Source organism: Hypanus sabinus, chromosome 2, assembly GCF_030144855.1.
Source record: "Hypanus sabinus isolate sHypSab1 chromosome 2, sHypSab1.hap1, whole genome shotgun sequence".
Taxonomy (NCBI): domain Eukaryota; kingdom Metazoa; phylum Chordata; class Chondrichthyes; order Myliobatiformes; family Dasyatidae; genus Hypanus; species Hypanus sabinus.
In genome coordinates, this window is record NC_082707.1 from 153,622,606 (window position 1) to 153,694,694 (window position 72,089).

Genomic DNA, 72,089 nt, shown 5'->3' on the forward strand with positions numbered 1-72,089 from the left:
AGATATCTCTAAGCAAATGAAGAAAATTCTTGAGGGGAAGAGCAAGCAGCTGGAGATGGGTGTACATACTGGTACAGTCCTTCCTGCAGAATGAGCATAGGGAATTATGTAAGAAATTAAGGAGCAGACCTTTAAGTGTGGTGATCTCCAGCTTCCAGGAATTCTGAGCAGACGCAAGTCATGGCAAGTTATGTATTCAGGATAGCAGGAACACTGTAAAGGCAAGAAAGGAATATTTAGGTAAACTACATTTATTTCAATGGATGTGGTTTAACAGTTAAAGCAGATAAACTCAGTGTGGATTGGCTCTGAGGACTGAGATGTTATAGCCATATCAGAAACAGGCTGACAGAAGGGCAGTATTCCAGGATACAGATGCTACAGGCACAACAGAGTTAAAAGTAAGCGAGGAGGGGTGTTGCCTTTTTGGCAAGGGAGGACATAATAGCTGTACTTAGAGATGGCATTCTTGGGGCATCATCCAATGAGGAAATAGAGGCAAAACTTAGAGATAAAAAGGAGAGAGCATTAGCTGCAGTGTGAAGCTCCAATTTGGCAACTAATGCCAAATTTTCATTGTTTCTGTTGATTGATATAAAGCTCTAACTTTCCTTTATATATTTTGGGTGGAATTAGTGGAGAACTTTTTCAGCAGGACAACCAACCCACTTCAAGTTTTAAACATATGTCGTGGGCATCAAAAGTCACATGAGAAACTACTCATGAGGAAGTTGTGTTTGGGAGCAGATGAGGAGAGCGCCACTTAAAAAACAACAGAAACTGCAGGTCATGAGAGAACCGGGGTGAGAGGGTGGGGAGGCGATGGGGGGGGGGAGCAGCAAATACAGTATTTGGTGTCTGTGTCTAGGGAGAAAATGATGTAAACTAGAGGAGTAGAAGAGAGAAACTGGGAGTTGCATAGGAAGAATAAGAAGGAAACAAGGAAAATGACCCAAACAGCTTTGACATTAATAAAGTTTCACCCACTGTGCACATCAGTGGGCAATCACATGACAACAATAGTCAGAGGGTAGACTGAGATGAACAATGGGTTGAGACAGATCGAAACACAGTGAAGTAAGTTAACTTTCTAACACTGTTTTGAAAGCTCAGGTAAGATCGAATAGTTCAACAAGGATGCAAGCAACCTGACTCAACATCAGAAAATGCCAGGAAGTGATCACTAGTAAGTACGGAGTGCAGATTGTAGTAGAGACTGCAGGTGATAGTTTAGAAATTTGATTAAGTAAATTGAACTCTTCCAGTGCTGGATTGTGCACATTCAGAAATGAGAAATAGAGGCAATGATCTTAAAAAAAATAATTACCTAACATTCTGGAACAGAGAAAAAAAAATCCAAATATGTACCAAGTTAATCTGAAATCATTTTCCACAATCTTTACTAGTTGTTTCAAAAGAATATTGGATTTTAAATCAGAACTGTTATGTCACTGTTTAAATCACTGAGGTTGTCATTCATAAACCATTGGAAAAAATGTCTTCAGGTGCCCTTTAGCATATTTTATTTCCTTTCTAATAGTCTTCTGTGAGATGTGTACTAACTGTACTTATCACTTTGAAATGATTTTGAAAAGAGTTTATACTGACATCTCAAAGTTAATGTGTAGACAGATATTCTTTTCTAGGTTTCTGTAACATTAGTATTAGATTAAAGCTGCCACTAAAACAGCAAAAAAAAGTTCCGATGAGCACATTATGCTTTAGTAAACTTTTGCCACATGATGCCTGGCATTGAGCATTCCTGTGAAAAGTGTAATGACTGAATAGCTTGAGGTCCAAATAGTTAAATCCAAAACCATACTCACACTGCAACCTCTCTACTGCATGCTCCACTGACTTCTCCACTTCCCCATTCCTCTCCCACTAATGTTGCTCCTGATTCGGTGATCCACAAGCTTCAAATTCTAACTCCCTTTCTCACCATCCATCACTACTGTCACCTTAGCTCATTATGAGATCCAAACTTCCTGACAATTGTATTCTTGCTATAAACTTACTACACAACACATTTCTGCTCATCCATTTTAAAGATGAGCTCAGCAGTGATAAGCTGAGTATTTCTCTTTTCCAAATTCAAAAACCCATTATGCTTCCAACAACTTAAATTTTACTATGGGATACAAAGCTTTTACCATATTAACCATACGAATATTAGATTTGAGTATTGAAACAATGAAGGTTCATAAGATTAAAATCTTAGATACAGTATTTCAAACCCGGGCTGATTAAAAGTGCACAAAGTACACTAAACTATAGCCGAGAATATCTCATTGAAGGCATGATCTTCAACAGTATTTGCCAGATTTTAGTTATTCATTTTAATTTATGTTTTGAAGTTTTCATTTTCTTGACTAAAATTAGTTTGTTGTTATGTATTTTTATTGAATTTGTTGTTCAAAAAGATATATCTTTTATGTTTTGCAGGTGTATTTGATTTTCTGGACTGAACAAATATATTTTAATGCATTGCACTCATTGCTGACTAAGTGACATCTTTTACATTAAAAATATCTAATACATATTGCCTGACTACTTGCAGAGCATAGCCATTCAATTCACAAGGGCAACCCTGAGTTTACGATTGTCAGTCTAATTGTCCACTTTTCTTGCTTTCTGATCTCTCTAACTTTAGCCTCCTACATGATTCCAATTAAGCCAAAGTAATCTCAAGGAACTACACCTCAGCATTCATCTGGGAACACTGAAGACTTTGAATACAATGATAAACTCAATTTTCAGGTAAACAGCTTATCTTGTGTTAAAACTCGTTATCTGCTATAAGCTCTAGAGCAATACCACCAAAGACCCTTCCGAAAGATTTTGAAGATCAGCTGGTAGGACAAACACACTCGCACCAGTTTACTGGAGGAGACCCACATGAACAGCACCACCACCATAATAAAGCAATACCAACTCTGAAGGATAAGGCATGTCATTCAGATAACTAACTCATGTTTCCCCAAACAGATCCTTTAATCCCAGTTGAATGAAGGTCAGCGAGCCCCTGGTGGACAAAGTGAACCCTTCAAAGACAATATCAAAACCTGTCTGAAGAAATTCAACATTACCTCTAAAAATGGGGAAGATACAGCTGGCCGAAGTCTGTTGAAGAGGGAGCTGTGCTACAGAGAACAAGAGGCAGCTGGGAAAGGAGAGATTGAACAACCAAAAGACCCCACCACTAACCACAACCACTACATACTTTTGCCCACACTGTCCCAGAATACGTGGATCCTGGACTGGCCTCTACAGCACCAGAGGATCCAACAATAGGCAAACCCTTAGGAGAACATCATACTTGACTTGAATGATCGCTCAACTATCTGCTGTAAGGTCATTTACCAGTGGCATTAACTTGGTTTGTCCATCTCCTCAGCTGTTCTCCATTCTGTAGGGAATTCCCAGTACTTTCTTTAGTTTTAATTTTCCAGTAACTTTTGTTCAGCATTTCAAAGAGCCATAATATACTTCAGACTCTTTCCTCTCACCAACTGGCAGCATTGGAAGCATGTTTGACCTGGACCGTCTTTCTCTCCACATGCTAGCTGGCCTACTGAGATCTTCTGTAATTTCCTATTTGTGTTCCTGAATTAATGCAAATCAGACAGTTAAACTTGCAGAAAGTTTTGAAGTATTTCATTTGTTCTATCTACTGCTTACCTTATCATGCTTTGTGCTGGATGAATAACCAATAATTGAAATATGCCAAAGAGATCATAAAGTGGTTTTTCTGGCATGTATGACATCTAATATTACATGTCTTCTGAATAAAACATTTTGGATAAAATTTCACTTATCTGAAAATGGAAGGTTATTATACATAACAGCATTTTTTTAACCATATAACAATCACAGCATGGAAACAGGCCATCTCGGCCCTCCTAGTCCGCGCCGAACTCTTAATCTCATCTAGTCCCACCTACCCACACTCAGCCCATAACAAGTAAGCATTTGTACCGAAATATGATGCAAGTTTTCCCTGCATGTCACTGTGAACACTTATTGTTGTTTTTAACCAAAGGCAAGTTACAATAGTAGATCATATATCAAGAGCACTGTGGGAATCAAATAATAAGATTTTCTTACATCTCAGCATCTACCTTATTTTATTGTGTGAAGTAATATTCTGAAAGTCAATGAAAATTAAACTTAGTGCAAAACAATTGATCAAAGAGTTGCCTCATAAAAATGCAGTAACTGAAAGCAAAGTTCAAAGTTCAAAGTAAATTTATAATCAAAGTACATATATGTCACCACATAAAACGCTGAGATTGATCTTCTTGCATGCAATGACAGTAAGTTCAAGAAACACAATAGAATCAATAGAACACAATAGAATTGTTTTATGTCTTTTGAGCAATTATCCAACAGATATAACTTGCCTAGATTTCATTTTTTTTGATATTTACAGATTAGACATTTTTTAAGTACTGTGTTCCCTACGTTTCCAAATTTTGTGCCTTCAGATATTTTGGAGAGTTTGTTTGAGTTAGACCCTTTTCAAAAAGGGCTTATTTCAAAACTTTATAATATAATTATGAAGATACGTTCAGAGCCCCTTTATAAGACCAAAAAGGATTGGGAAAGAGAGCTTAACTTTATTATTCCTAGTGAGAATTGGGATAGAATTCTTCAATTAGTTAATACATCATCGATATGTGCCAAACATTCATTAATACAATTTAAGGTCGAACATAGGGCCCATATGTCCAAGGATAAATTAGCTCATTTTTACTCTTATATTAATCCTATCTGTGATAGATGTCAATCTGAAATTGTGTCTTTAACCCATATGTTTTGGTCATGTTCATTTTTGAAAAAATATTGGAAAGATATTTTTGATATTATTTCTGCGGTTTTGAATATTGATTTACAACCTCATCCTATTACCGCAATTTTTGGTTTACCAATGTTAGACTCACTGCATTTATCTTCTTCTGCCCGTTGAATGATTGCATTTCTAACTCTGATGGCTAGAAAATCTATATTGTTGAATTGGAAGGAAATTAATCCTCCCACTGTATTTAATTGGTTCTCTCAAACTATGTTATGTTTAAATTTAGAAAAAATTAGAAGTGGTGTTTTTGATACTTCTATTAAATTTGAAAAGTTATGGAGACCATTTATTCAACATTTTCATATGATGTAATATGACCCTGTTCCAAGTTCATTTGATTTCCCAGCTTTTAGCTTATGTATGTTGAGAGGACCGGAAGTGATGGCATTGATGAATGTTTATTCTTGTGAGATATTATAAACAGCCCTTTTTTTTCCTTCTTTCTTTTCCCAATGTTCCTTTTTTTTGCTTCTTTTTTCTTCTTTATTAGTTATTAGATTAGTAGATTAGCTAATTTTGTATTATATATTTTTTCTTTCTTTTTTCTGTTTTTTTTATATCATATATTATGAATTATTTAGACTTACCATGTTCATACATATACTGTATGGTTTATGTCTTGGTAAACTCATTTATACTGTAACTATTGTTTATGTCTTTTTTCATCTGTAATGGAACTTGTATGTTTGTAATTTCTTTTTTTTATTAATATATCATTTGTATTTGTCCTTATTATTAATAATAATAAAAAGATTTAGAAAGAAAGAAAAGAATCAATGAATGACCACATCCAACAGGATGAACAACAACCGCTTTGCAAAAAAATGTGCAAATACAGAAAGGAAGAGGAAAAAAAAGAAATAATAGTAATAAATCATTATGATTATTACTTTAGATCAGTGATTCCCAACAGGGTGGCTACATATCCTAAGGGGTGTTAAGGAAAATAGTTGTCAGTGGGCTTTCAAGATTCTTAATGGGGGGGGAGGGGAGTTAAGTGGCACACTACCTGACTGACCATTAGCAGAGCAGACACTTCCAAACAAAAGGATGAGGCACTGGAACGTAGGAAGAACCATAGCTCCACAGGCAGTGAGCACGCGTCATCACAACGTGTCTGAAATTCGGCAATCTCAACCGACCAAACAAACATTATTTGGGATGCATAAATTAGCAACCAGGGTGCCCAAATGTTTCCCTTCACTCGTGGCATGGAATGAGTTCATACAATTTAACAGTTTGTAAGTCAAGTACACCCTCTCAACTTCCTCTACAGATCACAGGGCATGCAACAATACGGCACTGGCCAGAACCCAATGGTGAAGAAGAGGCAATCAATGAATCTGTCAACCCCCTAGAGTCTCTTGATATGTTCACAGTGACCTCGGCTTCTTACATGTAGTCAAGAACTATCTTTGGGGATTATGAGACCTTATTGATCAATCACACTATCTGGAATAGTATAAAGGTAGCTCGCCAAACATTAGCTCTATACCGACTAACATTTAGATTTCAATCTGAATCCTTGTCAATGTAATTTTTGCTGTTGTGATCGCCTTCACCTGTTTTCACCATTCCTTTTGTGCTACCATCATTCCATCCATGTCAATTTGCTGCCATCATCAACATCTGATAAACATTCCCAGTTTGTGTTAGTTTATTATTTTAATTTAACCCTGTTAATGATGGACAAATACATACAGCATGACCTCTGTGAGTCCAAAGGTGATGAAGCCTTGAAATCTAATCCTGCTAGGAAACAGAAAGTGCATCAATGCAATATCCCTGGAGCAACACTTCCTGGAGGAAGTCAGCAGGCCAGGCAGCATCTATGGAAAATAGTACAGTCGACGTTTCAGGCCGAGACCCTTCATCAGAACTGGAGAAAAGAGATGAGGTCTTCTTATTCTGACTCTTTAAATTTTTTTCTCCAGTCTTGATGAAGAGTTTTGGCCCGCAACACTGGCTGTATTCTTTTCCATAGGTGCTGCCTGGCCTACTGAGCATTTTGTGTGTGTTGCTTGGATTTTCAGCATTGCAGATTTTCTCTTATTTGTGATTGGGATTGGATTACATACCTGGAGCATGGCTTTGTTCGACTCCCATCAGATCAGCGTCGCCCATGTGTCTTACTTGTGCCATCTGATGAAGCCATGAAACCATCAAGATTGCAGGAACACTTCCGTAAAAGACACACTGGAAAGGTTACTTATGGTGCTACTCATTTCCAGAAGGTGAAAGAAGCATTTGACAGGCATTGCACCCTCGAGTCATTTGCAAAAAAAAAGCTAGAAGTGACCTTGACAGTGGTCTCATTGCTTCTTATAACATTTCCAAATTGATAGCAAAGTGTAGAAAAACTCATAAAATTGGTGAGAGATTAATAATGCCTGCTGTACCAGAAGTGCTCTCCTATGTTCTCAAAATGGACACAGTATTCTATAAATCAGTTCCACTGAGTAATAATACTGTAGCCTGTCGTATTGATGAAATGAGTGAAGACATTGACAATCAAAAATGTTCAAAGCTACAAAAAAACACAGAATTTGGGATACAACTGGATGAGTCAACTGGCCAAGACAATGATGCATTATTAATGGTATATGTACAGTTTATCAAAAATGGAAAAGTGTATGAAGAAATTATATTTGTAAAAAGTTAAAAACAAATTATCAATGGAATCAATCTACAATGAGCTCAAAATGTATATTGAGGCTAAAAGTATTCCAACTTGGAACATGATTTCTTGTGCAACAGATGGAGCACTATATAAGACAGGTCACCGTGTTGATTTAGTGGCATTTATAAAAAAAGAAATCGCAAGTCTGTTTGAAATCCATTGTGTAATTCATCTTCAACATCTCACAGTCAAAAACCTCAGCCAGTGACTTATTTCAAGCATTACTCTTGTAATATCTTCTATCACCAAAATTAAACCTCATCCATTAAATAGCAAAATATTTTGCCAGTTATACCAAGATAACGATGTAAAAGTTGAACCCTTACTTCTTCACACTGAAGTACTTTGGCTGTCAAAAGGCTGCTGCTTAAAATGTTTCTTTGATCTGTTTGACACTATGGGGGCACCAGAAGGTATACTGAGCCCAACAGAGGGGTTGGCAAGTATGAGGGTACTTTAGGGGGTCATTGGGCTGAAAGAGGTTGGGAAACACTGCTTTAGAATTTTCACTTTAGAAATGGAGAGATGTTTACAAAATACAATGATACGGCTGCTGCCTGGGGGTCAACAGGGCATGCCTAGAGCTTGCGCTGGGCTTGACTGTAAGCAAATAGCTATTAGTACACTGCTGAATAGGCGGAGAGGCACTGGGAGACTTGAAAAGATACAGCTGGCATTCAAAGTTGCCCACTAATGCCACAGGCTGTGACTGCTGCAGGTGTTTTCCAGGAGAGCAGTCCACGTACAACTGAGACCACTCATGCAGTTAAGAGAAGAAAGATGCATGAAATGATCATTAGAAGTAAACACATTCATAATGCATGTATATTATTGACTAATGGAACTTGAGTCTATTGCCTTCATCTGTACCTATTAATACATATAAATATTTTTCTTAAAAATCCTGAAAAAGTGCTTGAGTTTTTGACAGAAGGAAAAAACATATCTCTAAAGGAGAAATCACAAATGGCCTATCAAAATATTATCCTAATACTTGTTTGCAAGCTATATATAAAATTGCAACATCATGCATCTCACAACTTAATCACTACTCACATAGATACCACAACATACTTATGGAGGAGCAGAAAAGATGCTGTACTGATATGAAAGGATGTAAAGAACCACTGATAATTGATTCTGTAATCCTAAATCAAGCCCAGAAGAAAAGTAGAAATCTTTCATGCTGTTACATTGACTTCCAAAAAGCATTGGATTTTGTCCCACACTCATGGTTGATCGATGTTCTTCATACTATATAACATATACCCAATACATGCAAAATTCCCACAATATCTAGTAGAATATTAGCATACTATATTCACCCCAATCTATTAACCACCATAAAAGAACAATCGTTGTTATCAAAATAAATGGAGGTGACTTCCTAAGCCCATGATGGTTTTGTCTAGCTTTAAACCTGCTCTCGAATTAAAACAGGGTATCAAATCAGACACAATCAAACAAGTTATAGCTTGCTACACCATCTACATGTGGATAAATTGAAATCATATGCCTCTTCATCAGTAAAGCTAAAGCAATTAATTCAAATAGTAGAATTATTTTTGAAAAATATAGACATGAACTTTGGACTAGATAGGTGCAGAAAGTTAAGCATAAAGAATGAAGCAATAGAGCTAATAGAATAGAAAGAGCAGCAGGATACAACTGATGGATGAATATGAAACATAAGTTTCGGGGATATCAACAAGCAAACAGAATAGATCAAAATGCAATAAAGGAAAAGCACGACAGAATTTACTTCAAATCTTAAGTAAATCTGTCAAACAGAGCTCAATAGCGAAAATGCAAATTTTTTTGCTATACCCATAATTAATTTTTTTCTTTGGCATAATATCTTATTCCAAAACCTATCTGGAAAATTTACAAAGAAAATTAAGAATTGAAATGACTAATTTTAAAAGATACTACTTACCACAAACACACTTAGACTAACACTACCTAGGACAGAAAGAAGAAGAGGAATAACAAATTAAAAAAATTTGCACAGCTGTCAGATAAATCTAAGGATATAGTTTCATCAGCAGAAACATGATTCTGCACTCCATGCGAACATATGCAATTCTGATAAGAAGTACATAATCACTAAACTTAAATGAAAGCACAAACCAGAAAAATGAAGAAATTATCACTATAGAAGTAAAAGTTAACACGTGGAAGAGCATGACCTTCTGTGGAAGACTTCTCCACAATTTGAACAGACTAGCATTGAACTCTTAGCTCAGAGATGAAGGCCTCTTCCCAGACACAGATGGGTTCCTTGTGGCAATTCAGGACCAGGTGGTTAATACAAACACATATCAAAATGCATAATAAAAGACAGATAATTTTAAGATAAATTTCAAGAAAATACCAAGGAAAATCAGAGACAATCCAACACAGTACAGAATCCTATAGCAGTTTAACTCAACTTGATGACTTACACAGACACAAACAAGTGGCAAACATCATTCACCAAAACCTTGTTTTAAAATAGAAGCTCATGAAAGACACCACACCTCACTATAAATACAAGCCTGATCCAGTTTCAGTCAGAGTCCTACAAATTATATTATGACCAATCAATTTTTACAGATGGGACAATAACTGTACAAATATAATAATACAGAATAAACAATCAAGAGCAACTTACTTAATAGATATAGTTATTCCAAACACACATAGCATACAGAAATTAATAAGTGAAAAACACCAGAAATATATTCAATTGAAAGAGGAAATTGAAAGACTATGGAACATGAATATTTTCCAATAGTAATATCTACAACTGGTATACTCCAAAGTCATTGTACTATAACATGGACTGTAATTCTCCAGAAAGCCACAATATTAAACATACTAGAATAGTTCAAAAGTTCCTAGCAATTGAGAAATGAATGTATTTGGCTATGCCCGTACCTCAGGTTTTACCAGCTCGAGCTAAGAGAAATAAATAAATATATATAAAGCAATAAATTTCGAGCCCATGAGATGAAGAGGCTTTAACAGTGAGTCTACATGATGTAGGAATACATTAGTGAAATGAAGTTGAGTGAAGTTAACCTTTCTGGTTCAAGGGTCCGAGGGCTGAGAGGTAATAATGATTCATGAACCTGGCAGTGTGGGTCCTGAGGCTTCTGTAGCTACTTTCTGATGGCAGAAGTGAGAAGAGAGCATGGCCTGAATAGTAGGTATCTTTGACGTGGATGCTGTTTTACTGTGACAGTGCTCCAGTTAGATGTGCTCAATAGAGGAAAGAACTTTTCCCATGATGGACTGGGCCATATCCATTACTCTTAGTAAGTTTTTTCATACAAGGGCATTAGTATTTCCAGACCAGGTCATGATGCAATCAGCCTCCATCACATGTCCATAGAAGTTTGTCAAATTTTTAGATGTCATGCTGAATCTTCACAAACTTCTAAGAAAGCAGAGGCACTGCTGTGCTTTCCTTTGTAATTGCATTTATATGCTGGACCCAGGACTGATCCTCTGAAATGATAAGCCTGAGGAATTTGAAGGGGCTTATCCTCTCCGCCTCTGAACCCCATTGAGGACTGGGTCATGAACTTTCAGCTTCCTCCTCTGGAAGTCAATAATTATCTCCTTGGTCTAGCTGACATTGAGTGAGAGGTGGTTACTTTGGTAACTCTTTGCCAAATTTTCAATCTTCCTCCTGTATGCTCATTCTTCACCATATTTGACTCAGCCAGTAGACAGTGGTGTCAAAAGCCAACTGAAATACGGCATTAGCTTCACAGTCATAAGTATAAGTGATTTAGAAGATTTCTGCTGCACCTCAATATTAATCCAAGTAGAGCATCTGTCAAAAATTGCCTGGATGTTCAGTTCAGAAATATTCTGGAGCAGAATGTTTGACACAAATACCTCTTGTTGGAAATGATCATTACTTGGCACTTTTGAGGATTCACTACTACCTGACACTCATCAGTCCTTGACTAAATGTTGTGTAGGTCTTGTTGCACATAGACAGCAATTGTTTCATTTGTAGAGGAGTTAAAAGAGCAACATCTTTTGCTGATTAGTACACATGTCAAATTCTAACCTTTCTTGGAAGATCATTGATGAAGCAGAATAAGATAGTTGGGCCAGGGAACTGTGCTGAGACATCCTGGGGCTGGGTTGGTTGACTGTGAACAACTTGTACTCTGTGGGATGCCTGAATCCATTCTCTGTAATGCTGTTTAGCAAAAAATGCCAATTAACTTCAGTTTTATTGAGATGTCCTAATGTCACATTTGGTCAAATGATGGTTTAATGTCAAGAGTAATGACTACCATCACACCTTTGCAATTCAGCTCTTTGTTGCAGTTCTATCATAAGGTCAGGGCTGTGCATTGTTAGTCTTCATCTTGATCCTCAATGGCATGTAATTTATACAACAATCTCAGAGAAAAATAGAGTCAAAGAACTATATTGTTCCCCAACATTTTATTCAATCCTTGTCACAATGTTGCAGCTCAGCTTCTTCAGGAAAAGATCTAACCTTCAAAGCTGACCTTTGATATTTGCAACACAAATGCCCTCTACCAACCAGGCAAACATGGACCTCTTCTCATTTCTCTGGAGCTACTTCAGTAAATACAAAAATCACCATAATATTTAATATGCCAGCATGATCTTCAATGGAATGAGGAAAAGAACATCTGAAGGTCAAAATCTCAGGTCTGGCACAAAGCCCATGCTCTACTGGACTACTTGACATATGCGTAGTGGGCATGCCAGAGCATTTTAAATTTCTACTGTGGCTGTATTCAAAATAATCTAAATTCCTTGCAAAGGAAAAATGAATCAATGCTCGCATTCTCTTCCAGACAAACATTTCCAGTACTAAGTCTGTACTTGGATTTAGTTCACATTCCCAACACAGATTCCCAAAGTATACATTCCATTCTGATTCCTTGAAATCCCTAACCTATAATCAAAAAGTGGAGAAGGAGCAGTCATTTGGTACTGTAGATATTTGCAAATAAAAATGGTAGAGGTGTTTTATGTTTAAGGAAAACCATATCAACTCATTTATTGTACTCCAAACACTGAACATAAAGCACAATAATTACGTGGTCACGTGAGACCAGTGTCTTAGAGAGAAACTCCGACTCAATGGCAGCACCGTGAATTATAGATGTTTCCACCATTTGCATTACCCTACACAAGCCACTCCAGAACTCAGTAACACCGACATTGTGAGCCTGTGCAGAGCTCAGATGAGCCACCCAGCTCGAGGCCCTTGTTCCATGAAAATGCAGAAAGGGCCATCATAAGGGGGCATAGGGAGATGCTGGTGTGCATCATGGCAGACAAAAACAAATGGGGTGGGTCAATAGGAACCGAAGAGTGCTGTACGCCATGCTGGGAGGTAGGAATAGTTGCAAGGAAATTGAATTTACTGAGGAGGGAGGAATGCTGTTGAAAGGGTGACCAAGCAGCAATGGCATCAGGAATAAAATCACCTGGCAATCGTAATGGCTGCCCATAAACCAACTGAGCTGTGGATGACTACAGATCCCCTTTTAGAGTGGTTGGGAATCCCTGCACGACCCACGGAAGATGATCGTGCCAGCACTCATCCATCAGGGAAGCCCTCAGGGCATCTTTAAGGACGGGTGCAACCACCAGCATTGGCCATTAGTCTGCAAGTGTCACGCCATGGTGTGACGTTACCTAATGCTGAGGTTCGGGGCCATTGCAGCCCTGAGGCCTGATATGAATTGAGGACTGAGGTCAGAGGAGATATCAGATAGGGTGCCAACCCAAGCAACCCAGGTGCTGATGAATGCTCGAGCCATGTCGGTGGCCATTATCGATACTAGAGAGATTACTTCTGGCCACTTGAGAGTCCTGTCCACCATGGTAAGGAGGTGCTTGAAATAGCAGGAGTGGGGAAAAGAAACAACGTGGTTAAACCATAACTCAGGGACCTCAAACGTGCCAATAGCTCCTGGATACGACAGTTAATTTTTGCTGACTGGCACGCCACGCAGGCTGCAGTCCAATCATGCAAGTCATTTCTAAGTCCATGCCACACAAACTTCAGTGAAACCAGTGAGGCCTTCCAGCCCGGATGCAAGAGGTCACGTATGGAGTCAAAAAGAGACTGCCTCCAATTTGCGGTCATGATGAGGTGAGGGCGACAGGTTGAAAAGTTGCGGCAGTGAGAAAGCCCAGCCTCCCCGAATTAAGGTCTGCCAACCACAGGCTCGTGACTGCTCTCTGGGGAGTCTGGACGTCTGGGTCAGTGGTTTGGTTGGCTGACATGTCAGCGTAATCAAACCCCAGAGTATGGACTTAACAGCTAGCCGTGAGAGTGATCAGCCACGGCAGCATTTTTCCTGTTAGTACATCATATATCAATTGTGAACTTGATATGTGGGCCAGTTGACGTTGCTGCAGTGCAGATCAAGGGTCTGATACTTTGGCCATCGTGTGCACAATGGGTCTGTGGTTAATGAATGCTGTGAAATCGCAACCCTCTAGAGCAATGAAAATGGTGGACAGCCGAGAAGTTCACAGTCAAATGTGCTGCCTTTCCTTTCAGGGGAGACAGAGCTGCCAGATGAAGGTGGCATGGAGCTGCCACATGCCTCCAACCAACTGTTCAAGCACAATGCCCACAGTACAATCTGAAGCATCGGTAGTAATGGCTATAGCTGAGTTGGGGAGTGGGTGCACCTGCAGGGTTGCATTGCAAAGAGCCTGCTTGTTTGGTGTTATCAAGCCCCTAGTCAGGACCAGTCAAGCTTATATTGCCTTTACACACACTATACAGGTGAAGGATAAGCTCAGCTGCTCGCAGAATGAAGCTGTGATAGAAATTCACCATGCCTAGAATCTACAATAGATTTTTAGTAGTACAGGCTGATGGAAAATCCATAATAGCAGCTATTTTTGATGGGAAGGTGTTTACACCTTCTCTAAAGTCAATGCTTCACAACCCAGACTGGCATTTAGCAGGGTTAACAATCAACCCGTGTTGGCTTAAGCTTTCGAAATACATGCAGAGCTGAGATATGTGTTCAGATTTGGATGCACTGGCGACATGTACGTCATCTAGGTAAACAAATAGAAAATCTAAAACTTTTAATACAGAGTCCATCAGTCTTGGTAAAGTCTGTGCTGCATTTTGCATCCCAAATAACTTACGCAGAAATTCAAAGAGCTCAAATAGGGTTATCACTGCATTTTTGGGAAAGTCCTTCAAGCACAACACCTGATGGGAGCACCTAACAAGATCGACTTTGGAAAAATTAACTTGGTAAAAAGTCTTGGTTGTATGTGACTGGGTAACAATTGGGGTGGTGGCCTCATCAATAATTGCCACATGGGTGGCAACCACGGTCAGACTTAGGGACCATATGGAGGGGGGAAGCCCAGGGACTATTCGACCAACATATAATGCCAAGTCTTTCTATGTTGGCAGACTCGGCCTTCCCCAGCTTTTTTGTGTAAGTACACCAGCATAGATTGGTGGGCCATTTGTGGACCTGTGGTGCTCGATCCCATGTTTTGTGTCTGTAATGGAAAATGTAGTCCCTCCGAAGAGTTTTGGCCTGAAATGTCAACTGTACTCTTTTCCATAGGTGAAGCCTGGCCTGCTGAGTTCCTCCAGCATTTTGTGTGTGTTGCTCAGATTTCAAACGTCTGCAGAATCTCTCTTGTTTGCAATGTGGGCTTGGTGAGGTTTGGGAATTCGTTCAGCAGTCGAGTAAGCTCACATTCGGTGATGCATGTACTTGACAGAGTCATTGTGGGGAACTTACTGAGGGAGCAGGATATCAACCCAAAGTCCTTGACATCCACAAGCTGGCAGTTGTTAAGTTCGACTAATAGACCCTGGGTGCACAGGAAATCTGCATCGAGCAGAGGTCTAGCCACCTTAGTCAGGACGAAGTCCCATGTGTAACATCACCCACTGAAGCAGAGCACCATCCGTCGTGTCCAGTAAATCTGGATCCTGCTGCTGCTGGCTGTCTCCAGCGAGGTGTCATTACTCTTTGGCTTCTCTTCAATAGGCGATGCTGGCAGCACACTCACGTGAGCACCCGTTCACACAGGAAGCATCGCCCTGGAAGGGAGTCCGTAATGAACAGTGGACCGTGCTGGAAGCTGGAATCCATGATGTTTACAGACCTCGGATGGCCCAGCGTGCTGACACTGTCGAAGCTGCAAGGCATATCAGCCTTTTTAACAAGCTCCCTATAGTCCCTCATTAGCGAGGGCTATGAGAACATGATCAGGCATTTGCTGCATGAAGAGTTCTTTAAAGATAAAACAAAGATTGTGGTTTCCCAGGGGATACTGCATCAGGTCTGTTTGCTTCAATCACTTAGCATTGCTGATGCAGAGCAAGAAGAGCAGCTCTTTGGCGCACTCGGAATCTGAGAGTCCAAAATTCTATAAAAGGTGAGTTTTCAGCAATCAGTATTTAAGCATGTCCAGGCGGGTGTTCTAGTAGACTCACCACACTCACAGTCATTGAGATTCTGAGTGATGCTACTATTTAGAAATATTTGGTGTTATCAGTGGTGATTTCTCACAGCACTGACTGGGCCTTGGCTTGTACAAACCAAGCAATGGCATATTGCTCCCAAACCTCTGACAGTTTCAAAGTGACAACATTGGCTGACATGTTCAATAATCCTGGAATTGTTCTCGAGCATTGTGGTCACCAGTGTAGGTTTCGCAATTAAAAATGGCAGAGGTATTTCATGTTTAAGAAAAACGCTAACAACTCATTTGTCATACTCCAAACACTGAACACAAAGCGTGCTAAAAGTACTTTATGTATTACGTCATCATTTCAGGCCTTCCTCTTAAGCTGAACCCCAACTCAATGTTGGTGGCTGTGAATCATGCATGTTACCCTACTGCACTGTAAAATGCAATCAAAATAACAGGGATCCACAAAAAACGTGTGTATGGAGTGGATCACCCATCTAGCTGTCAGTAACCTCCTACTGCATCAATGGAAGACCCCATGAGTAACACAATAGTCCCTTCAGGATGGAGAGAATTTGAATTATCCTTGATAGCAGCATAGTTGCTATAAAGAAGCCAATGAAGAAGCAGAAGAAATGGCAGCAGCTCCAGTTCAAGAGAGTAATTGAAAGCGTTGGCAGACAGAAAGCATGGAGGGAAGAAAACCCCAGCTGAGAAGAAAATCCAGAAGAATTAATGGATGCAGCAATGACAAGAGTGGCCGGTTTCTTCAATATTTATAAGGCCCCATGTCACGCCATGAGCTGCTAGATTTGAAGATGTGCTGAAGTTCAGTCATTACTTCACACAGTAAAGGAGAAATGGCATGTGAAAAGCCAAGTTTGATTCCTGCAGTGCTTATGATGTTTGATTTATTTAATCACTGCCTCCGCATAATCCTTCAAGTGCACTGGCAGGATAAGTAAACCAATGTAAACAATAGTTACTAGACCAACATCCCCAGCTCTGAGACAATAATCACGTTCATTTGGCTCTGATAAGAAAGCCACGTTATTCATATGCTGAACAGTAGATTCCCAGAATAGAATATAATATTCCACTGTGTCACTGCAACTGATTAACGGATGGAGAGACAATATCTCAACAGTTCCTTGAGTAGGTGTATCAGTCCCATGGACCCATAGGAATCCCTAACCCATGACTATTGGAGAAGGAATATTCAGGGTGACTCTGAAAATCCCGAGTCCTTTCCTCTGAAGCATTCAAAAACTCAACATAAGTGTCACAGGAGCTACATACCTCTCATCTATTCAAACCTGCCCAATCAAACTTTTCCTGCATTCATTCTGACATAGTCCGTGGATCCTATGTTTAGCTCAGTTACCCAAGAACTCATAATACCAATATGGAAGCAAATCAAAGTTTAAAATTCAAAGTAAATTTATTATCGAAGTACATGTACAATGTCTTGTGTATGTGACTCAAAATGGCTTCTTTGGTTTGTTAAGAGTAGGAATGCTTCTTTGTCTGATAAGTGTTTTTCTCTCGCAGTTGTTTAGCTTTAGACTTGCTGATACGGGTATTGTATTCATTTGTTAACCAATGAGGAATGTTATTTTGTCTTGTGAGGCTGGGAATTTGCGGGGGGGGGGGAGGTTTGCGGGTTTTCAAGAGAGTCGGGAGGAAGACGCTGAGGAAGGTGGACGTGCGCTGCTCTGCTTGGTCGACCACCGGGGGTGGTCCCAGGTGCGAGGACATGGAGGTCGGAGGAAAGTGACAAGGGGTCGAATGGTTCGATGGTTGAGCTCCAACGATGTGCACTAAACTGACTGAACTTTGATAAGTTGGCGCCTTTTGCTTTTTCTTTTCTTTCATATATACTGTATTGCATAGTACTCTTTTAGTTTTGGTAAACTCTTTAAAGTGTATTTCATAATGGTATCTGGTGTGAATTTGATACTGTTGGCGGGCGCGAGGCATAAACTTGATTCTCACAGCACCTGCGTGTACGGGAGGTGGGATTGGTGTATGGCTGGATTTCCTTTTCCCCTAGACATATACCAGCCTGTTGGTTAAGTGTTGCATACATATATGTCACCAAATACAACCCTGAGATTAATTTCCTTGCGGGCATACACAGTAAATCCATGAAACAGTATAGACTCAGAGAGGGACCACACCCAAAATGACAGACAAACAACTAAATTACCAAAGGCAACAGACTGTGCAAATACAAAATAATAAGAAGAATAGATAAATAAGCAATACATAGAGCACATCAGATGAAGACTCCTTAAAAGTGAGCCTTTAGGTTGTGGGAACATTTCAGTGATGGGGGAATGATGCTGAGTTAAATTATTCCCTCTGGTTCAAGAGCCTGTTGGTTGAGGGTTAATAAGTGTCCCTGAAACTGTTGATGTGAGTTGAGACTCCTATACCTTCTTCCTGATGGCAACAGCAAGAAGACTGCATGGCCTAGATGAAGGGAGCTTTGATGATGGATGCTGCTTTCTTATAACTGTGCTCCATGTAGATGTAAATCATTTTCAATCCAATCTATTGCCTATTCAGAGTCAGAATCGGGCTTAATATCTGTGGCATACAGTATGTCATGAAATTTGATGCTTTGCAGCTACAGTACATTGCAAACATTATAAGTTACAAAGAGAAATATATATAAAATTATACTAAATAAGTAATGCAAGAAGAGAGAACAAAATAATGAAGTGATGTTCTTGTGTTCATTGTCTGTTCAGAAATACGATGGCAGAGAGGAAAAAGCTGATCCTAGAAAGTTGAATGTGTGTCTTTAGGTTTCTCTACCTCTTCCTTGATGGTAACAATGAGAAGAGGGCATGTCATGCGTAATGGGGATCTTTAATGATGGATGCCACCTTTTTTGCAGCATCAACTTTGAAAGTGTTCTTTGTGCTGGAGAGGCATGGTGCCCTTTATGGAGTTGGCTGAGTTTACAACTTTCTGCAACTTTTTCTAATTCTGTGCAGAGGCCCCTCCATACCAGGTAGTGATGCATCCAGAATCTCTCCACAGTACATCTGTAGAAATTTGCGAGAACCTTTGGTGATATACTAAGTCACTTCACACTCATAATAAAATACAGCCAGTGTCATGTCGTCTTTGTAATTGTATTGATATGTTGGACCCAGGATAGATTCTCAGAGATGTTGTCACCCAGGAACTTGAAACTGCTTACCCTCTCCACTTGACGAAAACTTGTGTGTATTCCCCTGACAGCCCCTTCCTGAAGTCCACAATCAATTCCTTGATCTTACTGACATAAAGTGCAAAATCTTTGTTGCAACACCACTCAACCAGCTGATCTATCTCACTCCTGTATGCCTCATCACAGTCTGATATTCTGTCAACAATATTTGTGACATTAGTATATATATATAGATGTCTTTTGAGCTGTGCCAAGTGAGACAATCATGCAGTTAGAGACAATAAAGCAGTGGGCTAAGCATGCATCAATGAGGTGCACCAGTGTTGATTTTCAGTGAGGACTTTCATCTCTGGGTGAGGAAGTCAAGGATCCAGTTGCAGAGGGAGCTACAGAGGCCCATGTTTTGGAGCTTGTTGATTAGAACTGAGGATATGATTGTGTTGAACATTAAGCTGTAATCAATAAACAGCAGCCTTACATAGACATTGCTGTTATCCAGGGGATCCAAGGCTGAGAGGAGAACCAGTGAGACTGCACCCACTGTAGACCTACTGTAGTGATGGGCAAATTGCAGCAGATCCATGACCCTGCTTAGGCAGGAATTGATTCTAGCCATGACCTACCTCTCAAAACACTTCATTAGAGTGGATGTGAGAGCAAATGGCCAATGTTCATTGAGGCTTCTTACACAGCCTCTCTTAGGCACTGGTATGATTGTCATCAGATTGAAGCAGGTGGGAATATCAGAATGCAGCACTGGGATGTTGAAGATGTCCTTGAACACTCCCATCAGCTGGCTGATGCAGGTTTGCAATGCACTACCAGGTACACCATCAGGGCCCAACAACCTGCGATGGTTCATCTTTTTGAAAGATGTTCTGACATCAGCTTCTAAAATAAAGATCACAGGGTCACCAGATGCTTCAGAGGTGAAGTTTTATTCTCTCTTTCAAAGCATATATAAAAGGTGTTAAGCATACCTGGAGAGTGAAGCATCACTGTCATTTATGATATTAGGTTTCACTTTGTAGGAAGTAATGGCCTGCAAACCCTGCCTGAGCTGACGTGCATCTAATTCCATTTCTAAGTTCAATCAGAATTGTTTTTCTTAAAATAACCGTCCATAGTATACTTCTTGTATACTTCTGGATCGCCAGTCTTAAATGCCACAGGCTTAGCTCTTTGGAATCTATGATTCCTCTGACTCATCCATAGTTTTCAGTTTGGATATGTTCATTATGCTCTTGATGGCACACACTCAATTACACAGATCTTAATCAGGTTCAAAGATGAGTCCCTGACTATTGTCCAGTTTACTGTCTCAAAGCAGTCCTATAAGTTCTCTGCTTCTCTTGACCATACCTTCTTGGTCCTCCATCAGTGATGCTGTAGACTTTAGTCTCTACCTGTATGTCAGGAGTGGAAGTACAGCCAAGTGATTGGACTTTACAACATACGGGCGTGAGTTGTCTTGTCTGCGGAGAATGGTGAAGCTATTAGGCTGCAGTGCTGTCTGAGATTGTGGATGTGAGCCATGTTTCCATGATGCAAAGTACACAGCAGTCCCTGATGTTCCTCTAGTATGGCAACCTTCCCTGAGGCAATTAATTTAATTTTCCAGAGACTGCCCATTTGCCAGCAGGATAGGCGGGAGTGGGGGTCTAAGGCCTCTGTGTATCAACTATACCTGTAGACCTAAGAATAACTTAATGCTGAATTATGTGGCAACAATCAATTCTGTGTGGTCAAAATAACTTGCAGAATAAGCTGACTGAGCACAGCACAGTACGGATGTAATCACCAACTCCCAAGTTAGTACAAAAATGAGTTGACAGAAATAAGGTCAGTGTACTACACATTCAACTCAACTTGTCTATAGTATCTTGCACGTAAACCAGTTGACTTAATCTGTACTTCCGATTTTTTGCATGCTGTCTATATTGAGATGCACCAATTCTTGTAAATAGCATCCACAGTAAATAATATTTGCTAACAGAATTTAGTTTTCATCCTACTGGAACCGTCAAAGTTAGAACCCACCCCCTCCACCCCCCCAGTCACAGTTATGACTCTTCCAAATTGAAAGCAGCCACTTGGTCCCTTTCTATAGTACAATTTAGGATGTGTTTGACAGTAATATGATGTGAAAAGTTTCTTGCTTGCCGCACTGCTGTACCCTTTAGAGTTTACAGTCACGCTATAACAAATCTCAGTTACAAAATCAAAACCTTTGTATATCAATACTTAGCATGTACAGATAACATTGTTTGGAAGTTGTAAGCCTTGAGTGGTAAATCTGTGTACAAGCTGTTTTCCATAAATAAAAACATATGACCAGTGGGGATTTCAGAATGTAAAACATACTTAACCAACTGGGAATATCAATCCAGATGTGATGCATTGTCAATCAAGAAAACAATTAGGGTATGTAATAGATATTAGTTTGAGGATTCAAAAAATGTGCTTTCCTTTGGCATAATTCAATTTGTTTAGTCATAGCTAATTTTATATTTCATGTGCGGTAGATTGCACAACAGCTTGCTGAAAGTTATAGCACATATAGTGAGGAAATGCATCCCAGTCAACAGTTTAAAATTAAACAGAGATGGTGAAGAAAATGTTGAACCGAGATAAAACATTTCATCATTTAATTTGCACAAGTAGCAAAAGACAGTTTCTCACCAATCAGCCTAGTTTATTAAATAGAAATCCTCATTTTTCAAAGGCAGCTTGATGACTAATCATTTTGCCAATTTTCTTACATAAAATAACTCATGAGTTCTTACGGCACGAAGTAGAATCCAGAGTCGGAATCCAATCCAGTTGCAGAATACAATCCTTGTGTGCAGCAAAAGGTTACACGGCATCTCCTAACACATCTCTTTAACATTGCTTGTCACATTCCTTGCCCCATGTCCAGTGCTTCACCTTGGAAAATTATCTCATCAATCAAACTCTCACAAACAAATTGTTGGCATTCTATTCTAAACGGGACATCCAAATCTGTATTCTGTACTCTACCAATAGTCTCTTTCTTTATAAACATGAGATTGTTAACACCAAGATTTATGCCAACAGCTGATTTAAATGGCCATTCCAGATATGACCACAGCCCTTTAAGCATGAGCCTTAATCAGCATAGCCGAAAACTCAATAAAATCTATGAATCTATATCCAAGTGTAGCACAAACCTTCACGGAAATATATTATTTTTGATGTTTTTAATCCAAGGTTCATTCAGAAGTCAAGAAAGAAGCATAAAACTTGTGGTTTCACAATCATTTTATTAAGTGCTACTAGAAAAAAGAAAATTAAAATGAACTGTAACAGGAGCAGAAGTCCTGTAGGGAAGGGAAAGAAGAAATAAAGGTGGTAGTACAAAATGATCAATGCTTTTTATACCATAGATAAGGAAACATTCCATTCAAATTTGTAGATAAGAGTTAACCAATGAGATAACCCATATTTAAACAAAATGATTCATTTCTACCAAGAGAAGATTCCAGAATCACATGAATGTAACCACCATGGGACAACACTGAACAGTTGCATATACATTCTGTGGCCACTAGGAATCATACTAAACAGTTACATGTATATGTTATACAAAATAAAAAACAGATAAATAATTGTTTAGGTGGCTGCAAAGAAAATAACAATTGAACAGTCTGATCCAACATCTTGATAGCTCCTAGATATTTTTTTAAAATTTGTTTTCAAGTTTGATCGATCTCTATCACCACAAAATTTTCCAACTAACCGAAATTGACTCCTCTGCCTAAACTCCAACAACTCCCCCCTCCGTACCCAACCTCATCCCCCACTCCCCACAATTCAAATCACATGTGACCAGGCTTCAGACAGCTCCGCCTCAAACACTGGAGTTTCTCACAAAGTTTTGACACTTCCACGCCTTATCCTTCTCACTACACATACTATTACCAAAGTCACCACTCCTAATCCAGAAAAAAATACAAGAAAATAGGATCAATCGGCCTCCAAGCCTCTCAAGCCTGCCTCACGATCAATATCATAGAAAATCTATGCTGGCATAAACTCCTCTGTTGTGCCAGTTGCCCATGACCCTCAGTTCCTCAGTCTCTCAAATATTTATCTGTCTCCAATGTAAATATGTCTAATGAGCTGACCTTCACTAAAACTAATTCCACTCTTGAGGCCTGGGAATTCCAGAGATTTATTGACTCTGAAAGAAGAAACTTCCATGCAGCTTAGTCCTTTATTTTCTATTGCATCCCCATTTTCATGACTCTCCCTCTAATGAAGGCATTATAGATCTCCCTTGTCAAGCCCCCTTGGATATACTTATGTTTGCAAGCTCACCCCTCATTCTTCTGCTCAAAATGTCTCTGTTCTCATGGTAGAACAACCTTCTCATCCCTGGAGTTAACCTGTTGCATCTCGTTTAACCTCCCTCCAATGCTATCCTCTGAATTTCATTCATTTGCAGTCTTCCTTCATTTAGACTTTTCTTACTGAAGCACGTTTGTACATGCCCACACTTTCCCATATGAAACTCCATTTGCCAAGTTTTGCCCAATCGCTAAATCCATTTATATTTCATTTCAGTATCACAATGTCCTCATCAGAAACAGCCACTTTATATCATCTGCCAACTTGTAAACTTACATTTAGTTCCCCTACCCAGTTCATTAATTTATAAAAATAAATACCCGAGAGGCAAGACTGATGCCTGGGACACACTAGTTACATCTTTCTAGCCTGGAATGACCGGCTTATTTCAACTCATTGCTTTCTATATCAGAGCCGGATTTCAGTCCATATTCACCCTCCATCCAAACTTATTGAATAGTGAATGGCCTTGAAAGAGTGGATGTGCAGAGTATGCTTCATATGGTGGAACTGTGTAAGAGCAGAGGACACAGCCTCAGGATAGGGGAGATGCAGAGGAATTTCTTTAGCCAGAGAATGGTGAATCTGTGGAATTTGTTGCCACAGGCAGCTGTGGAGGGCAAATCTTTATGTATTGTTAGAGTCTTGATTGGTCAGGACACAAAGGGGTACGGGGGGTGGGGGGGGAGGCAGGAGATTGGGCCAAGCAGAAAAATGGATTGGCCATTATGAAATGGCAGACCAGACTCAATGGGTTAATCCTGCTCGAGTACCCGACGGTTCTAAAACCTTGGTCTCTTATTTATGCACTAGTCCCTTATGTGACACCTTATAAAGTGCCCCATCTGGAAACCTAGACTATTTATAAAGATTCACCTGGATCAACTCTCTCTGCCACAGTCTCATAGAATTCCAACAAGTTTGTTGGACTTGATTTACTTTTCATAAAAAATCACATTTTAACAAGGTTTGATTATACACCATCTACAACTCTGAGATTCATTTCTGCAGGCATACTCAGTAACTTTTAGAAACATAATAGAATCAAAGAAAAACAACTTCCAAGAGGGCAGACAAACAACCAATGTGGAAAAGACAGCAAACTTTGCAAATACAAAAGATAAAAATAATCAGTAAATAGATATATAGACAAACAGACAGATAGATAAGCAATAAATAATGAGAACATGAGATGAAGAGTTCTTGAAAGCGAGTCCACAGGTTATTGGAACAGTTCAGCGATGGAGCAAGTGAAGTTGAGTGACATTATCCCCATTGGTTCAAGAGCCTGATGGTTGAGGGTAAAAACTGTTCCTGAACCTAGCTGTGTGAATTCTAAGGCTTCTGCACCTTCTTCTGGTCTGGATGGTGGGGTCCTTGTGAATGGATGCTGATTTCCTACAACAGCGCTCCATGTAGATGTGCTTAATAGAGGGGAGAGCTTTATCCTTGGTGGATTGGGTCATATTCACTACTTTTTGTAGGATTTTCCATTTAAAGGCATCAGTGTTTCCTTACCAGACTGTGTTGCAACCAATCAAAATACTCTCCATTGCACAAATATAGAAGTTTGTCAAATTATTAGATGTCATGCCTAATCTTCACAACTATCTAAGAAGTGAAGCACTGCTGTGCTTTCTTCATAATTGCACTTACGTGCTGGGCCCAAGAACAGGTCCTCTGAAACACTGAGGAATTTAAAGCTACTTACGCTCTCCAGCTTTCATTCTCCGATGAGATCTGGCTTATGAACCTCTGGTTTCCCCCTGCAGAAGCTCCTTGGTGTTACAGAGAATTGAGTGAAAGGTTGTTGTCATGGTACCACTCAGCCAGATTTCCAATCTCCCTCCAATATGCTGAAATGTCACTAACTTTGATTTGGCCAACAACAGTAGTGTCATGAACAAACTCAATTTTGGCATTGGAGTTATGTTTAGCCACACAGCCATTAAGTGTTAATCAGATAAAGTAGAAGGCTGTGCACACATTTTTTGGTGCCCCTTTTTTGATGGGGATTCTGGAGTAGATGTTGCTGCCAATCCAAATTGCCTGGGGTCTGCAAGTGAGCAAGTCAAGGACCCACCTGCACAAGGAAGGAATGAGACCAAGGTCTTGAAGATTATTGATTAGTTCTGGGAGAATATGAGAGTATTTAATGCTGAACTGTAGTTAAAAAAGCATCCTGATATAAGCATCTCTGCTGTCGAGATGTTCGAGGGTTGATTGAAGAGCCAAAGAAATGGCATCTAGTGAGGACCTGTTAGTCCAGTAGGCAAATTGGAGTGGATCCAAGTCACTCTCAGGGAGGAGTTGATATGTTTCATCACCAGCCTCTCAAAGCACTGAATCACAGTGGATGTAAGTGCTACTGGAGGCAGATTACCATGTTCTTCTTAGGCACTGATATGATTGAGGCCAGCTTAAAGCAGGTGGGTACCTCAGACTGCAAAGATGAAACTTTGAAGTGTTGGTGGACACTCCAGCCAGTAGATCAACATAGGTCTTTAGTACTTAACCAGGTACCCCATCTGAGCTGGATGCTTTCCGTGAGTTCGCCCTCCTGAACGATGCTCTCTTATTGATCTCAGAGACTGAAATCACAGCATCACCGGGGGCTGTGGGGGTTTGTGAATTTTCCTCCATGTTTTGATGGTCAAAGTGAGCATAGAAGGCATTGAGCTCATCTGGAAACTAACTCAGAGGAATTACATCAGCTGCTTTCCAATCTTCTGGAATTTAGTGAGCTTTGAAGGATTTCATTCAATGGGTCCTCTACTCTACAGCCATCTCTTTTAAACTTGTTGAAGGCAAGGACCCATCAGACCCATCGGGTCCTTGCCTTCAAGCCTATGAGTTTCTCCAATGTGTTTAGGATGCTTAGAAGTTCTTCCCTGCTTTTTGAAATGAGCTTAGAAGTTATTTTAGGGATATATGCAGTGCACTCCACTGTGAAAATTTATGCAAAATTTTGAATTAACATATCTGCCATTCCTTTGTTATTAATTCACCAACCTTGTTTATTGCAGGGTCCAGACCTGCTTCAGCTATCTCAATCCTAATTATATATCGACATCACATATACTGCATGTGAATAATACATTGAAGTTTTCTGATCAAATCAATTTTGTCCATTCTTGTGAGCTTTCCAGTTTCCTAGCTTGCTGCAGTTCCTACCTTGTATTTTTCAATTTAACTTTATCTTTAACCTCCTTTGCTAGCTAGAAATCATGTTCTTTTTCCTGGAGTTCCTTTTCTAATTGAGATCATTTCTTGCTGAGTGTTAAGGATCAATTGTTTAAACAACTGACTCTTAGCTTATTTTCCCAGTCCACTTCAAAATGCTCTATCTTCATGCCATTATAATTGCTTCTATTTAAGTTGAAGACAGTGGTTTTGTTCCTGTGGTGTCCAGCCTCTACCTGCATCTAGAATTTTATCATACTATGAACATTACCTCCTAAGAGATCTTTACAATCAATATATTTTATTAATATTTCCTCATTACTCATGACCAAGTCTAAACTAACCTGTTTCTCCGTAGGTTCCATAATATATGGTTCTAAGAATCAATCCCTCATGCACTCCTCAAATTTTTGTTCTACAATGCCCTTGCCAGTCTGATTTGTCCATTCAATATATGGTTTAAAATCTCCCATGGTAAATGCAGTTCCCTTTGAACATGCCCTGGATATTTCTTCAATTATGATCTGCCCTGCAGAGAGGTCCCACTTTGAGAGCCTATAGACTAGTTCTTTCTATGGCTCAGCTATGCCTCTGTGGAGCACTCATTTACGCTTAATATTCATGTATACTAGCAAGTTGTTATTGTAAATTATGATGACTGGCGATTTTACCAAAGGTAGATGGCCTTCAGACTAATCCTTACTTGTTAATGTTCTCTTGTGCAGTGATAAAGCCCATTTCACAAACATTAATGGCAATTTTAACTCTCATGTTTTTTCTTGTAATTACCACCTAATTACCCAAGAAACAATGAGATAATAATTAATATATGACCTTATAATTATATATGTAATTTTATATATAAATATGACCTATCATTATATATATATATGTAGGCTCCAGGTCTCCCTGCCGCTCTTGTCTGGAGTCTCTACTCTAGACAAGAGCAGCGTCTCAACACCTTCCACCTTCGCAGCCTGAGACGCATCCTGGACATCAAGTGGACTGACTGCATCACCTACGATGAGGTCCTGGCCCACTCCCAGATACCCAGCCTCTTCTCCCTGTTCCAACAACACTGTCTCCACTGGCTGGGCCACGTACACTGCATGTCAGACGGGAGAATCCCGAAAGACCTGCTATGCAGTTAACTGGCCACCAGCAAGAGAGCACAAGAGTGGCCCCAATCTTCATTTCAAAGATGTCTGCAAGAGAGACATGAAGTCACTGAACATGAATGTCGAGAGGCGGGAGGACATTGCAAGCGACTGCTCTCAGTGGAGGCTGGAACTATGCAGAGGTCTAAGAAGAGAAGAGAAGCTGAGGCTTGCTGCTGAAGAAAAGAGCACTCGCCGAGAAAACAGCACCAAGACAACACCGGAGGACAGCGCCTTCAAGTGCAGTCGCTGCAGCCAAGACTGTCACTCACTCCCATGTGGGCCTCCACAGCCACAGCAGACGCTGCTCTACCAACAGAGACTGAAGCAAGACTTTCCAGGTGCAGATCCATGGTCCCGTGAGACTAAAGGATGCCTCATCAAATATATACACATACACATATGACCTTATAATTATACACCATGCGCTATACTGGTTTAATTACAAAGAAAAGATTAGCTTTGTTTGTCACATGTACATTAAAACATACAGTGAAATGTGCCTTTTGAATCAACAGCCAGCACAGTCCAGGGAAATGCTGTGAGAACACCACCATGCTTCCGACACCAACAGAACATGCCTACAACTGACTAATCACTTTGCCAGGCCGCATCTATCGAAAAGAGTACAGTCGACGTTTCAGGCTGAGACTGTTCATCAGGACTCTTCATATGCAGGTGAAGGGTCTCGGCCCAAAACATCGACTCTACTCTTTTCCGTAGATGCAGCCTGGCCTGCCAAGTCCCTCCAGCATTCTGTGTGTGTTGCTTGGATTTCCAACATCTTCAGATTTTCTCTTGTTTGTAAATGATCCATTCAGTTGTTTGATCTAGTACATATCTTCATGTCACATCCAGAGTACTGTGAGCAGTTTTAAGCCTCATGTCTAAGTAAGAACATACTGGCATTGAAGAGGATCCAAAGGAGGTTTGCGAGAAGGATTCCGGGAGTGAAGAGTGTATGATGGTTTTATGCTTGCGTTTACTGAAGTTTAGAAGAATGAAGGGCAATATTGTAGACTGGGAAAAATACACACTCAGGCCAACAAATACTTTTTCAGGTCTTTGATTCCTTTATCTGTTTTAGATGTTTTAATGCAGAAAGTGTTCCTAAGGTTGTCACAGCCAAGGGTGGATAAGATTCCACTACCTCTAAAGTGCTCCAAATGGCGTGTGTCTCTAACAGCTTCTGACAACCCAGTCCACCTCTTGGCCTCCACATGTGGCTTAGCTACTAGGCCTAGCAGAACTGTTTTTACTGACAAGAGAAGGGGCAAAAGCAGACCACTGGCGCCTCAAAACCAGTTGCTTTGGGCAGGTGGGGCTCGTCAACTTTGGATGGCAGCCCGCCGAGGAGAAGGAAAACTCTGATTTTAAACCTCTGCTGACTTGCAGCCATACCCACCCATGGGAAAGGCTTTCGGAGTAAACCCAGAGGAAGAAATCTGGAGCTGGGGTCCCTAAGGCAGTTTGATGTTGTTTACAACTTCACTCTGGCAACCTCTGCGATGACACTGGTGCCAAGCTGTACCAGCGCTTGCCCTTCCCTTGGACTACATCAGTAACGTTGAGAGGTGGAACCTGCTGCATGGACAACAGTTGGTTCTTCAAATCTTCCTGCCCAGGAGAGGACACAGTCCACCAGAGGCACAAACCCGTGATGCCTTGGGATCGACGGCTGCCTACTACTTCTCATGAAGATAGAGGGTACCAAAATAAAACAACAAAATAAATTAAAAAACACAATTCCTGCTGTTACAATCTCAGCTTACTTCTGGTCCACACACCCTTGAATCAACTAGTTACTTATACAGTATGAGAATAAATAAAACAAAATATACAAAACCAATATGGTAGTGGCAATGTTTGGCACACATGTTTAACTTCCAAACACATATGGGCTCGATCCTGAAATGAATTCTCCTCATTCACGCTACTAGGCTGATAAGGAACTTCGCACAACCACGCTATCCACTGCCGATACCTTACTCGCAAAGGTCTTGCCTCAACATATGACCAACACTCCTGGTGAAAAGGCAGCTCCCAGAAATGATGTGCTTTCTAGGACATTGTAGATCTTATTTTCTACTCTGCATGTACAAATGATGTCACCGTTTTCTCTTAAATGCCGAGGCAGCTATTTCAGCATTGCCAAGGTGAATACATAAGTCCACTTTTAACAAAAAAACTATATTCAGCGGTCTCCTTGTTACACTTCTCCCCTTCATACAAGTAAACATCCTCGATTACCCATTCACTGCAAAGGTACTTCTAACCTCTTTAACTGCTTCTCTGAAGATAACTGAACTTAGACTAGCCAGTATCTGTGACGCTGCTGCAGGACTTACGGAGGGCACATCTAGGACTGACCTTGGTTCATGATGTGGGTTAGAGTGCTGTCCAGCATATAACGCCATTCTCTGAATCGTCAGAATCTGATTCACATCCCAGGGAAGGGCTAGCCTGAATTACAGGAGTCTGCAGTCTCCTTCGAGGAGCTGGGGTGGGAACGTTCTCACAAGGTCTGATGTCTATCTTGCTCACCCTCTTGATAGCCCCTCTTTCAAAGGTTCCACCATGTATGCGTTGTCTAGTAACTCTATCACCCTGTAGACAGTTGATTTTCAAGCATCCTGGATCTTATTACGGCCTAATGCCTTGTTCCCAAGGTAAACCAGTACATTTACGTCAATCTGGGGACAGTGAATTTTATCCTCCTGTAAGGCAATGCATTCTGCAGCCTTCTGTTCAAAGTATTCCTTTGCTCTGGCATGAGCATCACTCAGTCGTATGGCTAACCAGTCGTATTTCCCGTCTACAGACTGTTCTCGCCCCAGCAGAGCATCCACTGGCAAGTGGGGATCAACACCGAGCAGTAGGCAATAAGAAGAATATCCGGTGGTTGCTTGAGGTGTCACATTATGCACATACACTAACTCGGGTAGATACTCTGGCCAACTGTGTTTCTTTTCCGGAGGCAACATATGCAACAAATTATGCATCATCCTGTTGAAATGCTCGTATTGAGGTGTCATACAACTTTTCTTTACCCCTTACAGTTTGCAGATCTCCACTATAACCTCACTTTCGAAGCTACGACCCTGGTCAAAGTGCAGTCTCTCAGGAACACTGTACTGCATAAACCATTCCCCAAAACCACCTTTGTTGTAGTACCTGCCTTTTGATCCTGAGTTAGGAGTGCTGGGATGAATTTTGTAAGAACATCTGTGACTTCTAGGACATTCTTACACACAACAGCTGCCAGCTCAATTGCAGTGAAATCGACAGCAACAACTTCAAGCAGCCTAGAAGCAAGAAATGATTTCATGGGGGGGGGGGGGGCGGAGGAGGGGGAGATGGTTCTTAGGGTGCGGCATCTTAGTTAGCGCACAACACGGACACTTTTTGATCCACTGTGCCACGTCCACCCAAAAACAGCTGTTTCTCAGCAAGTGCAGAGTACGCTGTATGCCAGGGATGACCATAGAGTCGTGTACATATCCTAAAACTTTACTCCTCAGGCTGGTAGGTAGCAAAGCTGTAGTAAAACAGTCCCTGTGCTTCTCATCCTCAACTACCCAAGACAGTACTGTAACCCCTTTTGCACCCTGATACTGTTACCAGGATCGGACATGGCCCAAGTGCGGAGTGAGAGACACTGAAGTAGGTCAATAGTTCCCAGACTTTAATATGAATAGTGTTAAAGGGAAAATAAAACAATAAACACTAGGCCAAACAGGGCCATTAACTAAAACTCTCAAAAGTAAAATGAGTCCTATGCTGAGGCTGAAAAGAACTAAACATTAAATAAATACCGCTAGTCTTCAGTCAGTTGACTTGGAAGTCCAATATCTCAGGGAAGGCCAAATGCAATCAACAGCAAAGCGTTGCTATGCTCTGTCCAAGACTCGACAAGCACTACAACAACAAGTATGGAATTAAATACCATCATGATTAAATAATAATCAGCTGACACGTGCAAATTCACAAGCACAAGTGCCGTATCTACTGCACTGCCGAATCCGTGGTTGTGACAGATACTGTTCAAGTCCAGGTTTAAGCAGAGCTTTACGTTCCTTGTCATTTAGCTTTATTTTCTGGTCCCATTAGTTTCTGAAGACACTTACCACAGGGTCTTGTTGCTGAAAAGTGTGCAAGTCTCCATTAGAGTAACCCAGGAGGATTGGAGTAGTTCCTTGCATCAGACCACTTACATTGCTATTACCAGCTTCAGGAGCTCAAGTTTGCTCAACCTTACAGCTTTTAAGACCTGCAGTAACCAGTGCCGGGTCAAGAGCAGTGCTGCGATTGATCAGACTACAGACCCATCAAACTCACCTTCCTCTGAGACAGGCTCAGGCTCCCCTGCAAGTGGCTGCCTAGAGAGAGCATCAGCCACAGTATTGCCCCAGTCTGGACGATACTGAACACTAAAGTCAAATATTGACAGCCATGAGATCCATCACTGCTCAATTGCTCCCAACCCTTTTTTTTAAGTGGGATAATGGATTATTGTCAGTAATTACAGTGAATTTAGAACCCAATACGTAAGCACAAAACTTCACTACTATAGCCCACTTAAGTGCAAGCAGCTCTAATTTCATGCCGCTGTAATTCCTATCATTTCTCACTCGTCGGCTTGCATATGCAATAACCCTCTTTGTCTCTCCCTGTTGCTGGTATTAAACAGCTCCTGGTCCATGACTGCTTGCAGCGGTCTCCACAATGAAAGGTTGTGAAAACTCAGCAAAACTGAGGATAGGTGGACTGGTCAGTTTCTCTTTGAGCAAGTCAAAGGCAGTTTGTCATCTTTCCTTCCAAGATTATTCTGACAGCTGGTTTATTGTACTGGGACTGTCTACACAAAGACACAGATTCACTACATCACACAGCAGACCTGCATTCTTTGAGAATCCCTGAACGAACTGTCTATAATAACTACAAAAGCCAAGAAATGACCTTAAGTCTTTGACTGTTGATGGCACTGGCCACTGCTGAACAGCCAAGACCTTCTTGGGATCTATCACCTTGGCTGATATCTGGTGTCCTAAGAACTTAACCACTGACTGCAGAAAATGACATTTTTCCAATTTCACCTTCAGACCAGTCTCCTTGAGATGCTGAAGCACAGTTTCAAACCTCTAAGTGTTCCTGGGAAGTCTGCGAATAGACCAGAATATCATCCAGATACACCAGCATAATTTGAAAGACTAAGTCATTCCTGGTTGCCTGCATGAATTTTTGAAAAATCGCCGGCCCATTGCAAACTCCAATCGGCATGCAAAGGTATTCATATAGACCAAATAGGATCACACAGGCAGTCTTACACCTGTTACACTCCTCTACCACTACTTAGTGGTAACCACTCATGAGGTCTATCATTGAGAAAAACTGTGCTTCCTACAGAGCATCAAAACCCTCTTCAATGCAGGGGAGCAGAAACACATCCTTTGTTCTTAAGGTTCAATCTCTGATAATCTACGCACAGCCTTATGTTACCATCATTCTTCCGTACCAACACTACAGGTGAGGCTGAATCACATCCTTCTTCAACAACTTTGAGATGTGCTCTTTCACTTCACTGTACTGATTGAGCAGAACGTGACAGTACAGCTGTGAAATGGGCTTATCATCAATTAACTGAATTTCATGCTTGACCTTGTCCGTGTACCCAAGGTCTTCATCTTCTACTGCAAAGATATCCAGGTACTTGCCCAGTAAAGCGCTTAGATAAGCTTGTTGTTCTCCACTACCCCCAATGTCGAGTTTGTCTGGAATTGACTTTAACTTGAGGTTACTATACTGCTCTTTTACACTAACTTTCACTCGTTCAATGGCAGCTGAGATCTGCTGAAATCCTACAGCACATTGCTGATCACTATCTATGCACTATACTTTTGAGTGGATACCTAGTTAGGTCATAGAGGAGAGCCATATATTCTCTGGAGACAGATTTAAAACCTATACTGGTACTGTATGACTGCAAGAGTCAATGAGAATAGGAATAACTACAAGACTTTCTAGTAGAGAGGTGTTAAGTGGCTCAAGTAAAATCCTACAGTCAGTTCCAGCATCTCCAGTGGCCCTCCTAGCCACAATGTTAACAACAGATTCAGCAGGTATGTGCTCAGTATCTTTTCCATAAACTCAGACTACAGCTTTCTTTTCACTAGTGTACATCTGCATTTTCTAGAAAACATCTCTCCAATCAGAGTCCAACTTTCCTTCTAGTGTTGTGTCAAATTCTGCATAGACAAGCTGTCTGCATTGGCTTACAATGTTCATGCAAACAATGCACGGGACAAGTTGTTCAGTGCTAGCATTACGCCTGACTACTAGAAAGCCACAATCTGGTATCTTCATGCCCATTGTATGAACGTCTAGTTCTAGAAGGTAAGGAATATCAAGACCATTGGCAGCTGTTAACCTAAGCCAGCCAGCAGTGGCCAACATATCCTCATCCTTTCCATTCAAATATTCTCAAAAGAACTGCTCTGTTATGGTGCTCATTTGACTACCTGTGTCTAACAGACAACGAAAGGCCACACCTGATATCTTAAGCTCAATAACAGGACATGTTCCCTTGGCACTTTGCAGCAACTGGACATGGGATGGCTGTACATTATCTGAGTCTATGAGGTTGCCCTGAATTGACCAACTCACAACTTGAGAGCTGGAGGATGTTGACTCTACATCCGTTGCACTTCGCTTCTGCGGGCAATTCTCGGCCACATACCTCCCCCACCCCCCCCCACCTGACACTTGAAACATATTGACAGCCCATCCTCTGTGAAGCTAGGCTGTAACTTAGGTCTACTGCTACTAGCATATGCAACACCCCTCTGTACAGTAAGATCTTTCACTGCTTGAGTCAACACACTTATGGCTTTGCCCTGCTCTGCAACTACTTTAAAGATCTCATCTAGGGTAACAGACTTCGATTCCTGAGAGTTAAGAGTTGTACGGTGTGCCTGGCTACTGCTATACTTTACCTTACAGTCTTTGATCTCTAAGCACCACCCTCATATTGGCCATAGGGTCAGGGGAGTGCTTCAGTAGCACATAAAGAGCTTGGGTTAGGGCATGTGAAAACTATCTTCACATCTTCATCCTCACGCTGTGTGTGACTATAGAAGCTATGTAACAGCTGGGCTGCATTACGCTTGTCTCTAAAAGTTTCCCTGAGATAGGTGAACAAGTCGTCAGCCTGGTCTTCCTCAGCATCACTGTGCATGTGTGCTTCTTCTAGAGGTGCCCTCTGAGTAGTGACATAACATCATCGTACTGATCCTGGTCAGACTGATTTCCAGCATGAAGCAGCCATTCAACTTCTTCAATAAAGTCATCATCTTTCTCAACATTCCCAATAAATGGAGCAATGTGTTTTTCCCTTGGAACATATACATAGGACATTTTGCTTAATTTATTTATAGTTGCCATGGCTTCCTCAAGCCTACTACAGAATTCTTTAATTATTCATTCAAATCAGACTCAGTTTGTTCATTTTCTGAGTGTACATTGTGAAAACTCAGGTCCTTACAGTCTCTACAACAAGCCTGGAAAAGGGGTTGCTACCATCTCCTGCAGAAAACACAATGACTTCACAGCTAAAGTTGCTCAGGATCATTGTCACAGTTCCACGTTTTGGCGTTAGTCCCTGATGTTCCAACCCAGTCTCAAGGCGACTATGTGACAACAGGCTCTCCTTCCATCCCACGGGAATGCTTCTCCTGTTCTTCACCACTACCATATTATGAATTGTATATTGCACTGCATACAAAAATCCAAAGCCCTTCTAAACTGGCCTGGAATTACCTGACTTCTGGCACCAAATTTTGTAGCCTGGGAAAAATACACACTCAGGCCAACAAATACTTTTTCAGGTCTTTAATTCCTTGATTTGTTTTAGATGTTTTAATGCAAAAAGAGGGTATCAGAATAAAATAACAAAATAAATTATAACAAAAACAGTTCCTGCTGTTACAGTCTCAGCTTAATTTACACCTCGTTATGTATGCAGTATGAAAATAAATAAAAACAGATATACTGTACAAAACCAATACAGTAGTGGCAATTTTTGGCACACACGTGCTTAACTTCTAAACATGTATAGGCAAGACCCCGAAACGAATTCTCCTCACTCATGCTACTAGGCCGATAAGAAACTTCGCATGACCACGCTATCCAGCACCAATACCTTACTTGCAAAAACCTTTCCTCGCCATACAACCAATACTCCTTAGGAAAAAGCAGCTTCCAGTACTTGATGTGCTTTCTATAACATTGTAACTCTTTATTTTCTACATCGCACATGCGTAATGGCGTCACCATTTTCTCTTAAAGGCACGGACAGCTATTTTAGCATTACCACAGTGAACACATAAGTGCACTTTTAACAATAAAAAATAATATTCAACAGTCACCTGGTTACATCTCATTGAATGCTACCGAATGCTACTTGGAGGGAATGTTTCAAATATTGGGAGAGACTAGTACATGAGGGCACAGACTCAAAGTAAAGACGTCTTTTTTGAACAGAGATGGAGAGGAATTTCTTTAGTTGAAGGTGATGAATCTGCCAGAGATGATTGTGGAGGTCAAATCAATGGGTGTATTTAAAGATGTTGTTGATAGGTCCTTGATTAGTAAGGGCATCAAAAGTGAATGGAGAAGGCAGGAAAATAGGGTTGAGAGGGAAAATAAATCAGCCATTATCAAATGGTGGAGTAGGTTTGATGGGCCAAGTGGGCTAATTCTGCTCCTGTGACCTATGTCAGGTCCAAAGCAATGTGCAAGGGAGGATGGGGGAATGTAGAAGGCCATCAGATTTCTACCTCCTCCTGTAATTGCATCATCTTGGGAAAATTATATTTGTTTTTATTTAGGATAGTGTGTCATTTCCCCATATATAGCATTTTTTCATGCATACTACATATCAATTAAATAAAAGCACGCATGGGGGAGATGGCTTTAACTGGTGTATTCACATTGCAATATGAGATAGAGAACAATGTTCATGCATAGATCAATATGTAGTGCAAAGGTGGGTGGGGGGTCCCTTGCTCTAAAGAAAATAGATCCATACATTACATTCCCTCTGCCATTAGATTAATGCAACATAAAACAATATGTAAAAAAACATTCAATTTCCCTTTCATAAACCCATATTCCAAATAAACATTTCAAAATAACAGTCCAGAACTAACTTCACAGTTCTACAGATTCAGTCTTTTGGGTGGTGCTTTGATAGCACCTCTAGACTTGTGGAGTGGCATCAGGTTTGGCAGGTGTCTTGTCTAAGACCACATTCTCAGTGGCTGGTGTCACATTGCTGTCAGTTGCATGATCATCACTGAGAAGTAAATCCAATGAATGTACTTGGTCTGTTCTGTTGGATGCAGTGAGCATCCAGTATCTGGTCCACATGATGTCTCCATGTCTGGTCTCCAACATTAGTGGTCCAGTTCTTGTAGCTATCCTGTTGGGTGTCTTCTCAGTACTCCCTGTCCAATCTCAAGGCTCCTTACTGCTTCACTTGGCAACTGGCTGAACTGCTTATTCTGCACTTCTCTCCGTAGAGGTGATTTCAGGAGGTCTATGCAAGATCTCAGATTTCTATTCTTGAACACCATTGCAGGTGTTTGATCTGTCATTGCATGAACGAAGTTCCGATACACAAAAAGGAAGTTGTCCACCTTGTGTTGTAGAGATATGTCCTCCTTGTCCATTGCTTTAACCACTTCTTGAAGGTTTGGATAAACCTTTCAGCTAACCCTTTTGGTGGTGAGGAACTGACAGGAAATATCTGATGCCATTTTCCTTCATGAACAGTGCGAATTCTTCTGACGTGTATTGTGGTCTGTTGCCATTCACAATTTGTTTGGATAAGCCATTTCTGGTGAAGATAATCCAATTTCTAAGACTCTTTCTGTTGGAAGAGAAAGAAAAATAGCAGATGATGATCGTCAAGTGTACTGTGCCCCCCAGGTGAGCTGCATAAGGAGATATCAGAAAGATTTCAGTAACTTCTCTCATCCAAATTCCAGATTTGGTAATAAAGCCATTCCTGAACACTTACAATGAGAAATCACCAGGATAAAAGGAGGAAGAAATGATCTTACTACAAAAATCATTGAGCTGAAGCCAAGGTTCAAAAAATCATATTGCAGCTCTTTTGTTTGCAGGAAGGAATCTCTGAGCACTATCCTGCACTGTGAACAAATTTTAAGATGTTCTTTATTGTCCTTCCAACATCTTATTAGTGGAGTGCAGTTTCAGTGCTGTCTTCCAGTTTCTTTTAAGATAATGAAATAGTCTACAAATTATGGAACGGTGGGATCCTTTTGAGTGATGTTCAGCCTGTTGTTAAGAAGATGATAAGCCCAAGCCCATCCATCTCATTGAAAAGTGAAAAAGCAATGTAGCAATAAATATTTGGACTATTAATGTTCGCTCTAAAGTTGTTGATGAAAATTGTTTTTACTGTAACTAAATAAAGAAATAATTTTATTTGTAGCTTTAAATAAATTTGAATAATTTTTGCAATTATTTGTCACTATTTTGAATTTGCAGTTCCTATTTTCTTTCACTGTGCATTGTAAATCAAAATCCTTTACTGTTTTGATGCATCCACTGGAAAGGGAGAGGGTGGCACTGGGAGCTAAGTGGCGGTAACCCAAAACAGTCTGGGACTCTGGAATCCACTCCCTAAACCACTTTGTCACTTTGCCTTTCTCTCTTTAAGATAATCCTTGAAGCCGCTCTCCTAGCTAATTTACATATTTCACTTGCCCTAGTATCATTTTCTGAAGCTCAATGTTTGATGCCAGTTCTTTTTACATTAAAGATGCATTACAAAAGCTGCAATATCTAAATCTATGGGTGGGTTTGTATCTGTTGGAGCGTAGAAGAAGCAGCTTTGATTGAAACATATCGGACACTGAGGGATTGTGATAGAGTTTGATGAGGATTTTTCTTCTTGTGGGAGAACCTAGAACTAGGGATCCCTCTATAGAGTTAAAATCTGTGATCCTGCTGAATGGCAGAGCAAATTTCATGGGCTAAATCATCTACCCCTGCTCCTGATTATCAGATACCATTGTAAATGTGGTGCCGCGGTAGCGTAGCAGTTAGCACAATGCTATTACAGCTTGGGGTGTGCAAGTTCAGAGTTTAATCCAATTTCTTCTCCAAAGAGATTGTACATTCTGCTCATGGATTGCGTAGGTTTTCACCGGGTGCTCCGGTTTCCTCCAACTGTCCAAAGGCATATTGTTTAGTAGGTTAATTGGTCATTATACAACTGTCTTGCAATTAGGTTAGGGCTAAATCAGGGGTTGCTGGGTGTCATGGCTCGTAGGGCCTTAAAGGCCTATTCCATGCTGCATCTCTAAATAAATAAATAAATTAGCTACATTTTTATTGGAACTGCCTGCTTTCTATGTTTATATTTTTTTTACAACATAGAAGGAGACCATCCAACCCAATAAGGGAACGCAGTCTCTTAGGTCAATCTCATCAATCGTTTCCTATCAGGGATAGCACAGCCCAGCAACCTGGTTTCAATTTCCGCCACTGTCCGTAAGGAGTTTGTAAATCCCTTCTCCCTGTGACTGTCTGGGTTTCTTCCCAATGCGCTGGTTTCCAACCATATTATGTTTGGGTTAGTAGGTTAATTGGTCAACTGGATGTAAGTGGGTGACATGGGCCTGTGGACCTCAAATGCCTGTTACTGTGCTGTATCTCTAAATAAATAAATAACATTTCTGCCACATATGTGCCCACCCTTATTCTACTACCACCAACCTGTGCTGAGGCAATTTATGATAGCAAAGCAACCAACCAACCATCTTTGGGTAGTGGAAAGAAAGCTGAGCTCTGAATGAAACCCATGTAGTTACAACATGCAGACTCTGCACAGTTAGTATTAGAGTTCAGGATGAAGCCCAGGTAATTGAAACCATGAGGCTTTCAGTCACATGTGCATGTCATGATTTTATTCCTATGGAGTTACCAATTGTACTGTAACTCTGAAGAAGGTCAATCCCATCCCACTTCCTCTATCCCTATATAAATAAAACTGTATGAGGAACATATTTTTCAGAAAAGTAGTGATAATGAAGAAACGCTAATCATTTCTGCACACAGCTTATTGAAAAACTAATAAATGACTTGGATGAAAATGTAGATGAGCTGATTAGTAAGTTTGCACATGATCCAACAAGTGAAAAAGGTTGTCAAAGATACAGCAGGATATAACTCAATTACAGACTTGGGCAGAGAAATGGCCGATGGAGTTTAGTCTGAGCAAATGTGATATGTTGCATATTGGGAGGATAAACGTAAGGGAAGATATACACAAATGGCAGGACCCTTAAGAATACCGATGAACGAATGGATCGTGGGGTCGAGGTCCTTATCTCTCTGTAGGTGGCAGAAGAAGTAGATAAAGTGATAAAGAAGATCCATGGCATGCTTAAAAGTCATGTTTGGTTAGGCCACATTTGTACTTTTGTGTTGCGTTCTATTTGCCCGATTACAGCAAGGGTATGGAAGTTTTGAAGAGATTTACAAAGATGCTGTTTGGATTAGACAATACTTGTATAAGGAGATGTTGGACAAACTTTGGTTGCTTTCCCTGGAGGTTAAGGGAGGACTTGAGAGAAGCTTATAAAATGATGAGAGATACAGATAGGATAGAGATTCTGAGTCCGTTTCCCAGAGTTGAAATGTCAAATACTAGAGGGCATAGCTTTAAGAAAGGTGAAAAGTTTAAAGTAGATGTGCAATGTAAGTTTTTTTTAATTACACACACAGCGATAGGTGCCTGGAACCTGCTGTCAGTGATAGTTGTGGAAGCATACACCATAGTTTAGTTTTAAGAGACATTTAGACTGGGACATGGACAAGCAAGGATTGCAGGGATATGGGTCATGTGCAGGCAAATAGGATTATGTTAACTTGGCATCGTGATGGGCACAGACATCGTGGGCTGAACGGCTTGTTTCTCTGTTGTACTGTTCTTCAGGAGAAGTCACACCACACCACCCCTCTTTACATCAGTGACACACAGTGGGAACTGTGAGCAGTTTCACACTCCTGGGAGAGCACATCTTGCACAATCTTTCATGGTCCTAGAACAGATTCTACACAATCATGAAAGCTCACCAATGACTCTACTTTCAGAGGAGGCTGAGGAACCAGACTGTGCACATCAATTCTTGCGACCCTCTGCAGATGCGTATTAGAGCATCCTCTGGAAGATGCACTGCAGCAGACAGGAAGGCTTTACAATGGCTAGTCAAACAAGGACAGCAAAATCATGAAGAATTCCATCCACCCTGCCCATACAGTAAGGTTAGTCAACACCACCCTATAACCTTCCCCACTCCACAACTTTATCATTTCCCATCAGAGTCACCTTATGTACAGACTCTCCTGTACCTAGCATCACTTTACATGCATAACAATCAATCTGTTTATAAACTATCTTACATATTCATATTTACTATGTTTTTTATTTTTGTGTTCTTAAAACATATATTCAATTATTCCTTCTTTACCAAAACTCACTCAGACCACTTCTACAATTCACAACACTGAAATAGGGGATCTTCCATCGGCCAGCTTCTTATCACAGCCTCTAAAATAGGGATCTTCCTTGCAATAGTTAGTTTCCAGTAATCTCATTGCTTTGCATTTGAAACTTCCCACTTTTATACACTCTTCATCAGTTCAAATGTTGTGCTTAAATCTCATTTACTCTGGCTTATCTGGCTAATGTGTATCAGCTTCCCATTGGCCCTGGTCCAAGCCAACTTCATTTTATTGTCCTTTTCGCAAGTGACAGTTTGTAATTAATGTTCCATTGCTCTGAATCAGAGCAGACCAGCCAGCAGCTAGGCTCGAGTTACCCCTATTCATAAAATGATCTATCTTACCAAAGAACAACTCACAAATAGTTTCTTATTTGGAAAAGATCTCCAGTTCTGCAGATTATCAGGAAAATCATTATATCCATCATTTTTAAGCACTCTGATATAACTACTCCTGAGAAAAAAAACAGTTCACAAGAAAGCTCACAAAATGGAGGTCACAGAGCAGCTTCATAAAATAGCAGCCTCCATTCCTTCAGTCAGATGGCAAGAACAGGGACAATTGGTTCATCTGCTTCCACTGTCCTTGATTTATTTGAGATCAATGTTTCCTTCCCTATTTTAATTCCTTCATAACCAACAGTGTCAGGAGTTAAATTCCTAATTCCTTGCAACTCCCAGACCACACTCTTTCCCTTTGGACAGTATCTATAAAACATAAATAACTATCTAAGAATAAGTGTGAAAGTAATAAAGTGTATGTTTCCAGAGGTAGAGTTGTCATGAGGGAGCAGTGGAATATCCCTCACAATATTTGCCAAATGGATTTGATGTTCCAATACTAGGATATTGATCTAAAATATTGATTTGTTTTCTTTTTCCCCCTCACCAAAAATGCTTCCTGAACTGCTCTGTTTTTCCAGTAATCTCATCCAGCACCCATTGTATTTTGCTTTTGAATGTTTTGCAAGGATTGGATTCACAAGGCTTTGGGAAAAGATCTGGGGCATTAGACAAATCTGGGCTGAGAGCTCCTTCCAAAATCCCGTCTCAGACCTGATGGGCAGAGGGGCCAAATTGTTATGCTGTAAAATTCTGATTCCATGCTGCTGCAGATCTTAGATGCTCACCTTCCTCTGTAACATGCCTAGAGCACCACCTTCAGCGAAGGCTATTCCAGCACGGGTCTCTGCATTAGGTGAGGATAATGGTATTCCAATGTTTTGTCATCACCTCACCTCTGACCAAGTCTGGCAGCCATCGACATTTTATTAATACTTATTAATCACCTTCTCACCACCTTTGGTAGAAGTGCATTGGATTAATTTTCTGAAGTAAATCATGCTGTTTAAATTCCAAATTCGTTCAGACAGACAAGGTTGATTTGGTTCAGAAAATGTCAGGTATTTGCTTGCCAGACATTATTATAAACTCAGCAGTGTGCATGCAGCTATGTGCAGAGTTCTAAATTTATCCTAGAGTGAGTTTTAAACTCAAGTGAATCTAACACCACAAATGGAACATATGTGGAACTTTGTTTCAAATGTCAGTGTGGATTCCAATCAAATCCAAAGTCTGTCCCAGTCCTCTCCTAAAATACCATTAGAACTTCCATGCAGCTTAATTCCAACACAACCTTCAACTCTGTCAGCCACGTAAATTACATGAGCACCTAAAATATAAAGAGAAAGTGAAATTTCATTTCTCCCCTAATCCTTCCAGTTGAGGCAGTAGATTAATTGCATTCTGTGTCCATATCAGAGATAGGGGAATCAATCAAGTAATCTGGCTGCAGGTCATAGTCAGCAACCTCAGTTGCTAGGTGCTGGGTGTAGTCATCATTGTGCTTTTGCTTTATGTTGAGATTGTCCATGTCAAGGGTCACAAATAGATTCATGTCCACTTAAATAAGTATGGAACTGACTGGTATCTACCTCACCATGAGGAGTCAGCACCTTCAGGAGAGGGTATAGAAAAAACTGATGAGAAACTAATGACTTTTTAAAAGCTGTGAGGTATAATAAGAACTGAAATATTCATTGCTGGTCAGGATTTTGTTGTAGGAGAGCTTAATACATCATTGGACACATATAAAAGTAGATTCAAAGCAATGATATCCTGGTATATATGCCAAGATTTGGGCAGCAGAAACCAGTGGCATTTGGGACAAGACTTAACTCTCAGTGACACGCATTTTCAGCAGTGATGAAATATCTCTTTGGTGTCTCAAAGAAGGATAAAGTTCAATGACCTCAGAGCAACTGAAAAACTTCAAAATGAAATTCTGGAATAAAATTAGGAATCTAAGCTTCTGCAGACTATTTTTTTATCCTGTCACTGATTCATTGCCTTCTGCCAGGTCAGTGAGGGAGGTTCCCTCCGCTGAGTTCTGACTCCTTCTTTGAGAGTGAACGTATTTATGGTAAATGGAGGCTCCATTCTAAATATAGTTCTTCAAGAACCAAAGGGGAAGACTGGGATCCCACATATTCTGAGTTACAATGCTTCTTTACTCACAATACAATGCAAATGCTTCTTGAAATGCTGCAGCTGTACCCACCTCAATTACTTCCTCTGGCAGCTCATCTCAACTATTCACTTCTATGGAGCAGTGCACTCCTTGTAGTGTTTGATAAAGTTTATGGAATATTCTATTAAATTAGGAGTTTTGCTTCAGAAACCTGCAGAGAGGACAGAGATGTTGAACAATTAAGACATTATCTAAAAGTTAATAATTTCTCACTTCCTAATTCACAAAAAAATTGTTCTTATCCATGAATAATTGTCATTTCTCTCTATCTTCATTTCATGGAAGAGATCATTAAAACAAAAAAGCAGAGTCAAATATGCAATAGGCTCCCTTTCTTACTTAGGACATGAGGAACAGCTGTTGTGAACGGCTTAAAAACATCACTGATTTTCTAATTATTCTAATGTGTCATCAACCGGAGAGGAGAGAAATCAAGAGAAAAATAGACAGCAATCATAAATCCATTATTTAAAAGTTAAGGGTTGTTTGAATCAAAGTCCTTAAAAATGAATACAGTTGAATAGGGGTAAACATTGAGAAAATGTTTTCACTTGAAATGCATGATAAAAGATAATTGATAATAATCCAAAAGGGAAGGTTTAGGAAACCCTGTTATTCAGAGAGTGATTGAAATGGGGAATTCATGTTACTGGCTCACCCAAATATATCTGTATTTAAGAGGAAGCTAAATGAACATGAGCAAAATTTAACTGGTTATTTCTTTTGGTGTTTTCAGTAAGTGCCGAGGAGAGATGGCATGATCCTACTGGTAGAACTGTTGTCTCAGTGCTCAACGGTCAACAATCCTAACTGGTGCTGTTTATGTGAGTCTGCACCTTCCCTGTGACCAAATGCATTTCAAAGTTCAAAGTAAATTTATTATCAATCTACCCCGAGTTTCATTTTCTTGCAAGCATTTAAAGGAATATAAAGAAGTACAATACAAGTAATGAAAAGTTCTATACATGACAAACAATGCCAAGCATTCAATGTCCAAAAGAGGACAAATCATGTGAATAATAAGAAAGTAAATGAATAAGACTGAGAACATGAGTTCTCTAGAGTCCTCGAATGTGAGTCTTCAGGTTAAGGATATAGTGCAGCAATGAGGTGAGTGAAGTTACCACATTGGTTCAAGAGCCTGACGGTTGAAGGGTAATATCTGTTCCTGAACCAGGTGGCATGGGAAGTAAAGCTCCTGTACCTTCTGCCTGAAGCTAATAGTGAGGAGAGAGCACAGCCTGGATGAAGAAGGTCCACAATGATGGTTGCTGCTTCCTTGTGGCTGTGCTGCTTTCTTGTGGCTGTGCTGCTGTAAATGTGCTCAGTGCTGGGGCGTGCTTTGTCTGTGATGCACTGGGCCGTATCTATCACTTTATGCAGGCTTTGCTGTTTCTAGGTATTAGTGCATCCATACCAGGCCGTAATGTGAACAGACAGGATCTGTAGATCCACTGTGCATCTACAGAAGTGTCTGAAATGACATGCTGATTCCTGCTGGTGCTCTGGCTTCCTCTCATACCCCAGAGGACTGAGGGGCACTCTAAGCTGCCACAAGTGCACCTGGTTATGGCAGAATCAGGGTCAAGTTGATGATAAACGAAGCCAATAAGAATAATGCAAGTAAGTGACCAATGATCAAGGTGTATGGTGGGGCAAATGGATTATCAAGTACTTTATTGATTCTTGTGTCACAGACCTATATGGTGTCATTCCTCATGGGGATATTACAGAGATAAATTCACAAGGGTGGAACTCAGCGGGTCAGGCACAATCTACAGGGGGAAATATACAGCCGATATTTCAAGTTAAGACCCAAACTTGAGGAGGGGTGAGACACAGATTAATGAAGGGAAAGTGATAACAGCAGCAGAAGCTGGGAGGTGATAGGTGGCAGCAACAAAGGGCTGAAGACAATGAAGTCTGGTAGGAGAGGAAGGTGAGGTATGGAATCAAATGAAGGAGGTGGAGGGGAATAGTGGGAGGAGTGAGTGGAAGATAGGCAGATAGAGAGGGTGGAAAGGATCAGGGATGTTGGGGGACAGGTAGATCAGGAGAAGAGAAAAAATGGATGGAGGGAGCAGTTTGTTGCTGTAAATTAGTAAGGGTTGGGAACAAGAAGGCATGGCTTGTGGTAGAATTACATTGAGGCTAGCAGAAATTACAAAAAATTATACACTAAATGTGTAGCCTTGGTGGAAATATAGGGAAGACCAGGGCAACTCTATACCTGTTCTTTCAGGAGGGGTGAGCAGTTTCCGGCATGGGGGGAGGGGTGTTTAAGAGCCGAAGTACAGGAAATAGAAATCGAGGAGATGGTTCAGTAATTGGTGTGTGGCTCTAGGTATCAGCCTCTGCAGTCCCTTGTGCCTCCACTATTTCAGGCATGGAGAATTTATGTGTTCCTGTGCAGTCTTGCATATTTGAAGGAAACCAAGTCAGTACATTATTTAAGCAGCTGTGAGAATCCAGTGTGCAAAAGCAAGGCAATTTAATTCTGGGAATCGACCTGTTTGTATTTGGATTGTGTTAAAATCAGACTGAAAAATTGCAGTGAAGTGAAATCATGACTTTGACAACAGTGCACTCTACAGGAGGTCTGTAAACTATGTATCCTCTTTCAGGATATCTGCAATTAATCATTGCGGGCAAGCAGATTTATTTTTTTCTGATAAGGTAGAGCTCATGAAGCAATTGCAAGCACATTCTGAATGAGAAGCTTAGGTACAAAATTAGAAAAAAAAAACAAGAGAAATAGGAAGATATGATTATTGTTGCAAAAATGATTACCTGTATATCAATGCCTTCTTTCAATACAGAACCCAGTGGACTCCAGTTAATTGGGCTACAGGTTATTCAGGGCTGCTGTTTATTTAGAACAACTCTTAAAGAACAAAAACAAATTGGGTAAAATAACTGGGATTCCCTTCAATTATTTGGGACACAATGCTGTTAACTTGGAGCAGTAGACTGTTGTTCAACATTTTCTTACTAGAGTCAGTCACATATATATCATGTGGCCATTAGGTACTACACCGTGCTTAGAGAAAACTGGGTTTCATTAGCTTAACTTGTACTTGTTTTCAAAAAGCATTGATTTTTGTCACTGATAGCTGCCAAGTAATAAACAGTAAGACAATTCAAGACTCTTTTGCTCACTGCAGTTTCAAGCATTCAGGCTTGGAAACGCCAGAAACAGCCAAGAGTGAAAATGAAATGATTTCACTATTTCAATAAGTTAGGAACTGTGAAGAATTTGAAGATTTGGAGGATGCATTGTCAAAAGCACTTTTTGAAGGCAGTCCACTATCTGCAGTGGTTGTCTGTGCTTTTTTTTTAATTTACAGTCAATCTAAAGAACACGACAGTAAATTTTGAATGGCTTCTTCCATCAATAACTGTTAGGAACTATTACACAGTTTTAAAGTGGTGTAGCTTTAAGGTTGTTATAGCCAGGGGGTGTTAATGGGGACCAGCCCCCCTCACCCTGTTAAATGCTCCCAATGGTGTGTGCCTCAAATAGCCTCTGACAACCAAGTCCAGCTCCTGGCTTTCACATGTGGCTTAGCTACTAAGCCCTGCAGAACCGTTACTACTGACAGGAGAAAGGGCAATGGCACCTTAATACCAGTCATTGGGGCTCACCAGCCATGGGTGGCAGCTCACCCAGAAGGAAAGCTCTGATCTCAAACCTCCACTGCTTTGCAGTTATACCCACTCATGGGGAAGGTTTTGGGGGTAAACCCCAAGGGAAAATGTGGAGCTCGAGTCCCTAGGGCAGTCCTACGTTGAGTTCAATGCTGACTGGCAACTCCTGCGATGCTGCTGGTATCGGTCTCTGCTGCTCCGTTGGGTTCATCAGATGCGTGGAGAGGGGGAGCTTGCTACACGGGCAACAGCTTGCTCTCCACATCGCTCTGCCCAGGCTTGTGTATCTAGGCAGCTAAGATGCAATATCCATGGTCAATTCTGACCAATGGAGGCCCTCACCTCACTCACAGTAGTTTTGGTAGTGTTCTAATTTATTCTGAATTTCATTTAAATATCGTACATATTTGTTACTCAGTTAAGTGATAGCTTAGCCTTTTTAATATCTTTTTAACTATTTCCATGAAACTTTGGCTAATTGGAGCAGCTGCTTAATTGGGCCAAAGCGTTATTGTTCTCGATGTGTCCCAGTTAATTGGAATCTACTGTATATTTAAATTACAGTTCTATGTAGAGAATGGATTTAGGATTATATTTAGAATATATATAATTGAACAGAAAGAAAAAAAGGCAGAGAAAGGAACTAAAGAGGCACTGGTGAAGCAAGATTTTAGCAATCTGCAACCACCCGTAATGTAAAGTTTCCAATATACAACATTTATTTCTGTATTTCTTGCAAGTCTGTTTGAAAAATCTGACAAGTTAGTGACATCAATGGTGAAGATTAGCCCAGATAACAGCAATGGAGTCAAATCATGTCTTTCGAGATATCATGCTTTATGTCTACACCTCCTTCATAGATGGGGAAGTTGCTCCATTAATGTCTTCCATAGGGATCATTTCTGGGACTCCTGCTCTTTGTGATTTGTATAAATGATTTGGATTAAGAAGTGGAAGGGAAGGTTAGTAAGTATGCAGACGTAACAAAAGTTTGGGATGTTATAGAGTGTGTACAGAAGGCTGTCGTAGTTTACAATGAGACAGAAACAGTCTGCAGAGCTGGCCTGAGATGTGCCACATGGAGTTCAATCTGAGAAAGTGTGAAGGTCATAAGACATAAGAGCAGAATTTGTCCATACACGAAGTGATACACTCTGGAAGGGTGAACTTGAAGACAGAGTACGAAGTTAATGGCACAATTCTTAGCAGTGTGGAGGAACCTGGATTTTGGGGATCAAAGTCCATAGATCTCTCAAAGTTGCTGCACAAGTTGATAGTGTGGTTAAGAATGTGTATGGTGTGTTGGCCTTCGTTAGTCAGAGGACTGAGTTCAGGAGCTGTGAGGTAATGTTGCAGGTCTATAAAAATCTGGATATACTGCTCTTGGAGTATGTCATCAGTTCTGATTGCCATATTATAGGAAGCATGTAGAAACTTTAGAGAGAGTGTCTGGATAAGTGAACTTATTTGAGTAAGCTAGGCCTTTTCTCTTTGGAGTGAAGAAGAATGTAGGTGACTTGACAGAGATTTGTCAGGTTATAACAGCTAGTGCCTTTTTTTCCCCAAGGGTAGCTATGGCGAATACCAGAGGATATCCCTTGAATGTAAGCAGAGGAAGATTTAGGGGAGATGTTAGCTGCAAGATTTTAATACAGGTGCTGGTTGAAGCTGATACACAACAGGCATGACAAAGAATGGAGAGTTATGGGCTGTGTGGGAGGAAAGGGTTAGATTGATCCTGCGGTAATTTTAAAGGTCAGTATAACATCATGGGCTGAAGGGTCCATGCTGTGTTCTAATATTCTGTGCTTTATGTTCTAATATGTTTGTTATCGACAGGGTACTTGCTCTTGAACTATGCTATTTGACTCACCAATATGCATTCACGTGTTATTTTGTGATAGCCTAATACTTCAGTTAAGTAAATTAAGATTTTTTTTCACTGTTACATGATCACAGTGAACTGTGATCAGGATTATTTCTGAATAATGTTGAAATTTGATTAGATGTCCCTCAAAGTGGCTCGCTCATGAGTGGGTGAAGCTTCCAGCATCAGACACTGGTCCTTGTGCAACGCCAAAGTCAGCATTGCAGAGTTCCCTCTCACTGATCACCCAAAAGCCAACCAGGTTCCTGTATGTGCAGTTGTGTAGGTCAACCTTTTTCCTTCTGTTGGCTATTTCCAGATGCGTACTCTTACCCTGCTCCCACTTTGTGGCCTTTCTACAAAGAGAAGCAGATGGTGAGAAGCAGTTAAGCTTCCGGTGATGGATCCTGAGGCCCTTTTCCTGAACCACCCTGAGGGTCTTTTGATGGCTTGTGTTCTTAAAGCCCACTTCAGCCTTCAAGATTTCTCCGCTAATCTTATCCATTTAAAGCATCTGAAATCAATAAATATTTAAAATAAAAAAATCAAGTGAAAATCCATTCATTAATCAGTTTTAACTGTTAGAAACTATATGTATTACTTTTTGTATTGCCAAGTCTGGCATTTGTCAATCAATACCTGGCCAATTCAGAAGAATTTTATGTCAACCACGATGGTTTGGGTCTGGAGGCACATGTGGGCCAGAAAGAGTAAGGAGGCAGATTTTCTGTCCTGTAGAACTTTTGTGATTCAGGTTGGTTTTTACAACAAGCTGGAAGTTTCATGGTCATTGTTGCCAAGACAATTTGTTTATTTTTAAACTATAGATCACTAGCTATGATTCAGTTCCATAGCGCCATGTTGTGATTTGAACCTGGGTCTCCAAGATATTAGTACAAACCTCTGGGATACCCATCCAGTAGTTCAACTGCTGTGTTACCATCTTACTGAAAATATTAATATCAATTAAAATAAAAATCACACTTACTTCTTCCATCCAAGGCAGCCATGCTACTGAGGTGCTCAATACAATGTGCTTCCAGCCTATGAACTAAATGTGTCAGAGCTCTACTTTAGACTCAGCAGTAAATCCAATGACCAGACCCAGCAGGTTCCTGACTTTCACACTGAAATATGCATGTACTGGAGTCAAGTTGTTCTGATCCAGGAGAGGCCTTCACCCATTGTTCTCTGCCTAACCAATGGCAAAATAAGGAATATATTTTGATCTGATATCTTGCAACATTCATAAAAAGTAATCATTAAACATGTCAATAAATTATTAGGTTTAAGAGCGTCAGATATGAAATTCTCCCGAAGATTGAGCTGAACTTTCAGAACATTTCCTTGTTGGAGGTCTTCATCCACTGTTATGCAAGTTTGCTGAGATGGAGCCATAAGCAACAGAGACAATTTCCATTGCTGAAACAAGCAAAACAGCATCGGGTGATGCACTACTTACTAGCCATATCTTCATAGTTTACAGCAGATTAAATATCCTTGCTTAAACAGGAACTATTAGCAAGTTTGCTGCTAAGCCAGCCCAGTGGCCGGGTGCCGAGGGTCAGCAGGGCTCATTGCTACAATCCCACAGCCTTACTCTAGCCTCCCATTTGCATGGTCTCAATGATTTAGCAGCGCAGGATTCTGCTGCTTGATTCTATCAGCAGCTACTCTTCTGCTAACCCCTCCAAACCGGACACCGTGATATTTTACTCTTTCCTACCTGGATCTGGTGAGAAGTCAGTCAGCAGAATTTAAATGAGGCTCACCCTCACCCTCCTGTGGTACATTTTCATATTCACTTACTACGTTGTGCAGTCTATTCAGCCCATCTATATTACACTGGCTGAGCAATCCCATTAATCATATTCTTCCACTTACCTAGAGTGTAATCTGTTCTTTTTCAAGTGCCCATTGACTCCCCTCTTTATCTCCATCTGGATTAACTTACAATTGTCATTTGGCCCACTTTGGGGTGTGTGAGGAAAACAGAGCTCCCAAGAAAAGCACAGAGAATCACAAGGAGATTGCACGGACTCCACACCTGCAGGTAATCGTTGGAACAGAGAATGAATTTATAACTCACTTGCACCTCACTCCACCTGCGAACAAAAATTGAACAAGGATTAAAAATTAGCCTTCTAATAGTCTAAACAGTTCTATTGGAACAGACAGGAGATTTTGTGGCCACAGAAGAGACACTGGTATGATGTGTTGCTTCAGGGTGTCAGGGTCACGAAGTCTCTGAGCAGCTGCAGAAAACTCTTAAGGGGAGAGTGAACAGCTGAGATCATTGCACATTTTAGTACAAGCAATTGCCTTCATCTCATTGCTACCATCAAGGAGGAGGTACAGGAGCCTGAAGACACACAATCACTGTTTCAGGAACAACTTCTTCCTCTCCACCATCACATTTCTGAATGGACATTGAACCCATGAAATCTACCTCACTATTTTGCTCTCTTTTTGCTATGTTTAATTTGAAAAATATGTTTCTTATTTATAGAATATTTTATGTTTGCACTGTACTGCTGCTGCAAAACACATTTCAGGACATACATAATGTCAGGGTTTATGATTCTGAGGTAGAACAATAGATGAGCTCCTACAGAATGAGTATGGGAACCTAAGTTAGAAGTTAAGAGGAGGTTTCTCAAGGGTAGTGATCTCTGGATTACGGCTAGTGCCACGTACCAATATAGTCAGAAATAGAAGGATTGGCCCGATGAATTCATGGCTGAGAAAATGGTGCAGGGAGTACGGACTCAGTTTCCTGGACCACTTGGATCTCTTCTGGACTAGAGGCAGGCTGTGAAAGAGGAACAGTGACTCTTGAACGAGAGGTTTGCCAATATCTTTGCCGGGAAGTTTGCTAATGCTACATGGGAGGGATTAAACTAGATTCATAGGGCCAGTAGGCAAGTTTAGTAATCAGGATAGCCAGGGGCACAAAGAAAGCGGTGAGAGGAATACTCAGTTAAAATGCATTTATTTTAATGCACGAGTTTTAACAGGACAAGCAGATGAACTCAGAACTTGGGTTGGCTCTCTATATTTTGATATCATAACCATAACAGAACCATGTCTGAGAGAACTCCAGGATACAGATGCTACAGGTATGACAGAGATATAGGTAAGTAAGGAGATGGTACTGCCTTTTTGATAAGGGAAGCCAAAACTACAGTAATTAAAGATGACATTCTTGGTGGGTCATCCATCGAGACCATATGGGTTGAACTTAAACACGTATGTCTAATTTCTTATGACTTAGACTTATTAAGGTCTAAACAAGAAGAGGAGGATAACTCTAATAAACAACCCCACCCCCAACAGTCAGTGAGAACTTGAGCAGCAGATGTATAGAGAAACGACTCTTAGTCCTATGAATAACTATAAGCATTGTATTAATGGGAGATGTTAACTTTCCCAGTATTGACTGACTATCCAGAACGTTAAGGGCTAGACAGGGTGGAAATGTGTCCAGGAAAGTATCCTGAGTCAATATAGAGATAGCCCTACTCGGGAGAAAGTGATACTGGATTGTCTCTGGGGCAACGATGCAGACTAAGTAATGGAAGTGATAGTGAGGGAGTACTTTGACTCTGGTGACCATAATTTCATTAGTTTTATGGTAGTGATAAAGAAGCATAAGTCAAGTCCTCAGCTTAGGGTTCTAAACTGGAGCACAGCAAATTTTGGGGGAACTGGGCAAGAACTAGCAGAGGTCAATGAAGTGAGCTAAATTAAGGGAACAAATGGCAAGTGGGAGGTTTATAGGCTTTTGACATCAAGTGTCCAAGAGCAGCACTTTACTGTCAGGATAAAGGGTAAATCTGGCAAGTTCGGGGAACTTTGGCTGCCAAGAGATATTGAGGCTAGGATCAAGAAAAGGAAGAAGCATACATTGAATTTAGGCAGTCATGGAGGAGTGAATCTCTTGATGGCTATAAAGAGATTAAGAATTCACTTAAGGTAGTAATTAGAGTGTTGAAGGTATTTGGCAGGTTGGGATAATGGAAATCCAAAATGCTTATGTAGCTTGTGTATATTAAAAGTAAAAAGATGGCAAATGAGAAAATAGAACCCCTTAGAAATGTCTCAAGTCACAGAAGATGGGTGGGATTTTTAATGAATATTTTCCTTGGTTTACTAAGGAAAAAATAATCATGGTTGCTCAAGCTAAGGGAAACAAATGGAAATGTTTTGGAGGACATTCATATTGCTACTGAGAAGATATTTGCAGCCTTATAGTGCATTAGGGTAGATAATTTCCCAGGACCTGACCAAGAACATCCTTAAAAGACCAGAGGAAAAGTTGTGGAAGCCCTTGAAGAGATCATTGGCCACTGGTGAAGTTCCTAAAGACCGGAAGCTAGTTAATGTAGTTCCATTGCTTAAAAAGTCAACAAGGGCATGTCAGGGAATTACCGGACAGTCTGTCTGACGTCAGTAGTGGGGCTGTTAATGGAGGGAATTCTGAGGGACAGGACTTACCAGAATTTAGATAAAGAGGGTCTGATTAGGAGGATTCAGCATGACTTCCTTCATGTATAGTTATGCTTGATAAACCTTTTAGGTTTTTTGAAGAGGTACCATAAAAGTAGATAAAGGTGAGGTGGTAGATGTTTTCCAATTGGACTCTGGCAAGGCCTTTGACACAGTCCTGCATGGTAGACTGGTCTAGAGCGTTGGATCTCATGGAATCTAGGGAGAACCAGTTTGGTGGATTAAGAAGTGTTGTGGACTAAGGGAACAGAAGATTATTTCTCAGAATAGAGACCAGTGATGAGTGGTGTGCCACATTGGTTGGTATTGGGACTCTTGTTATCAATTATTTATATCAATGAATGAGCTGACTCATTTTGAAATGTCCAACCAGAGTAAGACTTACACAATGAATGATAGGACCCTACAGAGTATAATGGAACAAAGAAATTTAGGAGTACAAGTACAAGTTCTTTGAAAGCTGCATGACATTTAGACATTCTGGTGATAAAGGAATATAGCATGTCTGCCTTCATCCATCAGGGTATTGCATATCTAAGTTGGGACATTATGTTGCAGTTGTATAAGTCATTGGTGAGGCCACATTTGCAATGCTGTGTACAGTTTTGCTCAACCTATTGTAGGAAAGATGTGCTTAAACTGCAAAGAGGGTAGAAAGGATATATGAGTGTATTGCCGGGACTAGAGAGCCTAAGTTATAGGGTAGTGGTCACCGACTTTTCTAAGTCCAAGATCCCCTACCTTGGTCTAAGTGAAAGGCAAGATCGACCCTACTAAATTGATTAGTCACACGCAGGCAGAAAAGACCGGAAGTAAAACCCCACAACCTGGAGTAGAAGTAATGTATTCACACCAGGGGTTACCACCTTTTTTGCACTGCACACCAGTTTAATATTGACAATATTCTTGCAGACCAGCCAACGGGGGTGGAGTGGGTGGTGTTAAACACAGCGATACTCGAAGCAGGTTCCTTATCCAGTCTACTCTGCAATTTAGTTTTCATGACTCTCAGCACTTAGCTTCTGTCCCGCTTGCTCAAGATTTTTTTCCACTGAAAAATCTCAACAGGTTTATCTTTAAGTGCAGGGTGCTTGGACTTAGGGTACAAAAGTAGTTTTGAGGGTTTCATTGCCTCATTAGACTGCCTCTGGGCCCGAACTCCAGCCTTCTGCCCTCCCGCTGCCAGATGCCTTGGGTGAGAGGACAAGGTCAGGGCTGGAGGTCCCCAAACTGGGGACGTGGTGGAGAGAGTGACCGACTGAGCAAGGATTGCGACAGGATGCACGCCTGCTCCCCCTTGTAGGATTTATCGGCGGACAAAAGTCTGTTTCAGTAGGTCGCAGCGAGGTAGATGTTCTGCTACTACAGAACCTTGAGTCTGAATTAGGTCGTCTACAAATATTTTAGCACCGGGTTCCCCACGAACATTCGGTGTACTAAACAGGTTTAGAGGCGGCTCCCACCTGTCCGCACTCCAGACCAGTAGCAATGGCACTGTGAGGCGGCAGGTTACCCGAGGCGTGAGGGTATCACTGCGATTAGGCGACTGATGACCTCGCGTGGGAAAAGGTGCAGCTGACTCATATCGTTTCATATCGCCAAACCATATCCTCGCGGCCCGGTGGTTGGGGAGCACTGAAGTACACTGTGTAGTGTGTGGCGGGGGAGCTACACGCATGCTCACTGGGCAGAAAGAATGGAACTAAAACCCTGCAACCCGGAAACAATCTCTCAACAGCATTTGTGTATTTATTTTTCATTTTTTTCGGGATCTACTGGGAAAGTCTCAAGGATCCACCAGTCGATCGTGATTGACGGGTTGGCGACCACTATTACAGACAGACAGAAATACTTCATTGATCCCGAAGGAAATTGGGTTTTGTTACAGTTGCACCAACCATGAATAGAATAGAAATATAGCAAAATAAAACCAGAAATAATTAAATAATACTAAGTAAATTATGCCAAGTGGAAGTAAGTCCAGGACCAGCCTATTGGCTCAGGGTATCTGACACTCCAAGGGAGGAGTTGTAAAGTTTGATGGCCACAGGCAGGAATGACTTCCTACGACACTCAGTGTTGCATCTCAGTGGAATGAGTCTCTGGCTGAATGTACTCCTGTGCCTAACCAGTACATTATGGAGTGGATGGGAGACATTGTCCAAGGTGGCATGCAACTTGGACAGCATCCTCTTTTCAGACACCACCATCAGTTCCACCCCCACAATATCACTGACCTTATGAATGAGTTTGTTGATTCTGTTGGTGTCTGCTACCCTCAGCCTGCTGCCCAGCACACAACAGCAAACATGACAGCACTGGCCACCACAGCCTCGTAGAACATCCTCAGCATCGTCCGGCAGATGTTAAAGGACCTCAGTCTCCTCAGGAAATAGAGACGGCTCTAACCCTTCTTGTAGGCAGCCTCAGTGTTCTTTGACCAGTCTAGTTTATTGTCAATTTGTATCCCCAGGTACTTGTAATCCTCCACCATGTCCGCACTGACCCTTTGGATGGAAACAGGGGGCACCGGTGCCTTAGCCCTCCTCAGGTCCACCACCAGCTCCTTAGTCTTTTTCACAAAAAGCTGCAAATGATTCTGCTCACACCGTGTGACAAAGTTTCCCACCGTAGCCCTGTACTCAGCCTCTTCTCCCCTGCTGATGCATCCAACTATGGCAGAGTCATCAGAAAACATCTGAAGATGGCAAGACTCTGTGCAGTAGTTGAAGTCCGAGGTGTAGATGGTGAAGAGAAAGGGAGATAGGACAGTCCCCTGTGGAGCCCCAGTGCTGCTATCCACTCTGTCTGACACACAGTGTTGCAAGCGCACGTACTGTGGTCTGCCAGTCAGGTAATCAATAATCCATGACACCAGGGAAGCATCCACCTGCATCACTGTCAGCTTCTCACCCAGCAAAGCAGGGTGGATGGTGTTGAAAACACTGGAGAAGTCAAAAAACATGACCCTCACAGTGCTCGCCGGCTTGTCCAGGTGGGCATAGACACAGTTCAGCAGATAGACGATGGCATCCTCAACTCTTAGTCGGGGCTAGTAGGTGAACTGGAGAGGGTCTAAGTGTGGCCTAACCTTAGGCCGGAGCTGCTCTAGAACAAGTCTCTCCAGGGTCTTCATGATGTGGGAGGTTAATGCCAGTGGTCTGTAGACATTGGAGCCACTGGGGCGTGGCGTCTTCAACACAGGGACGAGGCAGGGGGGAGTTGACCAGGGTAGCTCTTTATTCTTTGGAATGTAGGAGAATGAGGGGCAACCTTGTAGATATGTTTAAAACAATGAGAGACATAGATAAGATGGACGGTAGCAATCTTTTCCCCATGCTAGGGGAATCAAAAAGTAAGGAAACAGAGATAGGGTGAAACTGGAAAGATTTACAAAGGAACTGAGGGGCAACGTATTTCAAGCAGATGCTGCTGAGTATGTGAAACAAGTTGCCAGAGGAAATGGCTAAAGGAGATATAATAACAGTATTTAAGAAGCACACAGTCAGGTACATGGAGGGGCTGAGCTTAGAGGGATATGAGCCAAATGCAGATAATTGAGATTAGCTGGGTGGACACCATGGTCAGCAGAGACCTGAAGGTCCAAAGGACCAGTATCTGTAGTGTATTGCTTTTTGACACTATGATTCTATAATAATATATTTAATCATTTTAAAGGATGGCATCAATTATCTAGGAATGCAGACTTGGTTCAATATTGATAATTAACTTTACCATTGACCAATATATATATTACATACATTGCTATTCCAGTTTTTATGTCACTTAAATGGGTGAATATTAATTGTTCTGAGCAAAAGCTATAGATCAACCACACTTGTATTTATTAATTATATTTGCAGTGCTTACAAGTTGCACTATCTGTCCCCTTTGATGAATTTTCTCGGCTCTGCCTATTAGCACATTTAAAGAGCTTCTGTTAATTGGATTTTGTACCATATTGGCAGCCATCCTAAGGTGAAGCACACCACGTAAGCAGTGCAAATACGTTTTCTCCACTCTTACTTCATGCTGAAAATGCCTGCCAGCTAATGCCAGTTTCAAACTGACAAATTGTAAATCAGATTGATTCTAATAAGGCTTATATAAAAGGTTTAAATTGTGTCCAACTGTGCAACATGGTGCCTGTCCTCCTACAGGAAGAAGAAACAATGTAAATGCAGAGAAAAATCAGATTTACTTTGGATCAATAAGACTTAACTGAATTTGATTTCTTGCATGACCAGGAAGTGCTGAATGTTGATTACAACTAATTGCCTGAGGCATGCTGTGAAAACGGCATCATATCTTTATCCAAAAGAATGAATGCAAAAATAAGCAATCGTGATTTGAAATAACACACCACTCTTTGTTGATTTGCTGTGTTTGTAACTTTAAAGCAGTTAGAATAATTAACACGGGACAGCAAAAGACTGACTCTAATCATATTTATATTGCATTGGTAAGCAGCTGAAACCTAATGAAAATTTTAACATAATATCAGGGGAAAATCCTACTGCCATTTTTTGCTGTAAGTATAAAATTGGTTATGCAAAAATAGTCCTTTGTAATTGGGGATGAAAACAAAATGTAAAAGTAAAGCACAAAAACTCTTCTCTGTACAGCTGCATGACAGCATTCTCTCTTTAGGTACAGCCATGGGGAAATCAACCAGGTTACCTACTTCTCAATTCAATTAAATCTTCGCAGTATGCTGGAGCTCCCTTTGTGATCAATTTTACAGACTTACTGCTGAGTACAATGTAAACAATGGACACCTTCTTTATTGCTTCATGCAAAATGCTGAGCATGCTCAGTATCACACAGTCCAAGAAAGGAAATATATTTGAGGTTCTTAGAAAGGAAATGTAACAACATTGGTTAACAGTAACATAAAGCAGTAGCATTACCTGAACCCCAACATAACCTACCTTCTTCCTTCATGGACTCTGATATCAACACCTAACAGAGAAAACAAACTGTAGCCCTTAATTATGATCCATAGAAATATAAAGCAAGGGAAAGTGGATCGTCACTGTCTTTCCCCAGAGCAGCGGAGTCCAAAATCAAAGGTCACGTGTTTAAAGTGAGGCAAATCTGGGGAAAATGGGATTAGCTCAGCTATTATCCTTGGTCAGCATGAACAAGCTGGGCCAACAGGGGCTGTTTCCCTGCTATAGCTCTGACTGCATGAGAACTTCAATTACTTCTCTGCTACCCATTTTGAAAACACTCCTAACGAGCATAGAATTCATTTTAATAATTTGCTCCTTGGTCATGATTCCTAACTAGTGGAAATATGTTCTCTCTATCCATACTCTCAAACCATGAATAATCATCAATATAAACATTTTTTACATTCCCCAAACACCAAACTGAAAATAAAATAACATTCCTGTTATTTAACTATTTCTGCTGTACTTATACTGTATCCTGTACAAGTTCAATTCATCCTTACTCTGGTCCAAAATCCAAAACCCAACCGTTCACCTACAACTGGGAAATATTTACAACGACCAATTAGCCCACCAGGTCACATATCTCTGGGATGTTGGAGAAACCCAGATAACCACAGGGAGAGCGTGCACACTGCACAAAGACAGCTCCAGAGACCAGGACAACCCAAGTGAATGAGTTTTGAGGCATAATCTCGACTAGTTGCACCACCGTCTGCCCAGCTCTGATGCCCATCTCCTTTGGCTTCAATCATTGATCCCTCTTAACTAGGATGAAGGTCTAGAACTTGCCGTAAAATGTCTGCCTCCCTTCTCTTCTGAAAGGATTCCTTTAAAAAGAAGTACTTCACTACATAATCTCTCTTTAATCAATGTTAATTTGTGTCTGATACCACAAAGAGAGAGGCAGCACAGGTCTTTCTGCCCAACTCCTCCATGCCTACCACAACATTCCCTTTATTGCCAATGCCTGGACCATAGCACTCCAAGCCCTCCCATTCATGTAGTTCTTAAATGTTGCAATTGTATCCACTTTGAGAAGTTCCTCTGCTAGCTCAGTCCAGGCACTCACCACCCTCTGTATAAATAGTTACTTCTCAGGTTTCCTTTAAATCTCTCCACTCTTAACTTGTACTTGTGTCCTCTACCTTTGGACTCCTCAACCGAAGGAACAACCCATAACTGCCCATCTTATCCCTACTCTATATGATTTTATAAACTTCTATGAGGTCATCCCTCATTCTCCTTTGCTCCAAGGAATAGCGATCCAGCATGGCCACCTGTCCCTATAACTTGAGCCTTTTAGTCCAGGCAATATCCTTGCAAATCTCTTCTGCATCCTCTCCAGCTTGACAATGTCTGTCCTATTCAGGGTGACCAAAACTAGTTCAAGTTTAAGTTTAATTGTCATTCAATCATACATGAATACTCACGAATACAGCCAAATAAAACATCATTATTCTGGGGCTAAAGTGCAAGACACAGTACTAGCAGTCATTCACAACATAAGGCACAGGTTGCACATACAAGACAACGGTAAAATACAGTCAGAAACAAAAGAATAATAGTCTAAGTCCCTGAGTCCACAAATGTTGCAGCAGTCAGCAGTCAAATGCAATGCATCTATTCTTCTGCCGAGCAAACACTGGAGAGCAGCATCGACTCCAGCATGGAGGCTGTGTCACACTATCTCTAGTAGAGAGCACCAACTCCTACACTTTTCTCCTGGGCAGCTGCAACCAGGCAGCAGTGAGGTAGGAGGCCTACTCATGGCTATGACGAAGGCCACATAGCTCCCATGCCATTCAACAATAAAACAGCAAACCGGACTTGCAACATCCCACATTGCCAATGTCCAACAGGGTCTTCTGATCACAAGAGAAGCGACTAAGACAATCACTCACTGCTAGGCTGCACACCACCTTGGTGCACCTGTATCTCTCTGATACAGCAGCACAATCCACATTAGGTCCAGCTCCTTCAGTTTCTCTGCCCCCTCACTGATGGGGTAGACCTGCAGTACTTTAAGTTCTCAACATCCAGAAGACAATTGTGATCATAACAAGTACGTTTAAAAAGACAACAACACCTTTGGTGAGGTTGAGGGTTTCCTCCTTCTTCATGGAATTATGGAGTGACACCAACTGAGGATGCAGGCAGATGGCTCGGCAGGTGGGTCCCAAAATCAGCAGTGAACCAGATGACCAGCTAAATTGAGGATTGGGATTGGAGAGCTAAGCATTACCCAAGATAAGAGAAGTGTTGGGTGAGTCAATAAGGAGGAATTGGATGAACTTACGGTGCTCTCTAATGCTCCTGAGGAAAGGCCCTGTATACATTCTAACTATCTCAGATCCTAAGGGATGTCTGTCCATGGCTGTGATGGAGAAAGGGTGAGAGGTAGGCTCTATATGGAGTCCAAGCTCCACACACAGAATCTAGACCACAGAGTTGCCTGCTGTGCCAGGATCCACCACAAGGGTCCTGAATTCCACAATGTAATCCAGAATTGAGCATGAGCCTTGATGCAGGCTAAGTACCTGATTTGCAGCCTCCCTTCCACTTCCCAGATGGTCGAAAATCCAGTGCATCTCAATGATGAAATTCTCATATCGGTTGCAAATGGGTGTCTTATTGTCCCAGTTTGAGGTGGCCCTGGTCAGAGCTTTCTCAGTCAAAAGAAAGATGACAGAAGCAATCTTGGCTTGGTCTGTAAAATACAGAGATGACTAGAGCTCAAAGTGCAAGACACTAGGACAGAAGGTTGCAGCATTGTGTTGGAGATCCGCTGAAGCTTTCACAGCAATGCACATCTAGTTCTTGTAAGACTGCTGTAAACAAACAGTCATACAAAAAAAAATATACAGTCTACAGATGCTGTCGGCAAGAACGAGCATGCAGCAGTCTGCGGATGAATGCAATCCAGCTTGTTGCACTGAGTGAACACTACAGAGCAGCACCAACACCAGCATGGACAGTATACCACACTGCCTCTGATGTCAACTCCTGTGGGTAACTCACAGAACAAAAGACAGCAACAATAGCAAACCATCCCAAACCCCTCCCCCACAGAAAAAACAGCCACCATGACAACGCTGAACCCCTCATTCACAAAAATGAACAGCAACAGTAGCATCAAAAAAAAACCCGTTCCCCCTCCCATTCACACATAAAGGACTAACAGATCACCCACCCATTAATTCACAGCAAGCTAGAAGATGCCGAGAAGCTGAAGTACGTTCCAATCACATAAATCTCAGGACATCAAACAGTCGTTCCATGACAGAGAATGCACGCCTGGTCCGAATGCCCTGGTGGCCTCCATTGGGACTAATCACTGACCCTCTCCATGTTCACCTTGATGCTTCAATCTTCTTTACCACTCCGAGATGGAGTTGTTCATGACCCTGCATCCTATCTTTAGTTTGTGAGGTATTGAGCTCTTCAAGAGCCACAACGTAACATTGAAGCTCTATAAAACTCTGGTTAGATCACACTGGAGTTCTGTGTCCAGTTCTGGTCACCTCATTGTAGGAAGGATGTAGAAGCTTTAGAGAGGGTGCAGAGGAGATTTTCCAGAATGCTACCTGGATTAGACAGCAAGTCTTGTGAGAATATGTTGACTGTGCTAAGGCTTTTATCTTTGGAGCAAAGGAGATTGAGAGGTGACTTAATAGAGTTGTACAAGATGATGGGGCATACACTCAGTGGCCACTTTAATAGGTACACCTGCTCCGTAATGTAAATAGCCAATCATCTGGCAGCAACTCAATGCATAAAACCATGCAGAGATGGTGAAGAGTTCAGTTGTTGTTCTGAACAAACATCAGAATGGGGAAGAAATGTAATCTAAATGACCTTGACCATAGAATGATGTTGGTGTCAGAAGGGATGGTTTAAGTATCTCAGAAACTACTGATCTCCTGGATTTTTCATGTACAACAGTCTCCAGAGTTACAAAGAATGATGCAAGAAACAAAAAACTTCCAGTGAGTATTAGTCCTGTGGGCAAAAATGCCTTGTTATTGAGAGTGGTCAGAGGAGAATGGCCTGATTAGTTCAAGCTGTTAGGAAGATGAAATAACACAAATAATTGTATGTTACAACAGTGGTGTGCAGAAACGCATTTTTGAATGCACAATGCATCAAGCCTTGAATTGGAAGTTCCATGCCACAAACATAAATGAGTGTGGATAGAGAGAATATCCAGAGACTTATTCCCAGGGCTGAAATGGCCAATTCAAGAGAGGATAACTTTAAGATATTTTGAGGAAAATATAGGGGTCATACACTGTGTTATACACAGGGTGTGATGTGCGGAATGCCCTGCTAGGTTGCGTGATTGAGGCAAATACATTAGAGACATTTAAGAGACTCTTAGATAGGCATATAAATGAAAGAAAAATGGTAGGTTATGTGAGTGGAAGAACTAGATTGATCTTGGAACAGGCTAAAGGGTCAGCATATCCTGGACTGGAGTGCCTGTACTATGCTGCATTGTTCAATGTTCTATGTTCTAAAACCGTAAGGGTATATATTTTATAACATTGACAAGAGTAACTTCAAGTCATATTGAGAGGATATTTACTTGAAGCTCATGTTGCTGCTCCCAAAGGAAATGTCCCAATCCAGTATTATACCTGATAAATCTTATAATAAATTTGTTTGTTCTTAACTGGGTCACCACCTGGAACGTTTCTCTCTATTCAACCTTTAGATTCTGTGTTTCCTTTCTCCCAACATGTAGACCTTATTTTTAGCAGCGCTGCCAGTGATGGCTTAATTCAGCATTGGTTCTGCTGCATTGCTGTGGTGGTCATAATGGATGGAGTGTTGCTGATATTGAAAGTATGATATAAAGAGTTGAACAGCTATTCAATTGAAATGCAAGGGTAAATGCCAGTATCTGTTGCAGGTAACTGGCTGCAGACTACTTTGGCTTTTACATGATAAGCACCCCCCCTGAGCATGTGTGTCATTCTGACAGAAAATACATCCAAAATTAATAGTCAAAATAAGAAATTAAAATAAGAGAGACTTGTATTAATATAGTCCCTTATTATTTCATTCCCTGAGGGATTCTCAGAACTCTTATCTAATGGTGAATTACTTCACAAATGCTCCTGCTTTGGTATTGTTGAAAAAAAGTACCCATTTATCTGTGGATGACATTGTAAAAATCGTGCACTGAATCTGAAATCGAGAAAAAACTTACGAAAGTATATAAGATTGGATAAGGCTGCCTGTTGACGATAATAATAAATTGATGTGAATCAAAAGGGATAAAAAGCAGTTGCCCTTGGTTAGTAAGAAGGGGTAAGGTGCAGCACAAATGTGTGACAAATGAAGCTAATTACCTACTTCAGCTGTGGGGGAGACCTAGTGGTAACATTCAAGACATAACGTGCTGAATTTTATTGAAGCCTTGTGTACACCAATTGGAACGGTGTTGTGATCATTATTGGTCTGCGGTGAAGGAAGCTCAAATTCAATGCTTCTACCAGCGTCTGTGTTTCTGTTGGTCCTAAAGATTCACTAAATTAGCCAGGACTGGAGATCCAGAACTACATTCTGGTAGATTCTAGTAGAATTCTAGTAGATTCACTAGGTTGATTCCTGGGATGGCAGGGCTGTCTTACGCAGAGAGATTGGAGAGATTGGGCTTGTACACACTGGAATTGAGGAGATTGAGAGGGGATCTGATTGAAACGTTTAAGATAATTAAAGGATTTGATAGGATTGAGGCAGGAAATATGTTCCAGATGTTGGGAGAGTCCAGTACCAGAGGGCATGGATTGAGAATAAGAGGTCAGTTATTTAAAACAGAGTTGAGGAAGAACTTCTTCTCCCAGAGAGTTATGGAGGTGTGGAATGCACTGCCTCGGAAGACGGTGGAGGCCAATTCTCTGGATGCTTTCAAGAAGGAGCTAGATAGATATCTGATGGATAGGGGAATCAAGGGATATGGGGACAAGGCAGGGACTGGGTATTGATAGTGAATGATCAGCCATGATCTCAGAATGGTGGTGCAGACTCAAGGGGCCGAATGGTCTACTTCTGCACCTATTGTCTATTGTCTATTGTCTACATACCAGTGACACAGAGAGGTAGCAATTCTATCTGTAGAGATATAATGTGTTCTTGAGGAGAAAGAGTGACATTATTAGTACTGGGGTCTAAACTAGACAGACCTTCAGGAACAAAAGTTAGAAACAGAGCATTGAAGGATGGTTCTTCAGTGAGATTAGGATCAAAAGAGTAAGCCAAACATTTAGTTTAATCATTAGCAGGGATTCTAGTGTATCACTTAGAGGTGAAGAATGAGAGGGAGAGTTCTTATTAAGCCACTTTACCATTACAGCAATATTGCTGGTCTTCTAATGGACTGGTATTGGACAGAAGTAGATATCAGAGTAAATTGAGTCTTCTCATACCAAGGAATATAATAACTCCTGTCACACGTCAGTGACTGTTTCATTGGACTGGCAGGAAAATATAAGGATACGTGCATCAAATTTTCAAAATTAGTTCCTTTAGCAATGGATGAAGATGAAGTATGTAAGGCCTAGCTAATTCTAAACATCCTTTGTCAATAATTTGCAACTGTTTACACCTTGTTCTGCCATCCTGAAAGCAAGTTGTAGAGTAACGTTTCACTGCATGCCTTATGAACTTCATGCAAGGTTTCATGGGAATGCCTGTTTACAACACATGTAGGTCACGGGTGCAGCTACTCCATATTTAAGTTTAGTCTAATCTGGAAATCCTGGAAAATCCCACAGCAATGTGGAATAATAAGATATCTGTCAAAATGAGACAGCATGTTGCACTGAGCAAGCTTGGGCAAAAGTTAAAAGATAATAATGTCCATATCATTGAGATGCAAGTGCTTCAGAGCACCTGCTTACTCATGTTCCATTATTTTATACTAAGCTTCAAATTTCTGATCTAAACCTGCAATAAATTGAGCTAAAATAAGATGATCTGTTGCATTCAAGTTTCAGATAACATCAAGTGCTAATTGCCAACCTCTTTGACAGGGACGAATGGAAAATTGTAGTCATGGGGAGAATCAACGCCAGGTCATTAGCTATATCTCATTTACTGAATTATTATAGATAGTATTTAGCTCATGATAAACTGCTTCCCAAACATTGTAAGTGAATATTTCTGTCTCAGCAGATAACCTTTATTTGTGAGCAGGCAGTGGCAATCTGCATCTCTTGTGGTATTCCATAAATGAAAAGCTCTACAAACATTTGAAATAGTACAAAATAAATTCAATAAATTTCAGTAAGAGGATTATCAGTTAAGTAGAAAGAGGCATTTAAGCAAATGTAATGTTTCTTTTGAACTCCTTCCAATTCTGGCCTGTTCCCAGAATACTGATCTACCGGGCAGACTTGCATTTATTTATTTAACACTGTATTTGTCACTAAAAGCTGAGGCTGTTCTGCATTTAAAAGAATCCAGCAAAATACTCTGAATGTGTAAGTGACCCCTTTTAAAAATTGTGCACAAAATTCAAGTGAGAAACTGATTTGAGACTTAATTGAATGTAATTAATGTTCAGTTCAGAACTACAGTAAAGCATTGGCTTGAATGAGGAGAATTTTCTCTAAATGACGAAATTAAGAAAAGTCTTTTATACCCAAAGGTACATGAATATTGTTTATGTAAAATAATTACAGATAAATGACATAACAGAACATTTAAGGTGGAGCTGTGCACCAGAGAATTTATTCTGCTTAGAAGCAAAAATGGAATGCATTAATGCAAAGTGCATTCGACCATATCTGTTTAAAAATTATTAAGTAATTTCCCTTGCTAGCACAATATTCAACAGTAATTCAGGTACAACTTGAGTGGTAGAAGTGAACTCTGAACTTCATCTATATGGTTTGATTTCGATAGAATCCTTCCCATTGCCAATCCTCCATAACGGCATAAACCACAACTAACATCAAAAATATTGAAATATGTGTTTTTGTGAAAGGTATAACTCTTAATAGTTCTTGTTAGAAATGTGTTTGATTATACTCAACAATAAATGAAATAAGGCTCTGTTGGCCTTGAATACAAGTGAGACATTGTCTATTTAAAAAATGAATACAATGATGTTGTCTTTCTTGGCTATTAGTAAAACAGTTTATTATTGTCTCATGTACCAAAATACAATGAAAATCTTAGCTGTGTATGTCATTCATGTAGTTCATTTTATCTCATCAGTATATTGAGGTAGCACAAGGAAAAACAATAATATAAAGCAGTAAAAGAAGTTACAATTGCAAAAAATGTACAGTGCAGACAGACAATACAGTGCGGGGCCATAACAAGATGTATTGTGAGGTCAGGAATCAATTTTTTCATACTAGGGCACTATTCAATAATCCGACAACAGCAGGACAGACATTGTCCTTAAGCTTTCAAGCTTTTTGTATATTCTGCTGAATGGGAGAGGGAGAAGAGAGAAGGTCCTGGGTGGGGTCTTTGATTGCACTGGCAGAGTGAAGTACAGATGGAGTCCATGGAGACCAGCTTCTGAATGTGCTGAGCTGTATTCACAACTCCTCAAACATTGATTGATGACTAAGAGATAAGATCTTCAGTATTCAGAAGTGCGTGGAAACCAAGAATTAGCAGGTGCTTCATAGAACATGTGACAGCTCCAGTAGTGGAGGCTGCACACAATAGCCAGGCGATCACCTCAGTTCTCTGTAGGATGTTTATCCTGGGTCTCTAAAAGTTGAGCTTGGAAAATTCATGCTCAAAAGCATGCCAAGACATAATCTAGTTTTTGAATTTAGTAACATGTAATTAACAAGGCAGAATTGCAGATCAACTTTGTTTTCAGAAAATAGATCCTGTTTCCGTTTAAGGTAGGGAAGTTGGCAGAGAAGCTGATTCCCACACCATGAACGAAAGGACAAAGATGCACCTAGAGTTCCTCTTCCTGCTCACTAACTATAAATTCCACTCCACAGCATGTGTCTTGTATTGACTCTTCCTGACTTGTATGACCTTGAACCATGTATGTAACACAGTTAGATAGGAACGATACAGGACCTGGTGCAGTGACATCACACATAACTACATTAGTGTTAACAATGCACGCCTTACTCAAGTGGATTGGCTGCAAGTGCAAATTTTAAACAAAAATGCAGTACTGCTGATAACACACCTAGAGGGGAAGAGAAGATAGTGTTTTTCACAATGGACCAGACTTCTCAGTATTTTATTCCAATCCTCAACCACTCTAATCAAGGGCCATCCTTTGGTGGCAAAATACCCTTGCAATGTCTGGAGGGTTTGGGTGCTGCCGATGTCCTAGCATCCTAGCTACTGGTTACTTTTAATAGTTCTCCCATTGGAGAACTGTCATTTTCAGCATTTCTGTTGTGAGATGCCCTCTCACTTTTTCTGGAGACTGGCCAGAAATTATGACCCATGAACAGGCTGGCTTCCTATTCCCCATCTGATCAAATGTAAAGCCCCCTAGTTAAAATGGAAATTAGACTGGCACTTGAAGGAAAGTCATTTATAGGACGATGTGGAAGGAGCAGGGGAACTGAACTATTTTATGATTTTGTTCTATGTTAATGAGGGAAGGGAGTTGAACTCCAGGTCTTGAATTTACACTAGTGCCTGTATTCCTTACTGACTCTCCAGCACTGAAAACTGTTTCAAATTGAGCCTAAAATCTTCTGTCAAATATTCTGAAACAAATGCCACAAGTATCCAACTACTAATGTCTCATGCCTGAAAGGAAACTAATTACTTCTCCCTGCTGCAATACATTCAGGACATCAATGAGACTACCAGCATAATGTAACACACTGAGAATTTGGCATTGATTACACCAGGCAGACTATTTTTCTAATTGTCAAACTCTTTTTTGTGTGTGTGGAAGGTAATTTTTATCTATACTATCTTGGATTCAGCAGCATTTTGTAAATGTCACTGCTAGGATATTGCATACAGGAAATCTGGGGGAAAAGCAAACAATGATCAAACAGTTTGTAGCTAGAGAAGAGACGTCCATGTCCCTGGAAACTGAACAGGACTAGATAATGCTGTGCAGAATACTGATACTGAATAGTGACTATATGTCCAAAATGCTTGATTGCTTGTATTTCACTACTTCACTTCAAATTGGGAAACATGTATCACATAAAGTAATTTCTTTATTAAATTAAGCAAGTGATCCTAAAGCCTGCATTGCTGACTCAATTAAAACCAGTTTACTAATGGAAACTGGGCAGAGTAACAGATATATCTACCTGTGTGGCAAAGTCATCGATAGATCCACTGACATATCTTCAATGATTCTTCTCCTGCTGCCTCGAACAGATGGAGAAGATAACCAGTAAATATTTAGGTCATTTCTACTCTGCTTGTGGTACTCTGTAGGGGAATGGATTTAACTTGCTTCCCAGCCCAATCTAATGGAAGGAAAAACCAGAATTATTAGTGTTACTTGTTTTTGATTTTCTTTGAGGGATTACATTGAGCAAGTATATTCCTATAGTTCCAAAACTAAGGCCTAGGACTTTCCCTTCCCCAAGCCTCCCCACAGTGCTCCCACCTCTACATGAGTTTCAGGACTATATCTGTAGTCTTGTTATCTTGATGCTGTTCCCACCCTTTGGCCCTCTATAATTTTGCATCAGTTTTGGCCAAAAAACTAACTAAGAACAATATGTGAGGTCAAGAACCTAAAGCTTCTTTGACCTCACCCTATTGGGACCACCTACTTCAATTAAAATCTGTATTTTCTGTCATCCAGCAAAGTTAGTTACACTCTAAGTAATCCTTACATCAAGTAAAATTAATGAGACCATATGTATGGATGACCTTGACTTAGTGCTTAGACCTTGGACATTCATTATGACCTTGTAAAGTTAGACTGTGTTGCATTCATTAGATGAGAAAGCTGTTAATTGTAGACTCTGAACTTTCTTGAGTAGTCGGTTCGTTGCAGTGTTGATTTCCTACATCATTACTATTCGCTGCAATAAAAATGAAATGAACAGATTAGATTGTTTTACGGTGATTGTACCCAAGGACACATGTTGCCTGTCCAATTAAGGGCTGCAATTCACGTATTAGAACACTAGTACTCAATCTGAAGACTCATTTACAGATGTTAGAATTAGACAGTGTTCATTGTGTATCCTTTTGTAAATTCTTGTATTTACATAGTTCTTTTTACAACCTCAGGATATCCCCAAGAAAAGAAAGATCTGCACCAATGAGGTCCTGATAAATCGATGTATTGAATTCAGGAGTTGGGATATCATGTTGAAGTTTTATAAGACATTGGTGAGACTAATTTGGCACATTGTGTCCAGTTTTGGTCACCTACCTACAGGAAAGATATAAGTAAGATGGAAGGAGTGCAGAGAAAATTTACAAGGATGTTGCCAGGACCAGAGGACCTGAGTTATCAGGAAAAATTGAGTAGTTTAGGACTTTATCAGAATCAGGTTTAACATTACTGGCATATGCTGTGAAATTCACTTAGTGGTAGCAGGACAATACAATACAAGATAAGTATAGAGAAAATAATAAATAGATGAGTTACAGTAAATATATACATCTATATTAAATAGTTAAATTAAAAATAGTACAAAAACGGAAATAATTTTAAAAGTGAGGATAGCAGAGGGGAAGAAGCTGTTCCTGAATCACCACTGAGTGCATGCCTTCATACATCTTTATCTCCTTCCTGATGGTAACAATGGGAAGAGGGATGTCTGGGGTAATGGGGGTACTTAATAATGGACATCGTCTTTCTGAGGCACTGCTCCTTGAAGATATATTGGATACTATGGAGGCTAGTACCCATGATGGAGCTGATTAATCTTACAACGTTCTGTAGCTTCCTTCAATCTTGTGTAGTAGCCCCCCTCCCCCATACCAGATAGTGATGCAGATTGTCAGAATTTGCTCTACAGTATATCTACAGAAGTTATTGAGTGTATTTGTTGACATACCAAATCTCTTCAAACTCTTGATGAAGTATAGCCGCTGTTTACTTTCTTTATAGCTGCATCAATATGTTGGGACCAGGTTCGATCCTCAAAGATATTGACACCCCGGAACTTCAAATTGCTCACTCTCTCCACTTCTGATCCCTCTGTGAGGATTTCCTCGTCTTGCCTTCCTCAAATCCACAATCAGCTCTTTGTCTTATTGAAGTGCCTAGTTGTTGCTGTGACACCACTCAGCTAGCTGGTATATCTCACTCCTGTACACTCTCTCATCTCTATCCCTAGAGTGCAGGAGAATGAGGAGTGATTTGATAAAGGTATGCAAAATTATGAGAGGTATAGGTGGAATAAATGCAAGCAGGCATTTTCCACTGTGATTGTGTGAGACTCCAACTAGAAGTTATGGGTTAAGGGTGAAAGGTGAAATGTTTAAGGGAAACATGAGAGAGAACTTCTTCACTCTAAAGGTGGTGAGTGTGTGGAATAAGCTGCCAGCACAAGTGGTGAATATGGGTTCGACTTCAACATTTAAGAGAAATTTGGATTAGTACATGGATGGAAGGAAATTAGAGGGCTATGACCCAGGTGCAGATTGATGAAACTAGGCAAATTAATGGTTTGGCATGGACTAGATGGGCCAAAGGGCCTGTTTCTCTGATGTATGACTCTGAAGTTCCAATGTTCTCAGTCAAAAATGTCAACTATTTATTTCCCTCCATAGATACAGTCAGACATGCTGATTTCCTCCAATACCTTGTGTGTTGCTGAAATGTTCAGCACATCATGAAACATCTGTGAAAGGAAACAGAGATAATGTTTCAAGTTGATGACCTGTAACAGAAACCAAGGAGACTAAATATGTTCATGTCAAGTCAGAGACACTAGGAACCTGATAAAAGATTATTCTCCTCCCACCTGTTCAACAAAGGACAATATAAAAATTGTCTACACATCATTACGATTCCATTGACTAGCCAGTATAGGACATGATGCTTGTTGTCTCAGCGTGTTTATCTCAGAACCCAGTTTCATGAGTTAGCTTGCAAATTGTTAGCTCATAGTGATCTTGAAGCTCTAAAAGGAGAGGTGTACTTTGGCC